The sequence below is a fragment of the Anabrus simplex genome, chromosome 3, assembly GCF_040414725.1.
Source record: "Anabrus simplex isolate iqAnaSimp1 chromosome 3, ASM4041472v1, whole genome shotgun sequence".
Lineage (NCBI taxonomy): Eukaryota > Metazoa > Arthropoda > Insecta > Orthoptera > Tettigoniidae > Anabrus > Anabrus simplex.
This window is the reverse complement of record NC_090267.1, coordinates 31,375,704-31,447,792: the sequence shown is the minus strand read 5'-3', so window position 1 is coordinate 31,447,792 and position 72,089 is coordinate 31,375,704.

The window sequence follows — 72,089 nt, the reverse complement described above, 5'->3', positions numbered from 1 at the left end:
CGCCAAGTCGCTGCAAGAGAGATGTGTTAGCGCGCAGGCGCACTACCATTCGCCCATGCTCCACCACATCTCCACCCGCACGACCGTGCTAAAATGTTACTGCACAAAGAGATCGACTAAGCTAAGAAGCCGGCAGTATTTTTGGTCGAGGATCGGGAGGTGCTCCTCTGCGAAAGAGAGTGAGGGAGAGAGCAATTTCTCTCTCACTCTTCCCCTATTTTTGGTACAAGACCGGGAGTTAGTCCCCAGGGAGGGAGGAGAGGAACCCCTCCACCCTCCCAAAAAACCAATACGTTGGTCCCTAACCTAACCCAATGCGGTTAGGTTAGCGTCCGTGGTTGTAGGTTAGGTTAAGACGTCATCGTGACGTCATAACCTTTTAAACGTAGGGTTAGGTCTGCCCATGTACTATCGCGCACCTTTTATTGATAGAACTGGTGATGAACCTAGTGATGAACTGGTCGACCTCGGTTATCTTCGGGATTCGTATTGGCAACATTTGAAACACAAACTATGAATCGCTTATGCAGCGCTGTGCGACATCCGGCGTATACTTTACGTACTAGTACTGTCGTTGTTTACACAGCAAAACAAAACTATAAATAGTAAAGGTATAGAAAATTCATATCGATCGATCATATTATCGATTCAATTGAGATATAATTTCCATTCAGTTGGCAGTATTACCGGAACCGGGAGATCTCCCTCCTTACACCTTAACACCGGAAAAATCTATCACTAAAAGGATCGCCGATAGTAGGTAAGGTTTGACATCACAATGACGTCATTGACTAGTGGTCAATGCCCTTTCCTGCACCAAAACATTTTTCTAACTCAGCACAGATTCAAATTTCCATCCCAAAGCTTGAGAAAATGCTTACGAAGCACCCATTGTTTTAGAACATACACAGCGCTTACTACTGGTGACTGTAGAAACGAGCCCTGCGTTTGTGAATTGTGCCGTGATCTTCCATTTCTTAGAGTAGATTTCTTGTCTGAATTTTCGTACATACTTACCAATTTTGTAGTTTATACCAAGAATGTTGTTCGCTTTCTCATTGATTCAAATCCTAGCCAAATTAATTTACGTAATTCTTATGTAACGAGTTCCTTGGTTCAATACGGTCAGGCGTTTTGATTTTTGGAAAATGTCCACACCGAGTGTTGTTTTAAGCGCTTACGTGAAACAATGTATTAACTCACATTAGCGCTCGTAGTGGAAGAAGGAGGCAAAATGCTAATCAAATCGGCCGGATAACGATGATTAAGGAAATGATTGTAATTTTTGTGAATCAATAAGGAATATATTCTCGTATTTAAATATATTTTATTTACCTCAAATTTGTAGCTTATATTCCAACGATGTTTTAAACATTGAGTTGCTTTTAATACATCTTTGCATGTCGTGTAATTTGGACATTTGAAACAATTGTAATAAATATTTTTCTTTGTGGTTTTACTTGCGATTCTAAACGGATATAGTTTATAATTTTTTTATATTTACCAGTCCAAATTACACTATTACCTCGTCCAAATTACACGCTATCGGCACATATTACACGATAACAAATTTTTTAAACAAATCGTAAAGATAATATTCAAATTATTTTCACAATATCACTTGATATGTTGTTCTAATTATCGTGCATAAAATTTGAGACGTTTAAAGTTAAGTGTTCCAGATTACACGGACAATCCCCTTGTGATTAATGTATTAAAGTTCCTTTCTTGACAGAAGGCTGAATCTATTTGAAAATGATGAAACAATAGGAGGAACTTTTCATAAAATTGCGCACAAATAGGTTACCGGGTTGTCTTTCCTTCACAAAATGTAAAAAACAAGGAGTGTGAAAGAAAGAAGCAAATACATGAGAAACGAGCTCGAATATATTCATTTAACGTTTTTGTAATGTACCCTTGCTATATTTTGGTATACTTTTTCTTTTAACTATGGCTGAAGATGTCCTCACGGGGATGAAACACATTCCGTTTTATTAATATGTTAGTATTCTGATGAAACCTACACCTTTAAAATACAATTCTTTTTCATCAAAAAGTGCCGTAAAGCTGTTACGGTGACAATACGGATTTAATTATGAAACTTATCTCTTGTAATAATTAGCAGTTAGTTAACAAATCTGAGTGTTAGAATTTAAACTCTATCGGTTGACTGCTTATTTTCAACCCGCCACCAAATTACAATAGCATGGGAAAATTATCACACGTACATAACCTTATTTCTAAATGTATTGATGATGTACCGTACACCATACAAGCATTTGTAACTTCCATTCAAAAGACACTGACAAGCATATCTGACATTCTCTAAAGAAAGCATGAAATGATGGCTTATGCTATACATCATATTCAAACGTTTCTCATTAGTAGCTGTTTAACGATTTCCTTTGAAAATTGCTTAATGTGTCACATAATTTTTCACAGGGTCATTAGTGAATTTATACGCACACAATTCTAGGGCATTATTGATTTTGACTGGAACATGATAATTTATACTCAGAGTGATAAGTACCTCACCAGTGACACAGATTATGAGTCATCCTACATTAGTAAAACTGGAACTACCAGACGTTGACGAGCTCTTCAACGACTGAAGCTTAGCCTACAAGGAATACAAGGCCTGTCCAATAGCTACTCTTAGCTGTCCGCCCCGTGGATGCTATATCTGCCGCTAGAGGCGCTGCATTTCAACCTCACATGAACACCCCGGTTGGCGGTATTTCTACACGTTGTATGCTTCCTGGTGACGTAGTATCGTTAAAATACGTCAATTATATTGCAATGGTATACTGTTGCGTACCTTTTGTAAACATGGCTCTAGAAATAAAGTTCATGCCTAGAACCAACTAGGGAATGATGGATTAAAGCGATAAACAGACAAGGTATGGTACAGTAAATACACAGACCATGTGAAGCTAAATTTAAGGTACTTATTATCATTGCTTCTGTTCTGATGAAAGTAATTTCCTTATTCTGTTGTGTAGGTGGTACCAGGGATAATTTACGGAACCCTAGTGACCGCTCCGCCGTGTGCAGTAATCACTTTATGGAATGTGACTACAAATCTGAACTAAAGCTACAGCGGTTAAAGCCTGATGCGGTGCCCAGCGTCATTAGTGATTACCCGCCAAGTAAGAAAATTAAACTCTCAGTGCCAAAAATATTTATTATAAAATCAATTACATCTCCCAATGCAGGTTCTTTTCCGAATAATCTTTGTGCTCCTGATGAAGCCCTCCCCAACTGGTGTATCAAGTGGTAGAAGTTTAGCCAAGAAAGACGTGTCTACACAAACAAAGTTACATGTGCGACATATAAACTCGCGGAATAAGACATTACGAACACTGCGTAGGTCACTTCGACGTGCAAGACAGAAGATATCTGCACTGAGGCGTTACCAACAGCAACTCAAAAAACAAGTCAGTAGGCTATAGAGAAAAGGGTCGATTATAATCTAGACGCAGTTGAGGCTTCGAGTGCTGAAGGAAATTTAATAGTAAATTTTCTACAGGAAGAGCTTAAAGTATTTGTACAAAAAAAGCCCAGGTGGAGTGATATAACTGTCAGGTATTGCATTATCCGGCACAGTAATTCCCCGGCAGGTTACAGATTTATACGAAGTACCGAACCGTTAAGCTTGCCTTCGAAGTCTACTATCAAACGTTGTGTTGGAAGCACTACTGGTGTAATTGTTTCAAGCTTAATATTAAAGGGACTGCACGATGAAGCAAAATGCACCGAGGGAATAAATACATTTGGCTCGATTATTGTATATGAGTTGGCTATTAAACCCCGCTCGCTTTACTGTAAAGCAGCTGATGACTTGTGTCACTGGGTGGACTGGAAAAAGATTTAGGCCTAGAAAAAGTGATTGCAACAAAATTTCCATGTTTTGTGTTCGTTGGACATGGTTCTCATTTTAAAATCCCTTTGGCGTACTTTTTCTTACTAAGGATCTAAAGGCGCTTCATCAACTTCCTATTTAAGTTATTGATAAAGTGGAAAAGGCTTCTTTTCGATTGTACGTATAGTGGCAGATAATCACTCAACAAATGTGAAACTTTTCCGTTTGCTTTCTATAGGTAGTACCACTCTGCCTGTTGTGCCACATCCGTCGGACAGCTCACGGAATGTATTTCTCTCTTATGACCAATCTCATATATTGAAAAATTTAAGAAATGCATTACTAGACATGAAGAAGCATTTGGTCAATGATGGGAAACCCATATCTGATAGGTTCATCCGGAAGCTGTACGGCTTACAGAAGGGTATGAAAGTAAAATTAGTAAGAAGACTGACACACAAACATGTCTACCCGACAACATTTGAGAAGATGCACGTGGGAAAAGCCGTGGATAATTTCTCTTCACATGTAATTTCGGCGCTCGATTTTTTGAGGCAATACGGGTCTCAGTTTGAAATGAAAGAATTTCGGGGTGCTGAAGGTACTATTAAGTTCTTGAAGATAGTTAATAAATGGTTCACCATCCTCAATGTGAAGAACAGTTTGCAGCATATTCGCTCTCGGAATGAAGACGCAATGCATTTCTTCTCAGTTGATGATGAAAGACTGAAATGGCTGGAGAACGACTTCATTTCCTATCTGGAACTCTGAGATAAAGGAACAGCAAGTCCGGTGGAATTCATCAGTAAAGAAACTTACCAAGCAGCTTGTCTGACAACAAAATCTGGCATCCTGTGTGTCAAGTACATGCTTGAGAATGGCTTTCATTTTGTGCTAACCAGAAAATTTATCTTCTGATGAATTAGAAAGCTTATTTAGTTGCATCAGACAACTTGGAGGTAGCAATGACCAAAAAACGCTGCAAGTGTTACACAGGCCTTACATAAAATTTTAACAACTGGACTCGTTAGTGCATCGCTCACGGGAAATGTAGCACATGAATCCGCCTGCAGTGACCGGATGGAAACATCTAACTCAACAGGGAAACGTACTAGCTCAACAGTATACGCGGATGAACCGGCAACAACGAATCCTGAGTTATCAAGGAATTTTCAAACACAACTGGAAAGCATCGAAAGGAAGTCGAAGGTGCACCATGCGTTTCTATGTCGAGTGCTGCAATGGCATAATATATTGGAGGGTGTTTGGTAAGAGTTGTCGAAGACCACATGCCGTGTTAAGAGTGTGTTGATAAAATTAGTGGTATCCATAGTCCATGTCCACTAACGTCATTAATAAAAATCAAAGACAGAGGCGATCTCAGGTATCCAAAGCCAAGTTTTGTTTCACTGCCGATGAAACTGGGGCTAGTAGCATGTTGTTAAAAATCCTATTTTACAGTGTGGGTAAAGTGATCATCCAGAGGAACTAAGCAGAATAATACAGCAAAAGTTTCTGCGCCACTCGGTCACTAACGCCGCTAATGGCATGAAAGATGGGTATCGCCGAGAATACTTCTTGAGAAGAAAAACAATTTATGAGAAGAAAATATCAAGGAAAATGGTTAAAGCCGTCCCTTTTCACTGAAAATCTACGGTGCGGTAGTAAAAATATCTAGTGCAGACCTTTTATCTTTTTAAATGCCAGACATACATTTCGGCAGTTATGTGTGTCTCCTGAAATAAAACTCCACAGCTGAATTGAACTCCTAGGGGTAAAAGATGAACATTTATTTTCTACTTCAGTCTTCTCAGTAGCGTATATAATATACGGGAAGTATAGTGTAGAGGTAAATTTGTGCTGGTTTTAACTCCCGTTAGCAATGCAAGTGAGTGCTGATGTGAGGTGGTATACTAGCGCTGCAGTGGTCAAGACGCGCACTGCCAGGCGGGAACTATTTCTGAAGAGAGCACTACGAGTGAGCAGGCTTTGTATTCCTCGTAGGCTAAGACTGAACGCTAAAATATATGTCCCTGTTTCATTAAATGTGGCTTTCATATTATTTGTATCTACGGGCAATCTACGGGCAAAGCCTGGGAATATACAAATCTTATCGGATTGATCTCTGAAGGTGGTAGAATACTCCGTAAGTTGAATGCGTTTGATTCTTATTTCCAGTACGTCTACTCCTACCTGGAGGAAAATACAGAAGTAGTTATTACCTGTCCGACTGATTATTCTTGCGTACTCTCCGCACTGGAACTGGTTTCACATTATATCGACTTATCGGTAAGTAGTGGACCCAATCAGATACTTCGATAACTCTTCCACCAATATATATTATTAAACGTCTGAGTTCGTTGTTCCAAAAGCTGAACTATGCTCTTCATTGTCAATTATAATCCGCTGCTACAGGTGGGACACGTGTGTTACGATAATTCCAACGTACACTGATCAGCCAGAACATTATGACCACCTACCTAATAGCCGTTGTATCCACCTTTGGCTCGGATAACAGTGGCGAGGCGTCTTGGCGTCTTGGCTTGGTAGGTGGCTGGAGGGATTTGGCACCACAAATGCACGCACAAGTCACATAAATACCGTAAATTCCAGGAAGGAGTGTGATGAGCTCTGACACTACGTTCAATCACATCACAGACGTGTTCGATCGGTTTAAGATCTGGCGAGTAGGGGGCCAGCACAGCAATTGCAACTTGCCACTGTGTTCCTCGAACCACTCCATCCCACTCCTGGCCTTGTGACCTGGCGTATTATCTTGCCGCTGTAAAACATGATCGTCATGAACGGGTATACGTGGTCTGCAACCAGTGTACGATATTTCTCGGCCATCATGGTGCCTTGCACGTGCTCCACTGGACCCATGGATGTCCACGAGAATGTTCCCCAGAGCATAACTGAGCCGCCGCCAGCTTGTCTCCATCCTGCAGTACAGTGTCAAGGAGTTGTTCTCTGGAAGGCGACATATTCGCATCCTCCCATCGGTATGACGAAGAAGGTAGTGGGATTCATCAGACCATGCAACGCTCTGCCACTGCGCCAAAATCCAGTGACGATGGTCCCGTGACCATTTCAGTCGTGATTGCCGATGTCGTGGTGTTAACATTGATACATGCAAGGGTCGTCGGCTGTGGAAATTCATCCCTAGGAGTGTTCCGCCACAGTTCACCGTCTCTCCTGCTTTACCCCTCTGCTCAGCCTACGACGTCCGACATCTTTAATGACGGATGGCCGCCAAACCCCTGGACGTTTGGACATGGTTTCGCCACTTGTTGAAGTCAATCACCACAACATTCCTCGAACACCCGACAAGTCGTGCACTTTCCGAAATGCTCGTGCCGAGCCTCAGAGCCATCACGATTTGCCCTCGGTCGAACTCAGATAGCTCGCGCGCCTTCGCCATTCTACACACAGACAGAAGGCTCACTTAATATCTGTGTCCTTATCCATTTTAGATTATCATTTAAATTATTTCAGTATTTCTGTGCATGAGAGCCGAGACGTGCATCAGAGGCACTACCGATGAGCTTTTCTCCTGCAGCGCCGTTCGACGCAGGGTGTGCGTCATGACAGGTAATGAAGTAGAATCAGGGTAAGTGTGTTTTGCTCAGTCGTAGGTATTCAATAACTTACCTACCTGATAAATAAGTTTTTCAACATTTCTGACAAAAATGCTGCGTGGTAAAAACCGTGTTATTGCTGTGTGAACAATCGATGTACGACGGAGGTAGACAATGCAGTAGCCTCTAATAGTGCAGTGCAACAAACACCGTTAGACATGGCATTGTTTGGAGTCAATTACTTCTGTCGTTTGCGGAATTTAACGAAATATTGCTCAAGACACAATCCTGGCTGTTCTGGACACTCTCCACAGTAGAGCATGTAGTCCTGCACCGCCGCTCCTTATGACACTGTCTGCACGGGTTTCGCGATCCACGCTCATTCACCCTAGCCACAGATTTACTGGCAAAATGTGAAAATATGTTCGTGTAGGCGGTGTGATAGATTTTGGGAGCCTACAAGACGGTGCTTCTTCCACCGAGCAGGCCCTGCAACCTCAATATTCTCTGTGGACATCGCAGAAATTTATGTCGAATTGTAACGATTACAGAGGTACTAACTAACGATAAACTCGTGTTACTTGGAACATTTGTTTAACACCATCTCTATAATCCACATGTAAGAGTTCCGTTTGGTTACGAAGGCACTGGCGGAAATACGAGCTTTAATATTTGGCGCGGAATATGACGCGTGTGTCTCGTCATCGGCCGCGAACGTGTTGATAACATTTTTCTTACTTATCGACATACTGTATTTTGAAATACCGTATCATCTTAATATTATATTTAAAAACTTCAAGCATTTAGTATTTGAGAAAGGAATGTTGTTAGCGGAAATTGCCTTCATGTTAATCCTAGTGTTTCCTTCTTTTAATTTTCTCAGTGTGTTGTACTATTAATAGGGGCTGCCTGGCTGAGGCGGTAAAGGCGTGCTAGGTTCGCCCAGAAGGACGTGTTTCGAATCCCCGTCAGGAAGTCAAAAAATTTAAGAAATGAGATTTCCACTTCCGGAGGTGCACATGGCCCTGAGGTTCACTCAGCCTACACCAGAAATGAGTACCAGATTAATTCCTGGGGGCAAAGGCGGCCGGGCGTAGAGTGCCGAGGTTACGGATAGTGGAAGCGTTTAACTCCACACCTCCAAGGGCCTTCATGGCCTGTACGGAGATGACTATGCTTTACTTCGTTATCCTATTAATATTTATTTGGATTTACTTCGGATGTTCACATTTAAAAATGCTATTGATGAGATGATCAAGCATTGAGAATTCAACAGTGAAACGCGTGTCGTGGCTGCGATCCGTCTAGTGAAAGGACTTGGTCTTAAGAGTGTATTGATTCGATGGTGATATTAAGCGAATTGTTTCTTATCAATTGAAGGTGTGGTGATTAACTCATTTGAAAACTACTATTGAAGATATAATTCGGTTTATTTCACTGTGAACTTATTTTTTCTTTTAAAGTACTAATGTTCTGTGATGTTAAATTAACTTGTTCTGCCTACTTATTTTGGCGCACCGTATTAACGCATGACGTCCATATTCTAATTTGGATTGTTTACAACTTATTCAGTGAAACAAGCCTTTTGGAATTACTTTTCTCACCTGTAAAACATAATGTAAAATTACTGTAGAGCCACCTTCAATTCTCCTTAATTAATCAATATTTAACTGAAAACTTATTCACATATTGCCCCCTTTTTACCGGGCTTGCTCAGCCGGAGAACGAGAGTCTCACGGGTGGACCGTTCGTTGTCTGGCTTTGCTTACTTTTGAAGGCAGGGAAAGAGACAAGGACTAGCGACAATGATACAAAAATATCAAACAACAGGTTTTTGACATTTATTATCAACTAGCACTCAAACAACAAACAAATTAAATTAAACAAATCTTGATGGTAAATTATTATTTTGGGTTCTTCTCTGCCAGTTCATTCAAATACAGCATTTAATACATCCAATAGCCTTGACGTCATTAATTCTGCAAATATATAGATGGATATTAGCCTACTTATGGCTCAACGAAACACACACACACACACAAATTTTTCATGGGAGAACCTCCTCTCAATAATGTCGTTATTATCTAATTTGGATTGTTTACAACTTATTCAGTGAAACAAGCCTTTTGGAATTACTTTTCTCACCTGTAAAACATAATGTAAAATTACTGTAGAGCCACCTTCAATTCTCCTTAATTAATCAATATTTAACTGAAAACTTATTCACATATTGCCCCCTTTTTACCGGGCTTGCTCAGCCGGAGAACGAGAGTCTCACGGGTGGACCGTTCGTTGTCTGGCTTTGCTTACTTTTGAAGGCAGGGAAAGAGACAAGGACTAGCGACAATGATACAAAAATATCAAACAACAGGTTTTTGACATTTATTATCAACTAGCACTCAAACAACAAACAAATTAAATTAAACAAATCTTGATGGTAAATTATTATTTTGGGTTCTTCTCTGCCAGTTCATTCAAATACAGCATTTAATACATCCAATAGCCTTGACGTCATTAATTCTGCAAATATATAGATGGATATTAGCCTACTTATGGCTCAACGAAACACACACACACACACAAATTTTTCATGGGAGAACCTCCTCTCAATAATGTCGTTATTATTTACAAGTTGAAAATAATTCAATTTCATAAAGTTATCTATCTCATACTTGTTTAAGCGTCTAAAATACCAGATAAATTTATGTTGACATTCATTACCTCAAATGAAGACTTTACTCCTTTAGAGTACTGAATTAAACGTGATCTCCATTAAATTGGAAAAATAAATAAACAACATTTTTATCGGAAACATTACTCAAAGAAGTCTCTATCTGACTTAATTTCATCAAATTGTGCTTGTACAATAACTATTACTATGAAACTTTCTTTAATATTCGATTGATCAAAACGTGACGTTAATCTTTAGCATCTGACGTCTTGAGAAAATTTCCATTGTAAACTTTACAATAATAGTGAATCTTGTCCAATGAAATAATTCTTTGTTATTCATTACTGTCTGATACTCTGAACTTATCTCAACATAATTTCAAAATAAAATTTTCCCGAAGTTCAACTCTCAAAATGTTAGATCAACTCAAATAACGATGCTTATAACCAGGACCCAATGTGACGAACACGTGGCCGGGTCACAACCACAGTAAAAAAAACACATATCACCATTCACTGAAATTAATACCACACACACACACAGCATTCACACTAAGGCACACGAGAATTATTTATATTATTTACAACGAATTCTAGACTTTGAATATTATATTTTGAATTTTATCCTAGACATATGGATTCTCTCGACGGCGGTATCGGGTAAAGAAAAATCCATTCACGTCTCTTGGAAATGTGATGAAGTCTGGATGATGACTTGGTCGAAAATGATGAAATTTACAACGTTGGTCATGATAACATTGGCGGGTGATATCTGGGAAAAATTGTCATCTACAGAAACGCACATAGTACAGGTAAAATATTAGCATAAGCTTTCATGGTTCATGAGTCACGACATTATTATTACTCAACTCCACGTCTATCAATTAACACGTGCTCCGTTTGAAGAAATTACGTCTAACCACACACGTATTCTTCCAATAAAATTCAATAAATGAATTCACAAGTCAATAAAATACAGTAAATGATCCGTCAAGATTCTGCCATATTCGAGGCTCTTATTCATCCTAATTGAGCACACAGTAACCTCTTACACACAAGATCAAGCAATATTTAAACTCATGACCCTTATTCATTCATTTAACCCGAGGTGAAAATTTATTATTATTATTATTATTATTATTATTATTATTATTATTATTATTATTATTATTATTATTAGATGCGCTATATATCGAATTCGCGTAAACTAGAGTTCGACAATATGCCAGATGACACAAACACGCCTTAAATTCCATAAGAAGAAAATTTTATATATAAATCCGGCGTAAAAAATCATGCCGCAAATCTGTCCCACACGACTTTCGAAAAAAAATTCAAATTAAATTATTAATTATCGATGAGGACAATGACTTTTAAATCATACTAGACTATTAAATGGGACAGTTAGAATAATCGTAGAAGACACACGTACGTTCTAACTATTCTAATAGAGACTAATAATCACTCACACACAAATGACAACACTACCATTTCCCATGTGAAAGAAGGATGAAAAGTAATCAATACTACTGCAAGACTAGAAGAAATACTACCACCAATGAATAAATAAGCATTATTTCTACAAAGATGAACAGATAAACATTAGAAAAATGGTACTTAAATGTATGATGAAACTGGATCTCTGCCGGTGATCTGGAACATGTGGTGGGTTATCTGCTTCCGTAGCTATCTCCCCATGTCAGAAGTCGCCTACATTTTAACACATCATTATAGACGTGATTTTCAATGCAGAATTGTGGTAGGCCTCCTCTTCAAGGTGTAGAAACATCTTGACGCACTCGAACAAAACACGTGGCGATCCTCGTCCTCCTTCTAACAGAGTAGAGGCTGAAACTGACAAGCAATTTTAGAAGATATTCTGCACACACACGCGTTGAGTTTTGAAGATGAATGACACGTAACTTAGCCTGCGAAAATCTGCCAGACTCGTTGACTAAGGTGTTATGGAAAATGGTTGATTTGCACCGCCAAGTAGAAATATTCCAAGTCTAATGATGAAGTGTCTGCGTCGTAAAGCAGCAGCAAGCGAAGTTCGTAAATAAGAGCGTAAAATAAGAGAATAAGAGAATAAGTGAGTGTTTCTTCTGAAAACTGGGGTATTTAAGCACTCCACAATGAGGGCGTGTCACCACCTTGGTTCTTAATTGGCCGTCCTCTTGCACCTGATAGGCTAGTACAATTCTCGAAAATAATTTCATTTGAGACTTGGACATGCGTAATTTAGATCGGGGCGACCTTGACTACACTCAGTGTGTCACGTGGAACAGCTGACAGCTCGATAAAAAAAATCAATACTCTGCTCCCTCGCTGGTAAGTCAGGTTCTGTAAGGCGAGAACGTCTCTATAACACAGCATTGGAAAAATATCGCCCGTGCTAATGAAATAATAGCCCTTTACTTCCAGACACAATAAAATACTTATTGAAGGCCAATTTTGAAGGGGACAATATTTCGCTTTCCATTTCATTTAATTGAGTCTAGGTGTTCTCTTTCCACTGGTATTAAGTCAATCACGGTTGAATCTAGCAGTCACTACTGATTTGCATTTACGGCAGTCTCCCAGGTGGCAGATCCCTTATCTGGTGTTTTCCTCTCCTTTCCTTAAACGATTGCAATTAATTGGGAAATTTATTGAACATCTCCCTTGTTAAGTTATTCCAATCCCTAAGTCTCCTTGATATAAACAACCCCCCCTTGCCTCACCAAACTCCATGGTGCAAAAGCCCCGAAGGTCCATGGCCTATAAAGCGACAGTTGTTCAGCCCGAAGGTCTACAGATTACAAAGCGTCGTGTGGTCAGCACGACGGACCCCCTCGGCCGTTATTCTTGGCTTTCTACACCGGGTCCACTATCTCACCGTCAGATAGCTCCTCAATTTTAATCTCGTAGGCTGAGTGGACCTCAAACCAGCCCTCAGATGCAGGTAAACCCCGTTAATCATCATTCCATTAGGGGCTGCCTGGCCGAGGCTAAAAGGCGTGCTCGGTTCGCCAGAAGGGATGTGGTTTCGAATCACCGTCAGGAAGTCGTAAAATTTAAGAAACGCGATTTTTACTTCACATGGCTCTGAGATTCACCCAGCCTACACCAAAAATGAGTACCAGGTTAATTCCTGGGGGCAAAGGCGGCCTTTACCTTCCACCCCTTCAAGGACCTTCATGGCCTCTACGGAGATGACTTTGCTTTGTTTTCATCATCATTTCATTGCCTGCTGTCCGTCTTTTGCAGTTGCTCACATCATTGTTACTTATTTATCACTCTATACAGAATAATATCGTCCTCAAAACGCCTTATCTCTGATTCCACTTCTTTACTCATATCATTTATATATATATATAAACATAAGTTAAAGGTCATTGAAGAATTCCCCTCTTAATAGTTACGGGAACAGATAACGCTTCCTAGGCCTACTCTAATTCTCTGAGATCTATTTTCTAGAAGTAGAGCCTCCCGACCAGCCAAGTGAGTTAATACGCTATAAAAAGTCATCCGTAGAGACAAAACAAATTGATCGGCCCTTATTCATCCCATTTTATTTATGGCCTGATAGTTGACCACTTCTACAACTTTTGTCACCTATTGTAGTTATCATCGATCACAAGTAAATACAATTGAATGGAATTTACCATATGGCGTGTCTCTCACTCCAGATAAAGTCAAACTAGTGTCAGGCTAATATTGTACGAGAACACCACCTGTACACTTGTTTCGGATGTGTCGCAATATTTCATATTTTCGGACTTACTACTCACATTATATATACATCATCAATTTACAGCATAGGAAGATTATCTCACTGCCATGAACTTATTTTCCAATGCATTTAAGATGCACCGTATATTATTAAAAATCAGCAATTGTAGGGGGATAATAAAAAGTGTCGATGGGTAATTATTACTTGCAGTTTTCCTGTTTAATTTCATGTATGATTCGTTGATTTTGGAACGCTATAAGTATTTATGAATTTTAAAAGTATAAGTTACTGCACAAGCCACTTCTACAGATTTCGTGAACAGTTGTTCAGTTAAGACAAGAAATATTTGCTTCAGAAGGCGGTAATTTATGTTGATTTATAGTAAACATCCTGCTCCATAAGCTGGATACATTGGTTGCTGTGATACGACTCCATATCTGTGTTTATGTGGTAAGAAGCATGGTACCATGCACATCTTGTAAGCGGTATTACCCTTGAAAGTGTGATATCTAAAATGAAAATACACATTTTGCCAATGTTTCCCATTTTCTCAGAAACGAATTAAGGTATAAGTCTGAAATTCATTAACAGCATTACTCTTTATACATGGATCACACATAGTTTGATCATAAATACTATTTAAAAATTAAAAAATTAAAAAATTATGAACTTAATTTTAAACTCATATCTTGATTTGTAATAAATATAGAACCAAAAACTTAGGTGGCTAAATATATTAGATACGAGTCTATGACCTATCGAAATTTTGTTTCATTACCTTGAAGAGTTCCAGAGAAGCCCGGATGTAAATATGTAAAATGTAACATTAGCAGGATAGGTCTTTGATACACCACGTAACAATGCGTTTGTAAACCTCATTTTCTTAACGACCACCAATTGACTGATTGGAAATGACTGTTCGTTCACCGAACGGCTGATAACTGACGGGCTTTATCGCTCTTACGTCCAAGTTGGCAGTGAATCGTATTCAAGTCTGTGAAATTAAGTAATTTGGTATTAAATATCAAGGAAAATTACACACCATTTGTAACTTATATTCAAACTACTCTGACGTGTTTATACTACACCATACACAGAAAGCATGAAATGATGACTCAAGCAGTATATCACTGTCAAGAGCTCCCACCATAACTGCTAGTCTTCTATTCAGCATAAGGATTTTATTTGAAAACTGCGTAAGGTGTTGCAAATTACTTTAGGGTCATTTGTGTACTTGTAGGACAATATTTATCTTTATTGCAACGTGGGAGACAATATACCCCGAGTGAAAAGCCCCTGACGAGTGTCACAGTGTATTCTGCGCTAGGGTTATCCTGTAGTAATGAAATTGGAACTACTGGAAGATCAACACGTCAACGACTGCACCTTAAAATGTACGCTCCTCTTACATTTAAAGTAGTATTCACACTATTTGCTTTCTGTGTAACAGCTCAAGCAGAATCTACGGGCACAGTGTGTGAATATCAAAATCTCATCAGATTTATCTCTAGATGTGGCGGAATTCTCTCTAAAATTATAGCGTTTGATTCTTCCTTCCAGTACGTCTACTCCTATCTGGAGGAAGGTCCAGAAGTAACCATAATCTATCAGTCTGATCTCCTACTGCTATCTAGTGTTTACGTAGACCAGTTGTTGAGTGAATTACATGAACATCTGACTGTACCCATCACTATTAGAGATTCGTTCTTTGTCGGTCCAGAAAAAAGAAGAGAAAACTATCTCATTTTATGTGACGATACCTCGTGGGCGTTTATATTCCTCAACAGTCAGGCTTGGAGACAGGATACTTACTGCGCTGTTCTTATCCTGAATGAACGAACTGGGAAACATGATAATCTCGAAATGTCTATTTATTATAAGCAATATTTTTGGAAAATATGGAATGCAAGAAGATACTTCAATGTGATTCTGGTAATGAAAAATAATATGCTAGAAGTTACGTCAGGTACGACAATACTAACCTTTAATCCATTTGTTAATGAAAAGTCTACATGGAAAGGACAAGTAGTGCCTGTGGAGAATTTAGACAATCAATCACTATATTTCTAGCTAGCACGAAGGTTTCAGAACTTAAACGGTTACCCATTGCGTATCGCCAGTTATACCAATATTATCGCTTCTTTTGAAAGTGTTAACCACGAATATATTGTTGAGCATAATAATAATAAAGGAAGAGATCGTCTGTTGGAGTACGTAATATTAGAACAGTTGAACGCAACAGTGGTGAATTCAACGGAGAAAATGAAGGTTATTCCTAAATATATAGCAAAATATGGCAATGATTCTTGTAAGCTGTCCGCACTACAGAAGGTTACAAATTTTATCGATATATCAACAGACACCTGTCCCCTCACCAACCATACAATTATATCCTTGGATTACCCTCCCACTACTCCAGATTATTATAATTCTGTGTTCGTTGTCCCAAAAGCAGAATTATTATCTTCATACTCAATTATATTCCGTTGCTTTTCATGGGGCACGTGGGTTTGGATTATTCTGACTTACGTTTCGTGTTCTCTAGTTTGGTACAGTTTAAGTCAAGTAACAAATGATAACGGTGGGGATAGTTTGTTCAGAAGTTTTGTCGATTTGCTTAAGGTCCATTTAGGAGCTTCCTGGTCTAGAATGAACTCTTACAATTTAATTTTCCACCGCCTCTTCCTGTCGATGCAACTGCTATGTGTAAGTGTTGTCATGATCAGTGCATTTCAGGGAGTACTGTTCCATCTTATGGTGGATCCCTCACGATTACCAGATATTAACACTTTAGAAGAATTGTATTTGTCTGGTTTACCCATAGAAACACCTCAATTTGAAGATCATAGAATCCTCAAGGAGACAGGGATTCCTCTGGAAATGCGTATATATGATAAAATTAATATAAAGAATTATTCCTATGTAAAGTTACTTAAGGAAGTTGCTGGAGGGGCGAAGAAGGCCGTATTTGTTTCGAAAGATAGGTTCAAATTGTATTCAGAATCATGTTTTAACTACCTTCCAAATATTCATGTGGTAAGAGAGGAAAGTAAAACTAGGTTCCGTACATACTCTTTTCCTAAAGGCTCTCCTTTCGCTCTTAAATTTAATCAAATAGTCTTTAATCTCCAAGAAGCTGGTCTATTACTGCTTTGGCAGGAAAAGGAGTTCGATGCACATGTAAAATTATTCCGCTTTGCCCAAAATATCTCTGAGATAGAAACAAGCTCTTTGAAAGTGTTTACAACTCAAGACTTAAATTTTACCTTCGTCATCTTGCTAGTTGGTCTACTGGGCAGCATTGCGGTGTTTGGCGGAGAAGTACTTTTCAAACTGAGGTAAGGATTGAGTCCTATTTTCTTGTCATTTCCAGGAGTAAACTATAAATGAACATGTGAGGACTCTTGTTCTTGTTCTTACCATCTTCAGTCGTAGGGTACGAAACATATTCTCGGAAAATATCAGGGCTACTTTCTTTCTAAGAATTTTCTCAAATGAATAGTATGGAAATTCATATTTTCTGAGCTATCACACCTTGGTTTATTTTCCAGTCATTCGCTCTGAACACAATCGCACGTAAACAAAGATAGGTACATTGACAATCACACCATATTTTGAAATGATGGTAGAATGCATTCTTGGTTTAACGTCGTCATATGGGTTCGAAACGATGCCACCTTTCACCTGTGTTTTTCATTGTATAAAGGTAACGAATGGGGGGGAGGTATTTCTTGTCGTAGAAATATAGTAAGCAGTTTTATCTATGGCGACTATTTGGTCTTTCTCTCAGACAATGATGCGAGTTCTCTGGAGACACCTTACCCGCATCTTCTGGCCTTTCACTCCATCAGTGGTGTTGAAAATCTCATCTTCTCTCTAGCTACTTAACCTCCAGACAACCTTGTGTATCTCTTGTGTTCAGAGTTCACGGTGTTGGCTGGAGGTGAGTGTTGTTATCAGCAGTCCCAGAGAACTTTCATCCTTAGTTGTGTTACTAGGAGTGGCTCTGATGTGCAGACTTTATTAATGATTTTAAATATTGATAATAATCCTGGGTCATCAAAATGAGACTGACGGACCGGTGTTTGATGGACAAAGTGATAGATAAGTTAACATTTTTATCAGAAGATTAGTTTATTTTGTCGTGCTTTTAAGATAAACGTAAGGATGACATCTGCAGCGACCTTGACAGAGAACTCCATTGACACCCTGTGGTTACTCCCGGTGAAATGTTACTGAGAAAATCCAGAAACATCCGCTAGCTCTGTCCAGTCAGAAAGGAATGGAAAGTAATTTATCTGGATCATTTGTGTAAATTCTGTATCGAATGCACTTAATAACATCAGTCTTAAGTGCGCCACAGATTTATAAGCTGAAATAAATTTTGCATGATCAACGGGGGAGTGGCGGTGATAAAGATCTTGGGTAAGCCCTGCCGTTATTGGTGTTCTCTTTCTTTGTTATATTTATACCCCACTCTATAACGATTGCGTAGCTAGATCGCTGCCTGTTAATAATTCGTGTAAACTTTAAAATATAGGCATTCAATTTACCAAGGAAGGTGTTCGAGAAACTTATAACTTCTTTGAAATGATTTAAGAAAAGGCGAGGTAATCAACTGGCAGGGAATCTGCCAGCTTCCCTAATTGCAGATGTGTGGTGACTGATGTGCTTACAGTGATCCTCGTGAGGGACTTTCACCCCGTCAATTAAATTTCAGACAACGTTTTCACCTTGGACGATCAATTCTTCCTCTCTCACTATCTTCAGTTGGTTGAGAATGACTGTACTTTAATAATGATTCTTCTTCCCTTAACTCAAGTAATTAGTCATTTGTAAAAAGATTCACAAACAGTCCACTCTCCATTACATCATCATTGTAGAGAAAAAAATTACAAATCGATTCTTTGTACAACTCTCGGATTTTAAATTTCTTGTGTCAGAAAGCATCACAATAAATGCTCAATATAAAGTATATATAAATTGTGTATTACACCTTGTTTAGTTCACGATATAGGTTAGCAACGATCAATTGTATAATTATGATGTAGGCCTACATAGCCTATTACACTCTCCAAAACTTCATGCTATCAAATATGTTCTTAGTTGTTTCCTTAACGATAGCTTGTTAAAATTTGATTGGAGTGTAGATGAAATCTATTCTTCTCGTATAAATTATCATGATCCTCAGAGATCGTAGCTGCTTACTACCATCATGCTACCCTGCCTAATACTCCGAATATGATTGTACAAACATAATAATAATAATAATAATAATAATAATAATAATAATAATAATAATAATAATAATAATAATAATAATAATAATAATAATAATAATAATAACACTCCGTGGTGTAGCGGTTATCGCCGAAAATTTGAAAAATGGTACGAGGTTTGGAACTGGGTCCATTCAGCCTCGGTTTGTCAACTGAGTGGAGGGGATTCCATTCCAAACTCAGCCACTCTCTAAATGGTTTTCCATGTTTTACCACATTTCCTCCAGTCAAATGCTGCAATTATACCTTACTTAAGGGCACGGCCGTTTCCTTACTCATCCTTGTCTGTTCCACCAATCAACCCCACAATGCACCTTTTTGGCATAGCAGATGAGGCCCTCTGAGCGAGGTACTAGTCATCCTCCCCAGTTGTATCCTACGACCCGAAGTGTCACGCTCCAAGAGACTGCCCTTAAGATCCCTCGCAGGGTAAGAGTCAACCCTAGACTGTGAACTGATTAAGAAACAAATAAAGTATTATTACTATAATGTGCTTGGTTTACGTTGTACTAACTATACTTACGGTGTTTTGGAAACGCCGAAGTACCGGAATGTTGTCTCGTAGCAATTCATTAACGTGCCAGTAACGCTACCGACACGAGGCTGACGTAGGTTAGCACCTTCAAATAACACCGGTTTAGTTCAAATGCATTATCTTCGATATGTAGCACATATTACCACTAATGTATAATTCAACACTAACTATTTTAGAGTTCCTGCTTACAGGGTTATTTTATTATTCATGGTATGATCTTGTGATTGTGGTTGTACTTGTGAACGTTCCTTGTACTTTGACTTTAGTATAACATGTTTTGTGTTGAAAGTAGTTGTTGATGTTTGTTGGCATTAGTGTATCAATTTTTAGATAATAAATAATTCATAATAAATTAAAATTCTTTGTGAAATGAACACGAACGTCTTATTTTTACTGAAACCATTCATAAATTAAATTCACTTTTCTAAAAAATTTACAGAAGTTCAAGATGTTCGAAACTGCGTGCTCTCAGGGAAAATTCAGCATACCCTATGTCGTTTGATTCAGCCACCCGTTTCAGTGTAGTTTTATCCAACCCAACTAACGTGCGACATGGTTATAAGGTGGCTGTTCCCCTTCAGGCGTACTGTATGGTACTAATGACCAGTGAGCACATTTTGCACTCTACTCTCAACCCTACCAACGGATTATATCATCCGCTAGCAAAACATGACTACCAGCACGCTCCCAGCTGTGTAGCGTACATGGTCTCGTTAGGCGTTAGCCTAGAAATCGACGGTATGCCAGCGGCAGTTCGAATCCTGCATCGTTCAAATACATTTGCATCGGTATGATGTTTGAATACGTAAACACAGACCCACGTTTGCCACTTTCCAACAGAAGAATGATGCTCTTATTCATCTTGTGACCTGCACATACTGCGCTGGTTAGGGCCTGAATGTATGAATGTACTGTAATCTCTGCTGTCACTCTGCACGTTTTCCACAGAGGAATACGTTCACACGCTCCTCACTCGTGCGGAAGCAAGACAAAACGCGTGCGAGGCACTACGTCTGTACCAGGAACGGTAACACCCGGCGACACACATGAAGATCATTCACTACTTCAAGCTTGCGGTTGATGTTTAATTTTTGGAGATATGCTTCCCACATTGCAAGAAGTATAGGCAAGCCTTTATATTTATTGCTTGTGTGCAACATACTTTTAGGTGTGTCGCTTGGTAGCTGAAGTATTTCTTTCACCGCACTCTGGATTATATTGTCTGTTTTTATTAAAACTTTCTTGGCAAATTTCTCTCTAGGTGCTGATTGAAAAAGATATATTAAAGTCGGGCCTAAGCACTGATTTATAACAACTAATTTTTGTTGTGGCTGCAGCAAATGGGAGGCAACGAACTTGTCTAACTTACTTCTTAGATGTTCTAACGTTTGGTTTTCATTGAATATCAGCGTCTTATTGAAGGACTCAGCCTGATATATAACTCCATTATCACCACCGATACTTGTGATATTGCCACAGTTTGTTGGAACTGAATAACAGATTAATTTTCCATTTTGGATGATAATAGCTCTAGATTTCTTAGTATTGATTTCTTGGCCTATCTCTTGAAGCATGTTGATGGTGCTTGTGACCAAGAAAGAAGCTGCTTCTTTGTTATATCCGTCAATTGCTATATCATCAGCAAAACATAATACAGTTTCTGGATATGTATCAGGGGTTAGTTTGAAACCATAAGTTTCCGAAACTTCTTCTTCAGTGATGTCATTAAGTATCCGGTTAATACCCAAGTTAAATAAAAAAGGTGATATTGGATCTCCTTGTATCACTTCGCACTTGATATTTATTTCCTCCGCACGGCCTTCGTATGTTTGTAACTGTGTTTTATTATCTGTAAGTAGTTTCATTAGTAGAAGTTCGAGGGGCTGAAGTAACTGAGAATGCTCAATGGTTGCAGTTAGGCGGTCATGCCCAATGCTGTCAAAGGCTTTACTGACTTTTAAAAACACTGTGGATGCGGAGGAATTGCGTCCTGCAGCTGTACGGAGAATACCATCGATGATATTTATGGTAATACAGTTACAAAGTGTCATAGTAAAACCCCTTTGAAAATGGTTTAAAAATGTATTCCCTTATGACGCAATCTGATGTTTCGCTCCGGACGACAGAACAGATGGTAAATGGTCTCCAATTTGAAATATCCATCTCATCCCTTCCTTCGAATATAAGAACTGTTCTAGCAGTCTTAAGCACATCGGGAAGAACCCATTTATTTATCATCAGTCCAGCTATATGTGAGTAGTATAATTGGATGGTTCGGCCGCCTCCTCCTCCTCCCGCCGCCTCCTCCGCCGCCTCCTCCGCCGCCTCCTCCGCCGCCTCCTCCGCCGCCGCCTCCTCCGCCGCCGCCTCCGCCGCCCGCGGGAAATTTGAATTTTGGCGGGAAATTTGAATTTTGGCGCGAGATTTGAATTTGTAAACAAAGCCACGTGCTTTTTGACAGCTGTCATCGACAACAACGCATCGCTAACCTCACTGCTGCCATCTTGACGGTCCTAAACCTCACTAGTGCCAACATAACGTAACTAGCATGAGGTAAACAAAGCCACGTGTTTTTTGACAGCCACGTGCTTTTTGACAGACAACAACGCATCGCTAACCTCAGTACTGACATCTTGACGGGCCTAAACCTCAGTAGTGCCAACTTAACCTAACTAGTGCGAGATAAACAAATCCACGTGCTTTTTGACAGCCGCGTGCTTTTTGACAGATTTGTAAACAAAGCCACGTGCTTTTTGACAGCTGTCATCGACAACAACGCATCGCTAACCTCAGTACTGCCATCTTAACGGGCCTAAACCTCAGTAGTACCAACTTAACCTAACTAGCGTGTGGTAAACAAAGCCACGTGCTTTTGACAGCCACGTGCTTTTTTGACAGCTGTCATCCGCCATCTTTAAACTACAGAGCACCGTGCTGCCCTCTTTCGTCACCTATCATCGGTAGTGCTGCCATCTTGACAGACCTAAACCTTAGTGCTACCAACTTAACCTCACTAGCTCGAGATAAACAAATCCACGTGCTTTTTGACAGCTGTCATCCGCCATCTTTGAGCACAGTGCTGCCCTCTTTAGCTACTTACCTTTGAAATGTGGTGGCGGATAATTTGAAAAATGCTTTTCGACAAGCAGCCATCTTTAATCCAGAGAGAACAGTGCTACCCTCTATGTGGTGGCGGCAAATTGAAAAATTCCACGTGCTCTTGTTTGGAAACAAACTCACGTGCTTTTTCGACAGCTACCATCTGCCATCTTTAATCTATAGAGCACAGTGCTGCCCTCTTTAGCTACTTACCTTTGAAATGTGGTGGCGACAAATTCCACGTGCTCTTGTTTAGTAAACAAACTCACGTGCTTTTTTGTCAGCTGTCATCCGCCATCTTTAATCTATAGAGCACAGTGCTGCCCTCTTTATCGTAGTAGATGTAAATTCGTCACAGCTGTCATCCGCAGTGCTGCCATCTTAACGGGCTTAAACCTTAGTGCTACCAACTTAACCTTACTAGCGCGAGATAAACAAATCCACGTGCTTTTTGACAGCTGTCATCCACCATCTTTAATCTATAGAGCACAGTGGTGCCCTCTTTAGCTACTTACCTTTGAAATGTGGTGGCGGATAATTTGAAAAATGCTTTTTGATAGCAGCCATCTTTGAGCACCGTGCTACCCTCTTTTGTGGTGGCAGGCAATTCCACGTGACAGCAGCCATCTTTAATCATGAGAGCACCGTGCTGCCCTCTATGTGGTGGCGGCAAATTCTACATGCTCTTGTTTGGAAACAAACTCACGTGCTTTTTTCTGACAGCTGTCATCCGCCATCTTGCATCACAAACCTCAGTGCTGCGCTCTTTAGCTAGATACCTTTGAAATGTGGTGGCGGCAATTTGAAAAAAATCTATGTGCTTTTTATGACAGCTATCATCCACCATCTTTAATCAATAGAGCACGGTGCTGCTATCATGCAGGCAATTTCATCACCTGTCATCCGCCATCTTTTAATGAACAGAGCACCGTGCTGCTCTCTGTAGTAGCGGGCAATTTGAAAAGTTCTGTTAGCTGTCATCCGCCATCTTTAATCAAGAGAGCACCGTGCTGCCATCTATGTGGTGGCGGCAAATTCTACGTGCTACGCGCAGCTGTCATCCACCATCTTACATCGCAAACCTCAGTGCTACACTCTATGTGGTGGCGGATAATTTAAAAAGAAAAATTCTACATCAGTCCTCTCTCGACGCTAATTGCACAAGATGGTGACTATACATGACTCCTTAAAGGTGCTTATGCAAGATGATCGCTATACATAGACGCCCTTGGGATGCTTGCGCAAGATGGCGGTTATACAAGGCTCCTTATGAGGGATGCTTGCGCGAGATGGTGGTTGCTCTTATGAGGCGGCTTAAGGATCCATGACTAGAGACGCCCTAAGGATGCTTGCGCAAGATGGCGGATGCAAGATGGCGGCTATACATAGCTCCTTATGAGACAGCCAGTACTCGATACAACATGTGATCAGAACATTGATTGATGTGTTCAGAACACTGTACTCGATACAACATGTGATTAAAACATTGTGTGGTGTGTTCAGAACACTACATAAGTAGAATCGAACGCTGTATTAGGGGATACCTTTGTTTAGATTGAAACATAACAAGACTAGAATTGAACACTGCACATTGATTGATTGATGTGTTCAGAACACAAAATAAGTAGAATCGAACACTGTACTCGATGTCGTTAACTTCAACATGTGATTAAAACACTGTCTGGTGTGTTCAGAACACTACATAAGTAGAATCGAACGCTGTACAACATGTTAGGGGATACCTTTGTTTAGATTGAAACATAACAAGACTAGAATTGAACACTGCACTCGATGTCGTTACATGCGATCAGAACAATGATTGATGTGTTCAGATCACGAAACAAGTAGAACCGAACACTGTACAACATGTTAGGGGATACCTTTGTTCTAAGAAGATCAGCTTGAAACATAACAAGACTAGAATTGAACACTGCACTCGATACAACATGTAATCAGAACATTGATTGATGCGTTCAGATCACGAAACAAGTAGAACCGAACACTGTACAACATGTTAAGGGATACCTTTGTTTAGATTGAAACTAACAAGACTAACACTTCAAATGATTTGCTTAGTACGAAAATAAAAAAATATATACCGCGTAGCTAACTCGTTCATCACACTGCTAAGACGCTTAGTAATTGTGAATACACTCATACGAAAATCAAGAAAGCACACTGCGTAGCCAACTCGCTCGGCTCACTCGCTTAGTATTTGCAACACACACGGATAAGAATGTTCCGAGATACTTACATGTTTTTTAAGGGAGGGTGAAAGATCATAAATTATATGTACACACATGTTGTCTCCTCCAAGTTGTAAGATGAAATAGACGCAGTACTGCGAGTTTCCGCTCTAGCTGGCGAACGGAAGTAGCATGATATCTCAGCAAAAAATAATACGCGTGAGCTTGCAAGTCAGACACAATGATGGATACCGCGATTCAAATCCTGGTAACTTATGCCGTCGGGAAGGGTATCCGGCGAGCATCTAGCTGTAAATCCTCGATTCTCGACAGATTCTTAATCCGAGTTCTTTGACGTCAGGAAGGGCAACTAGTTGAAAACAATTATCGAACACGCATCGCGAAGGCAAGAGTGTGCAGCGATATGCTTGTTTAGACTTGCAGATTACGAAAAGAAACATAACAAGACTTGAGTCTTAAAACAAATTCTTGCGATTTAAAATCTTAGTCAGGAAGGGCATCCAGCAGTAAAACAATAGTTCGTGATTTAAAATCTAGCAGTAAAACCCCCGATTCTCGACAGATTCTTAATCCGAGTTCTTTGACGTCAGGAAGGGCAACTAGTTGAAAACAATTATCGAACACGCATCGCGAAGGCAAGAGTGTGCAGCGATATGCTTGTTTAGACTTGCAGATTACGAAAAGAAACATAACAAGACTTGAGTCTTAATACAAAAAATCTTGCGATTTAAAATCTTAGTCAGGAAGGGCATCCAGCAGTAAAACAATAGTTCGTGATTTAAAATCTAGCAGTAAAACCCCCGATTCTCGACAGATTCTTAATCCGAGTTCTTTGACGTCAGGAAGGGCAACTAGTTGAAAACAATTATCGAACACGCATCGCGAAGGCAAGAGTGTGCAGCGATATGCTTGTTTAGACTTGCAGATTACTAAAAGAAACATAACAAGACTTGAGTCTTAAAACAAATTCTTGCGATTTAAAATCTTAGTCAGGAAGGGCATCCAGCAGTAAAACAATAGTTCGTGATACTGCAATTTAAAATCTAGCAGTAAAACCCCCGATTCTCGACAGATTCTTAATCCGAGTTCTTTGACGTCAGGAAGGGCAACCGGTTGAAAACAATTATCGAACACGCATCGCGAAGGCAAGAGTGTGCAGCGATATGCTTGTTTAGACTTGCAGATTACGAAAAGAAACATAACAAGACTTGAGTCTTAATACAAAAAATCTTGCGATTTAAAATCTTAGTCAGGAAGGGTATCCAGCAGTAAAACAATAGTTCGTGATTTAAAATCTTAGAAGTGCATCTAGCTGTAAAACCCCCGATTCTCGACAGATTCTTAATCCGAGTTCTTTGACGTCAGGAAGGGCAACTAGTTGAAAACAATTATCGAACACGCATCGCGAAGGCAAGAGTGTGCAGCGATAAGCTTGTTTAGACTTGCAGATTACGAAAAGAAACATAACAAGACTTGAGTCTTAAAACAAATTCTTGCGATTTAAAATCTTAGTCAGGAAGGGCATCCAGCAGTAAAACAATAGTTCGTGATTTAAAATCTAGCAGTAAAACCCCCGATTCTCGACAGATTCTTAATCCGAGTTCTTTGACGTCAGGAAGGGCAACTAGTTGAAAACAATTATCGAACACGCATCGCGAAGGCAAGAGTGTGCAGCGATATGCTTGTTTAGACTAGCAGATTACGAAAAGAAACATAACAAGACTTGAGTCTTAAAACAAATTCTTGCGATTTAAAATCTTAGTCAGGAAGGGCATCCAGCAGTAAAACAATAGTTCGTGATTTAAAATCTAGCAGTAAAACCCCCGATTCTCGACAGATTCTTAATCCGAGTTCTTTGACGTCAGGAAGGGCAACTAGTTGAAAACAATTATCGAACACGCATCGCGAAGGCAAGGGTGTGCAGCGATATGCTTGTTTAGACTTGCAGATTACGAAAAGAAACATAACAAGACTTGAGTCTTAAAACAAATTCTTGCGATTTAAAATCTTAGTCTGGAAGGGCATCCAGCAGTAAAACAATAGTTCGTGATTTAAAATCTAGCAGTAAAACCCCCGATTCTCGACAGATTCTTAATCCGAGTTCTTTGACGTCAGGAAGGGCAACCGGTCGAAAACAATAGGGTATGATGTAAGAGGTTAGATACTACCAGTTTTGCGTCAGGAAGGGCAACTAGTCTTAAAACAAAACAGATTCTTAATCCGAGTTCTTTGACGTCAGGAAGGGCGAACGGTCGAAAACTATAGTGTATGATGTAAGAGGTTAGATACTGCCAGTTTGCGTCAGGAAGGGCAACTCAACAAATTCTTGCGATTTAAAATCCTAGTCAGGAAGGGCAGCCGGTCGTAAAACTATGGTGTGAGGCGGGGTGTGCAAAAAAGCCAGCATTAAGTAAGGGCTGTTGATAGCAGGCGTTAAACCATGTGCATGCTCCTTCACCAGGAGAAGCCTACATGCCGGTACCGTGCAGGTTCTTTCGATAGGAGTAGGCACTGTGTGTGTGTTTTAACCTCTCCGTACAATCATGATATTTTACGTTAGGAACTTACATAGGCTAAATGCTACACATTCCGTGTAAGAGGTTAGATACTGCCAGTTTTGCGTCAGGAAGGGCAAGTCAACAAATTCTTGCGATTTAAAATCCTAGTCAGGAAGGGCAGCCGGTCGTAAAACTATGGTGTGAGGCGGGGTGTGCAAAAAAGCCAGCATTAAGTAAGGGCTGTTGATAGGAGGCGTTAAACCATGTGCATGCTCCTTCACCAGGAGAAGCCTACATGCCGGTACCGTGCAGGTTCTTTCGATAGGAGTAGGCACTGTGTGTGTGTTTTAACCTCTCCGTACAATCATGATATTTTACGTTAGGAACTTACATAGGCTAAATGCTACACATTCCGTGGCAGAGCCGGGAATCGAACTCGGACCTCCGAGGGTAGCAGCTAACTACTACACTACAGAGGAGGACTATTTCAGAATATTTTACAACCTTAATTAGTACTGTGTTTTAAGAGCTTGAATGGTACTCAGCTAAGAAGACGTTCGCGAGTTACAAGCCGCTTATCAGTGTCCTCGTTCAAGGCCGAGCCGGAAGATACGTGTACAATTTCAGCTAACACACGCATTCCGCTGCTCGCTCTGCGCTGATACGACTTCATGGACAGTAGAACAAACCCATAGCCTACAGTATGCATGCCTCTCACCCAGTAGTCTCGGGTTCGATTCTCTTGGGAATAAAAATGTGTTTAAATCGCAAGAATTTGTTGAGTTGTCCTTTGCACACTCTTGCCTTCGCGATGCGTGTTCGATAATTGTTTTCAACCGGTTGCCCTTCCTGACGTCAAAGAACTCGGATTAAGAATCTGTCGAGAATGGGGGGTTTTACAGCTAGATGCACTTCTTAGATTTTAAATCACGAACTATTGTTTTACTGCTGGATGCCCTTCCTGACTAAGATTTTAAATCGCAAGATTTTTTGTATTAAGACTCAAGTCTTGTTATGTTTCTTTTCGTAATCTGCAAGTCTAAACAAGCATATCGCTGCACACTCTTGCCTTCGCGATGCGTGTTCGATAATTGTTTTCAACTAGTTGCCCTTCCTGACGTCAAAGAACTCGGATTAAGAATCTGTCGAGAATCGGGGGTTTTACTGCTAGATTTTAAATCACGAACTATTGTTTTACTGCTGGATGCCCTTCCTGACTAAGATTTTAAATCGCAAGAATTTGTTTTAAGACTCAAGTCTTGTTATGTTTCTTTTCGTAGTCTGCTAGTCTAAACAAGCATATCGCTGCACACTCTTGCCTTCGCGATGCGTGTTCGATAATTGTTTTCAACTAGTTGCCCTTCCTGACGTCAAAGAACTCGGATTAAGAATCTGTCGAGAATCGGGGGTTTTACTGATAGATTTTAAATCACGAACTATTGTTTTACTGCTGGATGCCCTTCCTGACTAAGATTTTAAATCGCAAGAATTTGTTTTAAGACTCAAGTCTTGTTATGTTTCTTTTCGTAATCTGCAAGTCTAAACAAGCATATCGCTGCACACTCTTGCCTTCGCGATGCGTGTTCGATAATTGTTTTCAACTAGTTGCCCTTCCTGACGTCAAAGAACTCGGATTAAGAATCTGTCGAGAATCGGGGGTTTTACTGCTAGATTTTAAATCACGAACTATTGTTTTACTGCTGGATGCCCTTCCTGACTAAGATTTTAAATCGCAAGAATTTGTTTTAAGACTCAAGTCTTGTTATGTTTCTTTTCGCAATCTGCAAGTCTAAACAAGCATATCGCTGCACACTCTTGCCTTCGCGATGCGTGTTCGATAATTGTTTTCAACTAGTTGCCCTTCCTGACGTCAAAGAACTCGGATTAAGAATCTGTCGAGAATCGAGGATTTACAGCTAGATGCTCGCCGGATACCCTTCCCGACGGCATAAGTTACCAGGATTTGAATCGCGGTATCCATCATTGTGTCTGACTTGCAAGCTCACGCGTATTATTTTTTGCTGAGATATCATGCTACTTCCGTTCGCCAGCTAGAGCGGAAACTCGCAGTACTGCGTCTATTTCATCTTACAACTTGGAGGAGACAACATGTGTGTACATATAATTTATGATCTTTCACCCTCCCTTAAAAAACATGTAAGTATCTCGGAACATTCTTATCCGTGTGTGTTGCAAATACTAAGCGAGTGAGCCGAGCGAGTTGGCTACGCAGTGTGCTTTCTTGATTTTCGTATGAGTGTATTCACAATTACTAAGCGTCTTAGCAGTGTGATGAACGAGTTAGCTACGCGGTATATATTTTTTTATTTTCGTACTAAGCAAATCATTTGAAGTGTTAGTCTTGTTAGTTTCAATCTAAACAAAGGTATCCCTTAACATGTTGTACAGTGTTCGGTTCTACTTGTTTCGCGATCTGAACGCATCAATCAATGTTCTGATTACATGTTGTATCGAGTGCAGTGTTCAATTCTAGTCTTGTTATGTTTCAAGCTGATCTTCTTAGAACAAAGGTATCCCCTAACATGTTGTACAGTGTTCGGTTCTACTTGTTTCGTGATCTGAACACATCAATCATTGTTCTGATCGCATGTAACGACATCGAGTGCAGTGTTCAATTCTAGTCTTGTTATGTTTCAATCTAAACAAAGGTATCCCCTAACATGTTGTACAGCGTTCGATTCTACTTATGTAGTGTTCTGAACACACCAGACAATGTTTTAATCACATGTTGAAGTTAACGACATCGAGTACAGTGTTCGATTCTACTTATTTTGTGTTCTGAACACATCAATCAATCAATGTGCAGTGTTCAATTCTAGTCTTGTTATGTTTCAATCTAAGCAAAGGTATCCCCTAATACAGCGTTCGATTCTACTTATGTAGTGTTCTGAACACACCACACAATGTTTTAATCACATGTTGTATCGAGTACAGTGTTCTGAACACATCAATCAATGTTCTGATCACATGTTGTATCGAGTACTGGCTGTCTCATAAGGAGCTATGTATAGCCGCCATCTTGCATCCGCCATCTTGCGCAAGCATCCTTAGGGCGTCTCTAGTCATGGATCCTTAAGCCGCCTCATAAGAGCAACCACCATCTCGCGCAAGCATCCCTCATAAGGAGCCTTGTATAACCGCCATCTTGCACAAGCATCCCAAGGGCGTCTATGTATAGCGATCATCTTGCATAAGCACCTTTAAGGAGTCATGTATAGTCACCATCTTGTGCAATTAGCGTCGAGAGAGGACTGATGTAGAATTTTTCTTTTTAAATTATCCGCCACCACATAGAGTGTAGCACTGAGGTTTGCGATGTAAGATGGTGGATGACAGCTGCGCGTAGCACGTAGAATTTGCCGCCACCACATAGATGGCAGCACGGTGCTCTCTTGATTAAAGATGGCGGATGACAGCTAACAGAACTTTTCAAATTGCCCGCTACTACAGAGAGCAGCACGGTGCTCTGTTCATTAAAAGATGGCGGATGACAGGTGATGAAATTGCCTGCATGATAGCAGCACCGTGCTCTATTGATTAAAGATGGTGGATGATAGCTGTCATAAAAAGCACATAGATTTTTTTCAAATTGCCGCCACCACATTTCAAAGGTATCTAGCTAAAGAGCGCAGCACTGAGGTTTGTGATGCAAGATGGCGGATGACAGCTGTCAGAAAAAAGCACGTGAGTTTGTTTCCAAACAAGAGCATGTAGAATTTGCCGCCACCACATAGAGGGCAGCACGGTGCTCTCATGATTAAAGATGGCTGCTGTCACGTGGAATTGCCTGCCACCACAAAAGAGGGTAGCACGGTGCTCAAAGATGGCTGCTATCAAAAAGCATTTTTCAAATTATCCGCCACCACATTTCAAAGGTAAGTAGCTAAAGAGGGCACCACTGTGCTCTATAGATTAAAGATGGTGGATGACAGCTGTCAAAAAGCACGTGGATTTGTTTATCTCGCGCTAGTAAGGTTAAGTTGGTAGCACTAAGGTTTAAGCCCGTTAAGATGGCAGCACTGCGGATGACAGCTGTGACGAATTTACATCTACTACGATAAAGAGGGCAGCACTGTGCTCTATAGATTAAAGATGGCGGATGGCAGCTGACAAAAAAACACGTGAGTTTGTTTACTAAACAAGAGCACGTGGAATTTGTCGCCACCACATTTCAAAGGTAAGTAGCTAAAGAGGGCAGCACTGTGCTCTATAGATTAAAGATGGCAGATGGTAGCTGTCGAAAAAGCACGTGAGTTTGTTTCCAAACAAGAGCACGTGGAATTTTTCAATTTGCCGCCACCACATAGAGGGTAGCACTGTTCTCTCTGGATTAAAGATGGCTGCTTGTCGAAAAGCATTTTTCAAATTATCCGCCACCACATTTCAAAGGTAAGTAGCTAAAGAGGGCAGCACTGTGCTCAAAGATGGCGGATGACAGCTATCAAAAAAGCACGTGGCTGTCAAAAAGCACGTGGATTTGTTTATCTCGAGCTAGTGAGGTTAAGTTGGTAGCACTAAGGTTTAGGTCTGTCAAGATGGCAGCACTGCCGATGATAGGTGATGAAAGAGGTCAGCACGGTGCTCTGTAGTTTAAAGATGGCGGATGACAGCTGTCAAAAAAGCACGTGGCTGTCAAAAGCACGTGGCTTTGTTTACCACACGCTAGTTAGGTTAAGTTGGTACTACTGAGGTTTAGGCCCGTCAAGATGGCAGTACTGAGGTTAGCGATGCGTTGTTGTCGATGACAGCTGTCAAAAAGCACGTGGCTTTGTTTACAAATCTGTCAAAAAGCACGTGGCTGTCAAAAAGCACGTGGATTTGTTTATCTCGCACTAGTTAGGTTAAGTTGGCACTACTGAGGTTTAGGCCCGTCAAGATGTCAGTACTGAGGTTAGCGATGCGTTGTTGTCTGTCAAAAAGCACGTGGCTGTCAAAAAACACGTGGCTTTGTTTACCTCATGCTAGTTAGGTTAAGTTGGCACTAGTGAGGTTTAGGCCCGTCAAGATGGCAGCAGTGAGGTTAGCGATGCGTTGTTGTCGATGACAGCTGTCAAAAAGCACGTGGCTTTGTTTACAAATTCAAATCTCGCGCCAAAATTCTAATTTCCCGCCAAAATTCAAATTTCCCGCGGGCGGCGGAGGCGGAGGCGGCGGCGGAGGAGGCGGCGGAGGAGGCGGCGGGAGGAGGAGGAGGCGGCCGAACCATCCAATTATACTACTTATGTGCTATCTCATTCGCTGCAATTGGATGTTGTATTGTTTTAAGTACAACTTTATCCGTCCCGGGGCTAGTGTCTATCGATATTTCTCGTATCTGAAGAGGCTATATCTGCAGGAAGGTCTATAATATTATTTATATCGTCATTGCTAGTCAGGTCATACATTTCTATCAAATCAGAATTAGCGGTCCCAAATTAATTTTTAAAGTGTTCTTCGACAAGATCCTGCCTTATTTTAATATTGCATGTTTTAATTCCGCGTAAAATGTTCCTGGAGGCCTTCCTTCGCTCATAAAAGTACTGAAATTGTGTGAGTTCATAATCAATGGTTTCCCTCTGTCTTTGACATTCGTTTTTGGAAGCTGTTTGCGGATTACTGCTAGTTTTATATTGGCAATAATTATTTCTTTAAACCCTTGTTTTCGAGCTTCAGTGTATTTACTTATTCGATTCTTTGGACCAAGCAAAATATGTTTAACTGTAGCTAAGAATTCCACCTATTTCAAGACGTTTTCGTTGAAGTTCGAGTCTGTCAACCATTGTTGAAATACTGCATGTGTAGCCATTTGTTCATTTCCCCCACATATGTATTATTTACGTCTTCGCGTACATCGGGTTCTTGTGACACTAAGAAATCAGAAGACTTTTTCCCTCATGTGAGTGGTGGTGGTGGTGATTATTGTTTTAAGAGTAAGTACAACTAGGCAACCATCCTCTATATAACACTAATCAGAGGGAAAATAGGGAAGTTATCCGAGACTTCGAAAAATGAAGGCATCGGCCAAAGAAAGGCAAGGGCCAGAAGGACATGAAAATGAAGGACTCCCCAGCCATCGCAAATCGAATAGCGTCGGGGTTGGAAAAGAACAAGAGTTGACCAAGTGAGGTCGGATAGGAGAGTTGAAATTGAGGAGCCTGGCACAAGTAAGTGGAAGCAATGTCAGGACTCAGCTAAGGGCCACGTGGTCGCCATCCCACGCTCCAAAGTTCTGAGCCTCAGGGGCCACTTTTAGTCGCCTTTTACGACAGGCTGGGGGTACCGTGGGTGTTATTCTACCGCCCCCACTCACAGGGGGACCCCCCATGTGACATGACTATCCTTTCCTCTCAACAGGCTTACCATGAGTATACTACTAACAGCATTTCGGATGCCTTAATATGATCTTAAAGTTAGTAATAACCCCCAGAAAGTTATATCTCATGGTCAAGTTTCAGTACCAGCCGTGCCACTCATGACCTTATATTTCTTGCTTACTCATTTCGTATTCCATAATATAAACCAAGATATGTAAGATGCAGGAATATAATCAATATTGACATGAATCAGTTAAAATACGGTATCCAGATTCTTCCATGGAATGACATTTTAAATCTAAAAGACTTTGATACAAAAATAAATACATTTAATTCATTAGTACTGTGCCATTCCACTATTGCAGCAATTAAGCTCAATCGAATTAAGACGGACGCGATTACTAGTAATGAAGTTAAACACAATGAATAAATTACATAAAATATCAAGGAACTGAGAGTAACGCAAATTCGGAATGAACAAAATCGCGGTGGCAGTGACCAAGACAAAATAGATATTAGAATTGTTAATGACGATACTGTTCAAAAATACAAATATTGACTGGGCAAAAATTAATAAATAAGGAGCCCAAAAACAGTTCACGAAGAAGAATAAGAAGAAAAATACAAATGAAAGACTAACTTAAGTACATGGACGTATTCTGATAAAGGAGAAGTAGCAAAATCGCGGCAAATTCTTAGAAACAGCGAAGGAAATAAGAAAGTAAAGCTGTTTATACGACAGCACAAGGAGATATAATCATATTTAACAAATACGCGTAAAGTTATAAAATACGGCACATAAACTGATTCGCAGCGGCAAACAAGAAGAGCAAAGACAAGGCCGTGATTTTAAGAAATAATATTCACTACACCACACTAGAGACGAAAAACCACGATTAAAGCCATTCTTTACTATAACAATTTGCAGTAGGTGCAGACATATTGGATATCTAATAGAAAAATTGCTGTTATATGAAAATATATTAAGCCGAACGCAATTATTATATAATTCATGTTAGAAGGCTTTGAAACTGTTATTATGTCACAGCTGATCTCACCATTGTATTCTGTATTTTCACTCGAGTTTCTGAAGGAAACCGTGACTTACTACGAATATTGGGAGTCAACTATTTGGATGATTCCGAACAGGACTGACATCGTATTACCATAGGAACGTTAATGCTGGTATAACACTTTGTTATCAAGCGAGGAAAGCAGTGGCAAACATCTTCATATAGTCATGAGTCCAACCACACAATTCTAGAAGAAGAAGAATCCATTGTTTTCCTTGGCAACCGTGAGAGGTGTTGTTTGAACTTCAGCAAATAGTTTGAAGTTTATTTACTGGTATATTTTGAAGAACATTTTGCCTCCAGTCGCTACCTAATATTTACACATTACTATACGCTTAGTCGTGTGCTCCGTGTTTTCAGTATTTGGTTGTGAGGATTCTTTTTTCTTGTTTTAGTGCTAGTGCCGTGTGTAATTATGGCTGCCTCCAGTGGAGGTGATAGCCTTTTGTTAGGAGATAAGTTAGTTGTCGTGCAGGAGGAAGAAGTTCGGATGCAAGACGAATCTTCTGGAAACCTGGCAACTCAATCAATTTTGACAGACTCACAATTATCACAAAATTCTAATTCTAATGGTGTCAATGTACTGCCGCTTATGGAACGTGAACAGTATTCCCATTCACACCTTGGACCTTATATTGTGTACGTTGAATCTCTGGAAAACAAAAATTTAGGGCAACTCCATCCTGTGGCCCTTGGGAGACATTTTTATGAACGTAATATTCCCGTCCAGTCTATCTCCCGTAAAGGTCGTAATCGCCTACAAATAATTTTTAATAATGCGGGCCAAGCCAACGATTTTCTGTGCCACCCTCTGCTCACATCTCTACATCTTAAGGCATACATCCCGTCATCTAATATTTTTCGTGTGGGGATTATTCGAGATGTGGATAAGAACCTTTCTGAAGACGACATTCGACTTTATCTTACTTCAACCGTACCGGTTAAAGCAGTACAACGTCTCAATCATCGCATTGTTTCCAATGATGGTGTTGGTTATGTCCCCACTGGGTCAATTAAAATTACTTTTCGAGCCCAAAAGTTGCCTACACAAGTGTCTCTTTTCCAAGTCTACTTGCATGTTGAGCCTTTCATTTTTTCCCCTGTTCTTTGCAGAAAATGCCTCCGATATGGTCATACACAGGCCCAATGTCGTGCACAGGTGGCACGCTGCGGGAAGTGCTCAATGGAGCACACCACCGATCATTGTACATCTCAAATTGCAAAATGTGTGTATTGCAAAGGCCCACATCCAACGGGAGCAATAACTTGTCCGGAACACAAATACCAACAAGAGATAAAGAAGGTCATGAGCACGGAACATATCTCATTTCAAGATGCTAAGAACAAGACTTCCCTCCCTCATTATCATCCGTCTCAACACCCCCAGGATTTCCCCCCCCCCCCCTGGTACCAGAACAAGTCTCTTCTTCCCCTGTTCAAGATTTTTCTAGAAAACGTAAATTTACACAAGTAATCCAGAAATCTGCCCCTCCGCCTTTGACTCCGGGTTATGATAGAACTGGTTATCTTGCCTTGGTACGCCCTGACCCTGGTTCTACGGGCCGGGTTCCATTTTCTTCTCCTCCGCCTGCTACAACACCATCTTCTCTTCCCACAGCATCACCTCCCTCTACTTCGGGTCCTAGTTACCCGCCCCGATCCCACGACTCTCAACTGTTAATACAAAGAAACCAAGTACATCAAGAAATCCAACAAATCTTATTATTGCTTCTTCAGAATGTGGGAGGAGAGTCTCCCATTTCACCGGTAATTTATCAACTACGAGATCGCATCGCTCATATCCTTACCCTATATGATACGCGTTTTGCAGTGGAACGCTAGAAGTCTTTTTAATAAAAAACATGAACTTCAACTGTTAATTCAGGAAACATGTGCTAACATCATTATAATACAAGAAACGTGGTTTTATGCAAACACCCTTTTTCATCTTCCTGATTTTCGTGTCGAACGCCTTGATTCTAATGGAAGTGAAGGCCTTGCCATTTTTATTCATAAGTCTATTCCATATGTCCCCTTTCCTCTGACGCATTGCATTCCAAATACTCTTGCTTTAGGTATTATCGTGCGAAATATATATTTCATCAATGTGTATTGTCCTCCTGATGTTTATATCTCTACCTCTCACTGGTCCCACTTCCTTACCCAATTTGATTCCATAGACAATGTTTTTCTCTTTGGTGATTTTAATTGTTCCCATACTGCCTGGGGTAGTTCTAAAGATACATCTAAAGGGACAAATTTTCTTACGGCAACTCAATCCCATCACTTTACCCTTTTAAATGACGGGTCCCCAACTCGACTCACCCCTCCTGGCTCACCCCCTAGTTCTGTTGATCTTTCGCTCTGCCATGACCACATGACTCCTAATACCGTGTGGAATATACTCAGTGACACTCATCTGAGTGATCATTTCCCTATTATTATTTCTTTTGGTGTTTGTAAACCACCCTTTTCCTCATCCCCACCCTCTCAGCTCAGTAATATTCGGTCTTTCCGAAATTTTGATAAACAATCGTATTGTAGTTTCCTTCACACCCATTTCCTTCAATACACGCCCAATACCTTAGACTATCCTACCCTTCGACGCATTCTCTCCTCATATGTTGAGACTTTCCATCCATTCAAATTTATCCCCTCCCTCTGCCCCCGTCCTTATCAGAAAATACATTGGTGGGACGACGAATGTCACAAGTTAATACTGCGGCGAACAGCTTTATTTAAATTGTATCGTAAGAATATGACGCTAGCTAATTATTTAACATTGAAACGTCATAATGCATGTATCAAACGCATATTTAATGCAAAGAGACGCGAGTCTTGGAAGGCCTCCATCTCCTCCCTTAATCATCGCGTATCTGCAACATCCCTTTGGAACGCCATTCGCGCACTTACCCGTGTTACTTCTGTACACCCTCCACATTCGATTATTCTGCCTAATGTCCTTCTTTCTTTTCTATATACTATAACACCTGACTTCACAATTCCGCCTCCCTTTTCTTCCTTCCGTCCCATATCCCCCCAATTTTCTGTTTTACTTCAACCCATCCAACTGTCCGAATTACAGTCCGTTTTACAAGTAGTTCGTAGTTCATCTCCTGGTCCTGATAGTATCACTTACACTATGCTCCGACTTTTACCCCATACCGGTCTTCTTGTCTTACTTTCTCTTTTTAATAATATCCTTCTCACCTTACAGGTACCGGCACAGTGGAACAACTTTCATTTAGTCCCAATTCTTAAACCTGGGAAAGATCCCTCTTCTCCTTTAAGTTATCGTGGCATTGTTTTAAGTTCCTGTGTTAGGAAACTCTTTCAAAAAATTCTACTACGGCGTCTTCTCTGGGTTATGGAGAAACATCAGATCCTTCCTAAATATCAGTATGCCTTTTTTAAAGGACGTAGCACACAAGATCCACTCAATATTTTGTTGACTGATCTCCTACTAGCTAGACATCGTAAACATAGCACTATTACTGTTTTTCTTGATATTCAAGGAGCTTATGATTCCGTTCCTTTACACCTATTATGGTCTTGCCTTGATTCGCTTGGCTTTCCCTCTGTTTTTATTTCTCTATTAGAACACCTATATACTTCTCGCACTCTCATTCTCAAATCCCCCTACCCCCCGTTTCCAGGAAGACACGTTTCGCATGGAGTCCCACAGGGTGATATACTAAGCGGTATCCTCTTTGCGCTTTATATGCGAGATTTAGAACGTATAATTACAAAGAACGCACGAGTTTTAGCTTACGCAGACGACTATGTTTTATACGTATCACATGATAGTGTTGATGTGTGTAGGAGAAAAATAGAATGTGTCCTTCATGAGGTTGCTCTCTGGTTACATGAACATGGTTTCTCACTCTCTCCTTCCAAATGTGCTGCAATCCTATTTACCCATACTCGCGCACCTAACCGTTCTCCTCTCCTTCTTGATCGTCTTACTATCCCCTTTGTTAATCAGCATCCCTACCTTGGAGTCATATTGGACCACAAATTATCATGGACTCCTTATGTGGTCTCTCTTCAACGTAAAACTGATCGTTTTATTTCTATATTACGTACGATCACCCGTCGAAGTTGGGGCGCTGACCCCGTTACAGCTATTCTCCTTTACAGAGCAACTATTCGATCCTTACTAGATTATTGTGCTCTTTTTATCGACACCGCTTCTGCTGCTACCCTTGCACGTTTAAATACAATACAATACCGCGCACTACGTGCCTGTTTCGGAGCACTTAAAACTACACCAACCAATGCCTTATTAATAGAAGCCGGTGAACAGCCTTTAAAGATTCGGCGACAGACTATAGCCGCTAAGTATGTCCTCAAACATTTTACTGTCACCCGGTCTCAGCTTATCCCCAAGCTACGACTTTTACATTCTTATTATTCTTCCAAATCTCCCCGTGGAAACCGTGTCCCTGCTTTATATACCGCATTTCGTTCTCTTATACCAAGAGAAGATGAGCTCCTCCGTTTACCCACATTGCCTTTATACTCTATCCCTTATGACAGTCAGTCCTTTTGTCCTCAAGTAATTATATCTTCTTCTGAATCATTTTCTTGTCTAACACATTCTACTCCTCTTTCCCCTCTTGCAACTAAACGTATTCGACTTTCCCTCTACATAAGGGAAGTAAGCATTTTTACTGACGGATCAAAATCAGCACACGGCGTTGGAGCAGCCTTTTATATCCCCCAACCGTATACTCTCTCTGAGTTTTCCCTCCCTTCTGCCTTTTCTGTTTTTACCGCCGAATTGTTTGCTATTCGACAAGCCCTCATTACCATCAGGTCACATGCTTATGATAAGGTTACGATTTTCACGGATGCACAAAATGTTCTGCATGCCTTATGCTCGCCTCTCTCTTCCCCTAATTGGTACTTATATAGCGTTAAGTATCTCTTATATATCCTTACTCGTTCTGGTGCTTATATAACTCTAGTTTGGGTTCCCAGTCACTCTGGTATCATGGGGAATGAGACTGCTGATCAGCCAGCTAAACGAGCATCACAACAATCCCCCTCTCTTTTTCTTGCGATCCCCTCTTCTGATCTCATTCATGAAGTGCGGGATATAGCATATCAACATTGGCAGTCCGATTGGAATGAAACGTCACGAGAAAAGGGATGTTTTTATAATCAATTACAACCTGTTATTCCTCTTAAACCGTGGTTTTATTATGGTACGTACTCTCGACGCCATATCACATCTATTATACGTCTACGTTTTAATCATGCCCTTACTCCCCAATATAAAAATCGTTTTCATCTTCCTCCCCCAACTTCCTGTGCTTGTGGTTTGTCTGATACTGACAGTAATCATCTTCTGTTACAATGTCCTGCTTTTGATGTTCCCCGCCAGCGCTTCCTATCCTCTTTGCTTAACATGGGCATCCCCTTCCCCACAAGTATTTCGTGTTTATTATCCTCTCTAACTCCTACTCTTGTGAACAGCATAAATCAGTTTCTTGATGAAGCACATATTATATTATAATCCTCTGACAGTCTCTTTATGCTCTCTCTTCCATTGCAAAATGTTTATCATAATTTTGGTAGGATATAAATCTCTTTACCCTCTGTCTATATGTTATCATCGTTTCTTGTGTGACTCCTATGGAATGTTTTTTTTTTCTATCAATTACTTTTTAAAGTACAATACGAGTGATACATGTGTCAGTGTTAAGTAATTAATGTTTTCGTGACTGGACGATAACACATGAGTCCAACCACACCTCTCAAGAAGAAGAAGAAGAAGAAGAAGAACAGGACTGACATGGCTGAGATGACACCAGCGCTGCTGGCCAAGCAGGATGACCAGAATCAAGAGCTATAGAGGATGATCAAATGATAAATATCATTCCGGAAAGCGACGGAAGGCGATAAGTTTTTCTAGAATCATGTGTATAGATAAATAATAACCAGGTTAGGATGTCCATAGTTAAAGCCTACATGGATAGATAAGTGTTCAGAGTCTTCAGATTGACATAAATTACAATATATATTCTCTAGAGTGATAATAATAATAATAATAATAATAATAATAATAATAATAATCGTATGGCCTCAGCTACCGTGTGCAGACATTTCGATTTAACGCCACCTGGCTGTCTGCTCGTCAATTTCGACGTTCCCTTTTACTCTAGGTCCGCTAGATGGCAGACAGAGTAAACCGGATCTCTCTTGGGCGTCTATGGCTGAGATTTAATTAATTTTGTCGGGTAAATACCAAATGTATCACCAGAGATCTTTTACATGCCGACATCGTACAACATGGAGTGTCGAATGGACTTTTCTCCGCCCTTCAAAAATCCGATTACTTCTGCCGGGTTTGAACCCGCTATCTTGGGATCCGGAGGCCGACACTCTACCACTGATCCACAGAGGCACCTTCTAGAGTGATTATTTATGACAATGATATAAGGGAATAGGTAGTCTTCACCAAATACAAGATAAATCCAAGTTTGGAAGGGTAATAAATGTTAATAGTGCCTTAATGAAAACAAAGAATTCCAATTAGCTATACTGTACCAAATGTGAAATGATAATAAGAGGGATAATTTTATGATCTTCGATACGCAGTGCTAAGTGATATTACGATGTGTAGAGGTTATATGTTACCGTAATAAATTAGGATATGCATTAAATATAGAGATAATGGCATATTGAAAACATGTTAACGTTATTTGATAGCATATTGATCCGATACTGCGAGTAAATGGAAGTATGGTTATTTGAGCGTCAGATAATATATATATAAAGTATGAAGGAATATTGTGATATAAGATAAAAGGTGTTGTGATGAAAACATAACAATGTTATATGTTGTGAATGAAGAATTTGTTAAATTAATATGTTGTAGGCTACTACGACGAGATATGATATATAAATGATTTATTTAAAGAGTAAAGAAAGGAATATTGGGTATAGTGCGCATTGGTATCACCCAAATATCACTATAAAATTTGTCACAAATGGAACATAATAATTGCTTTTATACATATCAAGTGAAAAATCTTTGGCAAATTAAGAAATATTTGATTTTTGGAGAATATTATGTATACGTACTTTACCACTTTACAAGTACATTTGGTGTTGCGCTCACAGTGACACACGTATGTCTTTTGTCTTACACTTTCAACAATTTCGTGTGTGATATCTGTGTTCACTGAAGTTCTTTGCTTTCGTTTCATTGCTTCACTTGTCAATGACATCATTTCATGAATTGTATCGCGATATGCAATATTTAATAGGCGACAAAATGGTATGGCCAATGTACATAAGAAAAATTCAGTGGACTGGTGATTTATTGGTCCAGGGATCGAGCTACTTTCGTTCGAACAGAAATAAAAAAATATTTATTGGTCCAGGGATCATGCTATTTTTCTGTTGACCTCCATTTTGCTGTTTGAACTGGCCACTCTAGTCATATGGACAAAGATAATGAGAATCTACAAACATAGCACTCGCATTCCTCGGTGCTAGCCCTGGACATCAAGAAAGTAACAAAAGATGGCATCAGCAGCGGAATACGACATAAACCAGTCCTGTCTACAAGCCTTTAAGTATGTTTTCATATTTCTCAAATAACGATGGTATTTCTTAATTTGCCACAGATTTTTCGCTTGATATGTGTAAAAGCAATTGTTATGTTCCATTTGTGACAAATTTTATAGTGATATTTGGGTGATACCTATGCGCATCATACCCGGAATATTGACGCCCAGCAGTATCATATATTTTAATTATACAGTAGCGGTATATTGTCTGATAATCCGTATCCTAGATTAGTGGTGACGTGGTCATACATACATACATATACTTCTGGAATGTCATTGTAGGTTGAGATTGTCAAAAAGGAATTCTTACAAGAATAATTGGCCATGCACTTGGATATTTTATCATAATATTACTACTTAGTTCGCCTCAGTAGTGTAGTTGTTATTGTGATTAGCTGCCACCCCCGATTCCCGGCTCTGCCACGAAATTTAAAAAGTGGTACGAGGGTTGGAACGGAGTCCACTCAGCCTAGGAAGGTCAACTGAGTAGAGGTGTGTTCGATTCCCACCTCAGCCATCCTGGAAGTGGTTTTCCGTGTTTTCCCACTTCTCCTCCAGGCAAATGACGGGATGGTACCTAGCTTAAGGCCTCGGCCGCTTCCTTCCCTCTTCTTAGTATATCCTGTTCAGCATAGCACGTGAGGCCGCCTGGGCGAGGCACTGGTCATCCTCCTCAGTTGTATCCCCGACCCACAGTCTGAAGCTCCAGGACACTGCCCTTGAAGGCGGTAGAGGTGGGATCCCTCGCTGAGTCCGAGGGAAAAGCCAACCCTGGAGGGTAAACAGATTAAGAAGAAATATTACTACTTTAAAATTCAATTATTCCACAAATAATGGTGGCATGACGGAGATAAACACGAATAATTACTATAATATTGCGCGATAAATATAATTCAGAGTAGATACTATGTCGTGTCCTCAAAAATGATTTTCCCTAGGCATGTTAATTAGAATAACTCTCACATTAGGTCATTTATTAATATATTTGGTCACATTTGAGAATCTTATCATCCTGTTAGACACATCAAATGATTAACGTTAAAATGAATTGATATAAAGCGTCAGAATGATTAACATCGTAATTTTAACTTGAATAGAAGCGCATTTATGCTGTCGAGTGAGAAGCTTATTTTTCCAGAAGCTTATGTTGAAATGCTAAGAAATAAAATATCAATCTTGTGTTTAAAACTTATTCAAAGCAAAGTTAACGAAAACTAATGTAAAATAAGGAAACGTGTTGTGATTTAGGTGATTCTTGAACAATAACGATGTGATAATATACTGAATGATCCTTAAGATCGATATAACCAACAATTTCCCATGTCAAGATGCAGTTTACGTAATTTAATGGATATTTCATTGGATATAATTAATAAACAATTTCAATTGTGATATATTGTGTAAAAATCGATAATGATATGAGAGGCAAGAAGGCAAATAGCATAACTGATGCCGTATATATGAGCAAAGATGATTATTACATATGAGAAGAATTAATATTAATCCTATTTGAAACTTAATTCTTACATTTTACCTTTCTTATCCACTTAATTCTATTTTCTTGAATAAATTAAATTACTTAAGGTTAATATGATGTGTTATTGTTGTTTTCCATAGTAACAAAGATCAGCTTAGATTTAAGCTGTAGAATTGTTCATTTTCTTGCATTTTCATGATACGTCAGATGAAGACGTCCGCAATGCCGATGATAGATATATTTACACAGCGTAACAGCGTTGTTTGAATTCCTCGATAAAAAATAAAATCATTACGGAAACAAAAAGGCGTAGTAACGCATACATAAAAGTATTGATCCCTGAGATCTAGTCGGGATATCTTTACGTTAGCTATCCTAGACGCGGGATGGGCGTCCATACTAAAAACATGCATCAAGAAAGACGGGTAAGAATATCGTGTAAATCTAATCCAGAGCTAACTTCTGATGTTTAAAACATAATGCCAGAGTAAGATGCTTTTTCTCGACGATACAAATCTACTTGTGATCAAACCGACTATGAGAATGGTAAGCTCAGCGGACAATAGGTTAGTCACCGTAGTGCGTACAGGTGGTGCAGTGAAGAGTCCCGTGCTCAACCGCACACGCACCGCCTATGCAGCAGTAGCGATCAGTGAGACAAGTGGACTATGTACGCCAACATGGCAATATGACAGAGTAACAAAAAGTGGCAATGGTCACACCCGGTGAGATATGGACTAGGAAAACGACTAAACAAATGATTCATTATCTTAAATTTAAAATGTTCGTGAATCAGGAAGTAACTAAATACGTGTAGCGCCTAGAAGCATCTGCGAGCTAGGAGGAAAACAACCCGGTATCTTACATTTCACTTGACGATCTGAATACGAATTTCATGGAAGAGAGGGACAAGTCTAAACCGCTTCACAGATGCAAATAATGGCACGTCACTTGTCCAAAATCTTCTCTGCTTTGCCTTTCACACCCTCAACACTAATAAAGTTAAGACATTCTTACATACATACATACATTATCATTATAGACTGTTATGCTTTTCAGCGTTCAGTCTGCAAGCCTCTGAGAATTTACTAAACGTCGCCACAATCCTCGATTCGCAACTAGTGTTGTGGCCTCATTTAGTTCTATACCTCTTATCTCTAAATCGTTAGAAACCGAGTCTAACCATCGTCGTCTTGGTCTCCCTCTGCCTCTCTTACCCTCCATAACAGAGTCCATTATTCTCCTTGGTAACCTATCCTCCTCCATTCGCCTCACATGACCCCACCACCGAAGCCGGTTTATGCGTACAGCTTCATCCACCGAGTTCATTCCTAAATTAGCCTTTATCTCCTCATTCCGAGTACCCTCCTGCCATTATTCCCATCTGTTTGTACCAACAACCATTCTTGCTACTTTCATGTCTGTTACTTCTAACTTATGAATAAGATATCCTGAGTCCGCCCAGCTTTCGCTCCCGTAAAGCAAAGTTGGTCTGAATACAGACCGATGTAAAGATAGTTTCGTCTGGGAGCTGACTTCCTTCTTACAGAATACTGTTGATCGCAACTGCGAGCTTACTGCATTAGCTTTACGACACCTTGATTCAATCTCACTTACTATATTACCATCCTGGGAGAACACACAACCTAAATACTTGAAATTATCGACCTGTTCTAGCTTTGTATCACCAATCTGACATTCAATTCTGTTGAATTTCTTACCTACTGACATCAATTTAGTCTTCGAGAGGCTAATTTTCATACCATACTCATTGCACCTATTTTCAAGTTCCAAGATATTAGACTGCAGGCTTTCGGCACAGTCTGCCATTAAGACTAAGTCGTCAGCATAAGCCAAACTGCTTACTACATTTCCACCTAACTGAATCCCTCCCTGCCATTTTATACCTTTCAGCAGATGATCCATGTAAACTACGAACAGCAAAGGTGAAAGATTACAGCCTTGTCTAACTCCTGTAAGTACCCTGAACCAAGAACTCATTCTACCATCAATTCTCACTGAAGCCCAATTGTCAACATAAATGCCTTTGATTGATTTTAATAATCTACTTTCTTGTACTCTATTAAATCCTACGTGACGGGTGTCGATGATATTATTATCACATACATACACAATATTATTGGTGGTGTTCTCCCATTTCTCACTCATCTTTTCAATTAATTTACGAAGAAACTCTTATCAGATTACTGTCCCTGCACTTTCCAAAGCACTAGAACGGTTTGTACATGTTCAAATACAGGAATATCTGCATTCTGATTCCCTTCTAGATACGCTGTAGTCCGGATTCAAGATAGCACACCAATATAGCAGTCATGTAAAAAATTTATGCACACGAGGGGGTGTCATTGAGAGCTGAACCAAACCCCTCTATGGACTGATGACACAAACAACAATGGAGATGACAAAATTGTTATCAACTTCCATTCGATTAAATATACATCCATGCTCTGAGATGAGGTGCTCATCAAGGATTGTCCTAGCTTTGAGATTCCAGTTATTCCCGCACCTTCATTTTCTTTGTGACAACATAAGTCGTAGAGGTCTGCTGTGCTAGATTTCATTAGCATACCATGCGCACGATGCTAAGCGGAATTTCACGTTTTGTCCTAAATTCATCGTGGAACCTGTCTTCAAGTGCAACGCAACAGGGGTTCGATCATCTTAAATGGAACGTGACTGGAAATATAGTTTTTTTGCTAGTTGCTTTACGTCGCACCGACACAGATAGGTCTTATGGCGACTATGGGACAAGGAAAGGGCTAGGAGTGGGAAGGAAGAGGCCGTGGCCTTAATTAAGGTACAGCCCCAACATTTTCCTGGTGTGAAAATGGGAAATCACGGAAAACCATCTTCAGGGCTGCTGACAGTGGGGTTCGAACCTACCATCTCCCGAATACTGGATACTGGCCTCACTTAAGCGACTGCAGCTATCGAGCTCGGTGAAATATCATAGTAGCGAGAAGAAAGAGACGTGATCTTTGATCCACAGATATCTTGAGCGTTGTACTGATCGAAAAGTGGGTTCCTTTGGGAACAGAAATATGTTGGTAAAATTCGGTTTCATTTGAAATTCTTGACCTAATTATTCTTTCATTCTTTTTGGGCATTCCTGACTTCTTCGATTTGACTATTAATTCGTAGAACTAACTTCTTCTTCCATTAAATATTGTTTAATCCTCGATTTTGTTGGTTCTTACCATCATTTACAAGACGAGAAGTGATATAATGATGAGAATAAAATATCGTTATCGGTCACCCTCATCACAGTGCAATCATAAATTATTGTGACAGGCTGTCGGGTTTCTAGACAAACCATAAAAGATGAGCTAGCAGATACATTGTACAGAATCATATAATGAACGTCCCAGGCTATACCCGCAATGATCGTTATCTTTAGCCCCCACCCCTCCGCATTCTACCTACCGAGGATTATCTTCTCAAGATAAATACACGTCGCATTACTAATTTGCAGGAAAGAAATTGATGAATGACAATTGCAATTCCTTGTCAGAATCGGTACCAGATAGCTGCAGTCGTTATGTGAAGCCATTAAGAGTCCAGAGTATTCTGTAAGTTATTATACTAATAACTTTAGTTGTAGGTGTGTCGGAGACTGGAAGAGGATTGCGGTGCATTAAACCAACTGATTCTTTGTGAAAGCGGCATCATAGAGCAAAACGCCGGCCTGAGGTGCTCAGACGGTTGAGGCACTACCGTGAGAGATTCGGTCCTGGCTCAGTCCGGTGGTCAAATATGTCAGCCTCGTATCGGTAGATTTACTGGTACGTAAAGACTTCCTGTGGGACTAAATTTAAGCAACACGGCTTCTCCGAATACCGTGAAAGTAATTAGTTGGACGTAAACACGTGTACCATTATTATTATTATTATTATTATTATTATTATTATTATTATTATTATTATTATTATTATTATTATTATTATTATTATAGAGCAAATGTAAAGGAACCGACACAGTGTTGAAACTTAGGCACGCGTACACTTTGGCAGCGTCGAGACATTTTTCATCACACGGAACAAGTAGTCGTCTCCTCCGGAGTATCTATGTGCAATAGTGACTGTTATTTGTGAGTTCCTAAAGATAAAGAAATCACTTTTATATTCTTATTTTGCGTTTGTGAAGTAATTGGCAATTGTTTGCTGAACCACTCGGGATATGGCTTCTCCTGATTATCTCTGGGCCTGTAGGCCATTGCTTTTACTCTCCAAGTTCCTAGGACTAGCACCCTACCAGCTTGATCCACAAGGAAGACTCGTGAAATCTGCTTGGGGACTTTTAATACCAGGTCTGTGCATCTTGATACTTATAACAGGTACTCTAATACGCTTGCACTTGGACTGCATATTTCATTACCAAAATATATCGACAAGTCAGATATTCATGAGTGTGTCTATTATTACTCTGGAAAGCCTAACGGCAGTGTCAGGAATAATCCTTAATGCAAGAGCGAACGCGGATAGATTCGCAGGTTTGGTGCAACAAGTGGTCGTACTGGACCACCTCTTGGCGGGTGATAGCACTAAATTCTACAAAGATATGAGGAAATTTACGTTAGTTCAGATTCTAGCGTTACTGAAAAATCTCAGTGTGTTAGTGATACTCATAATAGGGCACGTTAATTCCACCGTAAATAATATTAGCTGGATGATTGGTTGCATCTTCGTTGTTGTCGTCGATACAATGATTCTCCAATTTCTGAACATCGCTGTGTTAATCTGGAAGAAGTTAAAATGTCTCAACAAAATACTTAATAGTATAGTAATACAGAGAAATGTACATTCTTTAAATTTTTCCATAGGGAGCTTTTCACATTTCCACACAATAATTCATGTTCGTGAGGATAGTGATGACCTCGCTTTTCATATAAGATCATTGCGATCTGTTTATCTGACACTAAGCGACATGTTCTGCACAGCGAACACAATGTTCAGGTTTATTATCTCATTAGAGTTAGTTAAGGTTTTTATGTTATTTCTGAACGTTTCATCCCATTTTGCTTATATCCAAACTGCGCAAAACTTCACTTACTTACTCTGGACATACACAGTTCTGTCTGCGAATGTGATCGCTGTTACTGCAACCTGCCACACCATCACGGTTCAGGTTGACAATCTCAAAAAGGTTATTTCTAAACTTCTAGAAATTGAGCCACTTAGTTCGCGTGTTTGTAAAGAGCTGAAGCTATTTTCATTACAATTGTCCAACGCTGATTTAAATTTCTCACTTTATAATATTTTTGTAATTGACCTTAAATTTCTTTTCACTTTTGCTGCAGGTCTGTTTGGATACATGGTTATTATGTCAAGGGCTCATGCTACCTAGTGACTGTTAATTAAGCAGGGATTTTGATGCTAATTAGATGTTTTTGCTGTTAACGGAACTATCAGGCGTTTGAGCAGTTCGTAACGAGCGCTTGCATGAAAGTGACTGGCACGTGGAGGAAGGAATTAAGACCATTTCTTCAAAATGCTATTTCCAAAAACATATTCAACAATGTATGATTTGAAACTGTTGACAATTCTGACTGGGAAAGGCCTCTTACGTGAAAGAAGCAAGGAAGACACACGAGGAAAGGAAAGATCTTTGGAGTAATCACATAAACGGTATTGTAAATAAAGGGTACAGATCTCTCCATGGTTATGAGGGTATTTACGGGTTGTAGCAAGGATGTAAAGAAGAGGGCATATAAGTCTCAGGTAAGACCCCAACTAGAGTATGGTTCCAGTATATGGGACCCTCACCGGGATTACTTGATTCAAGAACTGCATAAAAACCGAAGAAAAGCAGCTTGATTTGTTCTGGGTGATTTCCGACAATAGAGTAGCGTTAAGAAGATGTTGCAACGTTTGTGCTGGAACGACTTGGGAGAAAAGAAACGAGCTGCTCGACTAAGTGGTATGTTCCGAGCTGTCAGTGGAGAGCTTGCGCGGAATGATATTAGTAGGCTGATACGTTTGAGTGGTGTTTTTAAAAGTAGGAAAGACCACAATACGCAGATAAGTTGCTATTCAAGAGGACAAACTGGCGCAAATATTCATTTATAGGAAGGGGCGTTAGTGACTGGAATAATTTACTGTACCGAGAGAGATGTTCAATACATTTCTAAATTCTTTGCAGTTATGTAAGAAAAGTCTTGATAAACAACATACGGAACCTGCCACCTGGGCGACTGCCCAAAATGCAGACCAGTGGTGATTGATTGATTGATTGATTGATTGATTGATGAATTGATTGATTGATTGATTGCTAGATAGATAGATAGATAGATAGATAGATAGATAGATAGATAGATAGATAGATAGATAGATAGATAGATAGATAGATAGATAGATTGATTGATTGATTGATTGATTGATTGATTGATTGATTGATTGATTGATTGATTGATTGATTGATTGATTGATTGATTGATTGATTGATTGATTGATTGATTGAACTCAGGGGATACTTTCACGGATGTAGAGTTTTCCTTTTCCCAGAAAATTTAGTATAAGCTTAAGTCACTTAGATCCTTCCTCCACTGAGCGATAGTATTCCATGCACAGCTTCCAGCAATGATCAGATGGCGAGTATATAACACGAAGTGTATTTTATATAAATTGTGCATTCCCATTTGACGCTAATAAAATTAGAGTAGTTTCGATCAGGATCACATTTACCGTTGTTGTTATGATCATCGTTCACATGGAAAATGAAATGTCTTTTAATATTATTAGACCTACGATTTGCCCATTGTAAACCTGTATTTTATAAGCGGATATATTTGTTGTGAAATAGGTTTATACGCTTGTAGTTCACTGTAAAATATTGGTATTTTTCGACACAAAGAAGAACGTAATTGTAGCTCGGATTCCTTCTTAGGAATGAAATAATGGCATGAATATCACGCATCTAGAATTAAAAATGACTACTGATATTACCCCACCGATGCGAGTGTATCCGCGGAAAGAACGTGGACTACTGCTGTGACGGAAATACCGTATTGTCTGGCTAGAAGATATGATGCCTCAACACTTATATTGTGACGTTCTTTGATATGCTGTGTTTGTTGGGCGAAATTTAGAACTTCAAGACTGGATTTAGCCAAACCCCTGTGTGTCTGTTTAATTGAAAGAGTATGCATATAATATATAAGTGTAGTGTTTTTGGAATAAATAACCAAGAGGAAGAATAAAAATAAAAAGGAGAGTTTTGTTTCTGTCCTAACAGAATTATTAATTTATACTCGTAACCGCGATCACATACAACCTTTGCATGGCCCGCGTTCACGGCCACATTGCCGCTAATCGAAACATGCCTTAAGGTCTGCGTATTGTAAGTGGTCTTGGTTAGTGCTACAGTTATTCTCCTTGGCTGACTGTAGTGCGATGACGTCATGTTCGTTACTAGTGGCACTGTGCTGTGCAGGACTCCACTCGTCTGGGTGGGGTAATGCATAAATACGCACCAAAATATTATGTGAAGTGATATTTCTTGATTATCATTGTTCGCTTTATATGTTAAGAAATACGGGAACGGAATGAGGATGAAGGCAGAAATTGCCGAAGAGTGACTATGAAGGTTCACACTTTATCCAAAAAAATTCCTCAGCTTCCAAGAACAGGACAGAGGATGCTACTCCTGGGCTGTATAACTTGCTGCTCTAGAGTAGGTGCATTGATCTTTTCGTTCATCTACGTTTTCATTGGTATATTTCTTGTGATAATTTAGACCACTTCTTACTGGTATTTATTCATTCATCATACTATTTATGTCGTCGTACACTGTTTTTATATATCTCTTCTTTGTATTCTCTGACTGTAGGATAGTTCATTAAGTACTGAAAGAGTTGTCATACATGGTGTTCAAATAGAAAAGGTAAGCTCAGTCTTATTTAAGTAGCTTTACGTCGTATCGACACAGATAGGTCTTATTGCGACGATGGGACAGGAAAAGGCTAGGAATGGGAAGGAAGCTACCGTGGCCTTAATTAAGGTACAGCCCCAGCATTTGCCTGGTGTGAAAATGGGAAACCACGGAAGGGCTGCAGACAGTGGGGTTCGAACCCACGATCTCCCGAATACTGCATACTGGCCGCACTTAAGCGAATGCAGCCATCCAGCTCGGTAAAGCTATGTCTTCAGAGTACGCAGGAGATGATGGTCAAGTGGAGGATTTCGACTGTGATATTATGAGAGCCAGGCCTTTATATATTGTAATGAATTGTATTCGTCTTCGAAATCTCGTGAACTTGGGATTCGAAACTACCAGGGCTGTCGAACCTGGGCTCATGTCGAATGTGCTAGGATCGGCTGGTGAGTGTGAACAAACGTGTATCAACATTACAAATAACATGGTCGTGCTGAGTGTTCACAATCCTTTTCATTAAGGAAAAGTGTTAAGTATATTTTATCGAATATATTGTTTTTTCGATTTCGACATATTACTGTAAAAGTGACCATTGCGGATGAATCAGTGATATGATTTTCCATTTTCCTCCATTTTCAAAGGCACAGCGAGAGATTGAAATGCCTTCTGCACAGTCATTTAAATGCCCCTTTCTGTTCGTTCCACACAGAACATCATCCTGCACACGCATTTATGCATTTGTATATAATTTTTCATCGGATACCTATGAAACATGGATTTAAAATACCCTCTGTACTACTTACAGACCTGCATTGTGCTACTATCTAGTGTTGCATTTAGGCGCTAATTCTACGTGATATATACAGATACTCAAATGTTGTCAAATAAATAAATAAATAAATAAATAAATAAATAAATAAATAAATAAATAAATAAATAAATAAATAAATATCGTAGACGTTCGACATGAGGAAATTTTGCATTTAGATTGTACTTTTCTAATTCATGAGTCATTCCAATTGCCTGTATAATACCAGCAGAACAACTAAATTAATTTCTGAAGTGTTTGTGATGAATACAGATTACCGTGCCTCATGGTTACTTCAGTTTACAAAAGACTATTCAAGAGAGAGTTTTACGACCTTTCCTATTTTGTGATTTATTGTGGCTGTGAAGTTTCTTGAAATTTGTAATGATTTCGGTGAGTGTATTACTTAGTGATTAAAAATGTATTCAGTCTATTCGCAAAATGCAAAAGCAAAAACGAAAATAAGAAAAATTGGCAAAATTTAAAAAAACTTTATTTTACAAAAGTGCAATTTTCCCTGTTTCACATGTATAAAGTGTACTAAATGCTACAGATCTCATAGATCTCATCCTTTTATCTTGTAAATTCACATACATCCTCCTTAGTACTTTATCCATATAGTAAATACAGTATGCAGGCTATTACTTTTAGGACTGCAGTTCTGGTTTGTCTGTAAAAGTATTTGAAATTTAATATTTCAAGAATTTTACAAGAAATAAACTTTATTGGGGAAAGAAATATATCTTCATAATAAATAACACAATCTCAAAAGTGTTGCACCATTTCATTCATATAAGAATTAGGTACTAGTTGAATCAGATAAATAATGTGCTATGTGGATCGGCTTGGCACGCTTGACATTTAGAATATTTGATTAATTTGCATATTAAAATTGAGAAACAATTAATATCTATGCAACTAGTAAAGATGCATTGTTAAAATTTGGTACAGATATTCATACTATCACATACTTGGAGCATGCAAAATATTAAGATGCTATATTAATATTTACAGGAATGAAGAATTTCAGTCCCATTGCCCCTTAAGTGATATTGTTTTCAATTGTATTCAAATGTATTTTCTTGTATAAAGCTATTGCGCACTCATATAGCATTCCTCTTTTAGATTAAACCAATGTACAACAATTACAAGCCGCCTCTGTGGTGTAGTGGTTAGCGTGATTAGCTGCCACCCCCGGAGGTCCGGGTTCGATTCCCGGCTCTGCCACGAAATTTGAAAAGTGGTACGAGGGCTGGAACGGGGTCCACTCAGCCTCGGGAGGTCAACTGAGTAGAGGTGGGTTCGATTCCCACCTCAGCCATCCTCGAAGTGGTTTTCCGTGCTTTCCCACTTCACCTCCAGGCGAATGCCGGGATGGTACCTAACTTAAGGCCACGGCCGCTTCCTTCCCTCATCCTTGCCTATCCCTTCCAATCTTCCCATCCCCTTACAAGGCCCCTGTTCACCATAGCAGGTGAGGCCGCCTGGGCGAAGTACTGGTCATACTCCCCAGTTGTATCCCCCGACCAAGAGTCTGAAGCTCCAGGACACTGCCCTTGAGGCGGTAGAGGTGGGATCCCTCGCTGAGTCCGAGGGAAAAACCGAACCTGGAGGGTAAACAGATGATGATGATGATGATGACAACAATTACAAGCGATTCATTTTGCATAATTACTGCATTGTTCTTTGGCTAAATTAATAAGGTACTGATCAAGTAGATTTAATCGTGAATTATAGTATAAAATAGTGTTATGTGTGGAGTAACTTAAACGCAAACAAAAAAAAAACATGCTACACTCATGTGTTGTGATGTTTTGAACATCAGAGCATGTACAAAATTATCAAACTGTGTAATTAATTGGAAAGATGTATATATTTAATTGGTGGTAGGTAATTTTAATTTATTATGTTTATACATTATAAGAATTTCTTTGTATCGCGGCTATAACGAATTTCTGAACGAGCTGACTCTTGTGTAAAGTATTACATCATCCGTGTTAATAGTTTGCAGTAAATTTCCAGTAGCCGAGCTCAGGTGACCGGACACGCCATGCTAATTTTAGCCATTTAGAGGAAAAGGATATCTGTGAGCTTGCATATTTGGAAGAGACAGTTATAACTTATTAACTCCTACTTTTTGAAGTTCGATACATGACCCTTTGATTGCCCGCGGAATTTCAACCAATGTGATTGAACGTTATGTATCAAGATGATGCATATGCAACGACAGATAGGAGAAGGGATAGAAAATCCGATCTTACTGGACCATGTGATATGGTAGTTGGTGGGAGATTTTGGAGCTTATATACACCCACGACGAGAGCTGGAGAGCGTGAAATCTATCTGCCTATCTCTCTGTAGATTCTATCACTACATCGGAGGAGGGCTGTAAGTCTTTATTGTACATCGGAGCACGTACTGACATCGGAGAAGGTCCTAACTGCTGAAGGTATTAACTTACTGTAGATCATTTCTCATCTGAGTAGAGATCTACTCAAAATTATTCTGATTGAGACCTGGTTACCTCAATGACGAGAGATCGGTTTTGACTTGTCTAGAACAGGAGATATCTTTGTCATGTATTTAATTACGCTAAAATTCTGTAATACGGAATAATTCAAGTGTATTCTCTCCAAGAATGTAACCCAAGGTGGTTTTTGATAATGAAATCAGGGCTCATTACAACATTATATAAGGAGTATCATAGGAAGTGTTAAAGTCAGGAAAGTCGTAGTCCAATTAGTGGGATATGCACGAATCAGAAATAGGACTGGTACCTACAATGAGAGATGACGACGCCGGTACGAGAGGTCCATCAAACATTAGCTGCTACATTGAATAACAGAATCTACAAGTGGTGAGCTAATGGCATAAATTACTGCAAGTCTCCGCGTAGCAGTTCATTTTCTTAAATTTTATTTCATTCAATTTTCCTTTTGATTGTAAATACGCCGTCACGACATTCATCACAATAATTATTTATTTTAATTGGTACTTTCTGAAATTCTTATTAATGATCCTTAATTTCCAAGTTAGTGTGTACTTAATGGTTAGTGTTCTGACACCTATGATGATTATTGATACTATTATTAATTATCAAGTATCATCTTCAAGCCATAAATTTGAAGGTTGGCGCGCAGGGGATATTGTTTATGGGGAAGTAAATGAGTGAGTACTTATTTATATTAAAATTAAGGTGACCCGGCACGTCACATGTTGTTTTGTGCATCTGTGGGCAAGAGTGGGTAAGACACAGTGTGGTCTTACACAGCATATAAGTACATTGACAATTATATAACTTTAAACAAATTATCCTAGCATCGTTTAATGAGAGCGAAAGTGCTGACAAAATCATTTCAGTGTATCTTGTGAATACAAGGAAATCTTATTTCAATACCGACTTCCATAAAAAATAAAATAAAAATGCTGAGGACCTCACTAGTCTTCCGCTATAGTGGAAGGTGCTTCAAGAGTTAGTGCAGTAGTGCGCTCGGATCACGTTTTGGTAATCCTTACACGTTGCAATTTTTTGCCTGACAAAAAGGAACATATAATAATTCATAAACGTTAGACATTTACATTAAGAAAACTGATCCTCAGAGTAGAATTGAAGCAAAGCGGAACACAGAAAAGTTCTTAAGTTTGTATACTAACTTACGTTACGTGTAGTCTACAAGAGTAAAGCTGTTTCTTTCACAGCCGTTGGTATTTGAACATTGTATTCGCGTGTACACTGATTAACTTATTTCCGATCGGAAAACAAGCGATTGTCTTAAAGTGAAACATCCTATAGCAATAATAATATACCTAATGCACGTTAGTCAGCTCAAATAACTCATGAAACGTTAAATACTCCTAAAATGTATTTTCACACTCAGTAGTATTACTGAGGAACTCATAATCGAATTTTCAGTATTTTACATGGGTGTGAATATCTGATGGCAGTACAGATTTTTTGATTTGGACAGAAGGTCCCTCCTTTTAGACCTATCATTTTCTTAAAAATACTGTTATATTCTTTAAAAAAACAAGTACCTTTCGAGAAAATAAAATATCCTCAAAAGTACTCCATGGTGTGGAATGATTTCAACCAATCTCCAGCGGCCGTCTCTCCTGTACATATCTTGTTTGTTATGTACTGGACCTTTTGTGTATTCGAGACGAACAAATAGCTGAGCTCAGCCATAACCTAATATTCCCCCCTTCTGTTGTGATATTCCTACTTGAATATCAAAACTCACTAATGTTCTAATATGGTGTTGTAGTGGTGATAAGTCCTATAACTTCTAGTGACCGTTGCTAGTATGGCGCAGTCTTTGTAAGGCCATGCTCCCTGGAGGGAGGACGGTGTAGCTGGATGTGTGAAGTGTCATGTATGGAGTAAAACTTGCACGGATACTGGGGACGGCACAAAGTTCCAGTCCCCGAGCCAAGGAAATTATCTTCATTGACTCGGCCGTGAATCGAACTCTGAGCCCTGTAAAGTGAAAGCCACTACTCTGACCATTCAAACAAGGAGATTGGCAGATAAATTCGAATCCTCGTCACGAGGTGGTCTGCAGTTTTCAGGCGCACCCTAGTGGAGGTCAGCTACGTCTGAGTTCTTTAACCACGTACCAGGCTTCATGCCAGTCTTAGATTTCTGGCAGTCCAAGAAATCGGAGTAAGGTTCCCCAGGATATTCTATAAAAGCGCTAACCGTTAAACTACGGATTAGAAGCGCCCGCAACTGTATCGGAAAACTAATTAAGCTCTCATCATTATTTGCAATTTTTATAATGGAAGTCGACGAGCCTCCGTGGCTCAGGCGGCAGCACGCCTACCTCTCACCGTTGGGTTCCGCGGCTCAAAAATCCCGGTCACTCCATGTGAGATTCGTGCTGGTCAAAGCGGAGGGAGACTGGTTTTTCTTCTGGTTTTCCCTGTCGTCTTTCATTGCAGCAACAGTCTCCAGTATAATTTCGTTTCATCTGTTAGCCAATAATCATTGCCCCGGAGGAGTGCGACAGGCTTCGGCAGCCGGCACAATTCCAATCCTCGCCGCTAGATGGGGCTTCTTTCATTCCATTCCTGACCTGATCGAATGACTGGAACCAGGGTGTATATTTTCCTTTATTATGGAAGTCGACATTGAAATATGATTTTCTCGTGTTATCAATACTTTCACTTTGATTAAATGGTGCACGGATAAATTTAAAGTTACATAATTGTCAATGTAAAGCCCGTTATGATAGTTAAGGTGTGATAGTCTACATTTTCTGACACCGTGGTAAGCCGGTTCGAATCCCGTTCATCGAAAAATAGTCACCATCAGTATGTTGGCCAGAATAAACAGAACTAATTCGTCTGTATAAAAATATCTAATATACTACATAATATACACAAAAAATTAAAATAAAATACTGCTTCCTAAATACAGTAATGATATAAAATCCATATAGATATTAACATAAATAACATCAATATTAATTTATTATTAATTTATTTAGCGTATGGTAACAGATTGTAGTATACAGCAGTATACAAATTATATACTGAAATAACTAGGGCGTTGTTACTATTAGACATAATAAATATGGTAGTTCAACCTATTCAATACAAGTAAATAAGAGATGTAGAGATTACATTCTTATTTAATTAAAAAAATGGAAATGGTACCGGTTTCGACCCCAGTCTGGGTCATCATCAGCGGATTATAACTCGAAAAACAATGCATAAGTAAGAAAGAAGTTAAAGGTCAAGTCCACACAATATCAGTTGAAGAGGCGATATAAAAATGACGGGGGTAGGCACTGTTCAATTTAGACGGAGTGGAATGTGAGTTACTTAAAAGAAGTAATGCGTAATCTTCCGAGCGTCAGCACGGCACACGCAATGTTTGGCACTGTCTCACAATGTTCACGAAAAGAAGAGAATAGTTAAATGAGCCAGACTGCATACACCGTCAGGCACAAAGTCACAACACAATCCAAATATGAAGATCTGAAGTCATTAAGAAGCCGAAGACGAGCAGCTCGACCGAAGTAACTTGCAAGCTTCAGAAGATCGGCGCGGTGTTTACAACGTCAAGTGCTGTAGTTTCATACACTGACGGGGATTGAAGGATAGATTAATGATCAAGTATTTGCTTAGTTCACGAAAATGTACCTATATATACTTATAATACGATTCAATGTAATTGAATACGTAATTATGATCTTGAAGATTTTTAGAACAGTCTGGCTCATTTAACTGTTCTCTTCTTTTCGTGAACATTGTGAGACAGTGCCAAACATTGCGTGTGCCGTGCTGACGCTCGGAAGATTACGCATTACTTCTTTTAAGTAACTCACATTCCACTCCGTCTAAATTGAACAGTGCCTACCCCCGTCATTTTTATTTCGCCTCTTCAACTGATATTGTGTGGACTTGACCTTTAACTTCTTTCTTTCTTATGCATTGTTTCTCGAGTTATAATCGGCTGATGATGACCCAGACTGGGGTCGAAACCGGTACCATTTCCATTTTTTAATTAAATAAGAATGTAATCTCTACATCTCTTAATTACGTGTATTGAATAGGTTGAACTACCATATTTATTATTTCAATTTAACTGTGATAATTTTCAATACGGAACAATGAAATGTTTATCTTTAAATTAGACATAAAACAGAGTATACAATGACCGTTGCTCACGTGCGTAGGAATTACCTCCTCAATACCCTACACGTATCCCCTGGGTGGTGCTAAGCGAGCAACAATAATTCACTGGCGGCCAAACTATCAACAGTTGTTGATCTTCTGGCCATAATGCACACGTATAATCATTATTAAAAATAGTAATGATAATAACAGTGATAATAATAACGTTATTATTATGAATAACCTTGAAAATTTAATATATCACTTAGTGTTAAAAGGTCGGGATAACTAATTGAGGAATCACAGCTGAATACTACAGCTACGATGTAATTTTAGAGAAATAATAATATTCCATCCAAATCCTGAAGAACCATAACTGCCTAACTTCTCAGAGCAACAGCACACAGTATGTCATATGTGGTAACCAACTCATATATAATTTCCATTTATTTTGGAAAGACCTCCTGTATTTACAGGCTGCCGCTAAGAACATATCAATTTTATGTACATATGTATTAATAAAAGAACATTCAAAATTAGCTGTAGAGGTGGTGCCTCATGATGTTGATGGAGGCTCGGAGGACGAGGGTCGCGATTTCCGGGATGAGCTTCATTGGGAGTTGGAAGCGCTTCCATGTGGCGACGAAGTGACGAGGTATGGTACCGTGTGCTCCGACCATTATCCCTATTATTTGAATTTCCTGAAGGTGGTATTTAGATTTGTAGTAAGGGATAGTGGGTTTGTATTTGTTAATCTTTTCTAGATTAACCTCCTTTGGCTGACCGCTATGGTGCTCGAACCTGACCGTCGGATCTAATATGAATCCTTGAGAGCTGTTTTCTTTAAAGGCTATGATGTCAATTCTTTGCGAACTACCATTTACGGCCAGTCCGTGTACCTCCTCATGTACACTGAATCCCTTCTTTCTCAGTTCTGCGGCAATGAAGGATCTGATCTGGTGGTGCCGCGTGTTTCTAAGGAGCTCCCCGCGTGTGCAGAATCCCAGGACATGACCAAGAGTTTCTTTCTCTCCGTGGCAATGCCGACAGAGGTTGTTGTCCAGGGATCTGCCTGGCACCGAGCGCACCGCAGAAACATTAGCAGTCATCTTTATAGCCTCTCTCCACTCATTACAAGACAGTCCGGTAAGATCTCGCACCCAAGAGTTTGCTGGTGTATACTCTTTGTAAAGTTGTAGTCCGAGTCCCTTTTGCGGTAGTGAACACCAGGAGGTGAATTCACGTTCTCGTAGCTCTTGACGGATCTTCTTAGTATCGTACAGGCCGTTCTTGGCGGTTATTTTCTGGGTATCAGCGTTTGTTAGTTTTAGGCGTTCTATACATTCCAGACTCTCCGCGTGACAATCCCTCGAAGCGACACCAAGTGGATGTTTAGTCTTCAGCAAGATATTGCAGGCATTAATGCATTGTAGGTAAACTTCCCACGAGGTTTTAAACAGAGCGAGTCCTTTGTATTTCTTTCCGGTGTACATCATGCCATCTGGAGTAACCGTCGGCAACTGCAATATCTCCTTTGTTGCACTTTTAATAATTTTATCGCTATCGGATAAAAATTTCTGTGCAATTTTCTTGAAACTGCATGTCAGGAAAGGGTATATCAGGGTGGGACAGATTGAGGAATTTAGTACTATGAGCTTTTCGTCTTCCTTAAGCAGTGGCGACGATGTTAGAAGTTGGAGCTTATTGTGAAGGTCTTTCGTTACAGCAGTCTCGTCGAACACTAGAGTATCCGTGAAGGTAGTTCCAAGGTAACGAATTTGTTCGCCGTCTCCGATTAAGTCAATGCTACAGTCTTCTTCCATGGATAGCGACCCTTGCTTCAACTCACCTCGGATTACACATATCCCTGTACACTTCTGTGGATTGATATCAAGACCAATTTCTTCGAACCTCCTGCTGGCTAGTCGAGTAAGATCTAAGGCGGCTTCTTTGTTCTTCCCGATGATGACGGTGTCATCGGCAAAGCCCATTACGGTTATGGATAGTAGCTCGGGTGACAGAGATGCCCCGTAATGCCGCGAGAGACTACCTTCGCTGAGCTCGTCTAAGATATGATCTACGGCTAAGTTATAGAGGGCTGGTGATAATGGAGATCCCTGCATCACACCTCTCTTTATCGGGATAGTTTTTGTTCTACCCTTCTGCGTTTCGATTTGAGTGACGTTCCCGGTCTGAAGGTTGAAAATTATGTCTCTGAGTTTTGAAGGTATTCCTTCGGACTGTAGAGTTTTTAGAAGGTGGCTGTGACCGATATTGTCAAATGCCTTTCGAATGTCCAAGAAAATTACCGTGATGTCTTCTTTCCTCTGTTTAGCAGATTTTAACAATGCGCCGAGAATGGAAGTATTTATAATGGTGCCTGGAGTTGAACAGAATCCTCGCTGGTGTTCATTATAGTGGATGTACTCCCGTAGGCGACTGTCAAGTACTCTTTCTATTACCCTCCTAATGACTGAACAGATAGTGATGGGTCGCCAGTTCGATACGGCCTTCGGATCGCCTTATATAGCAAAATTGTTCGTGCCTTCCGCAGACATTCGGGAATTTCGCCAGTTTGTACCATTCTGGTTGCTATTTTTGCGATGATAGCCTGTACGTCGTCGTCTTTAAGGGCTCTCATCAAAACACGATCCTGGCCCGGTGCAGTATCCACTGCGATATGATGGACGGCAGCAGTCGACACGGTGGGCACGAACGTTTCATTAATTTCCACACGCTCCGCTTCAGTGATGTTTGAAGGGTAAGTTTCCCTTTCGTGTAAATTTTCATTGGAAAATGTATCGGAAAAGGAGCTATGGATGCTTCCAAGGTCGATTTTACACACCTCGGACTTGTTTTCCAACACCCGCCTCACTGCCTTCCGTCTCTGATTGTAGAACTGGTATTGGGTCAGTTCGTAGTTATATTTGTTTCGCCTTTTTTCGCGGGCACGTTTGTCTGCACGCTGTGGATTTGACGAGTGACTGTGGTGTTTTTCGTTAAGAGCTAGACGGCGTTTCTTTCTAGCCTCATAAAATTTGATTGCTGGGTGTTTGGGGCCAGGCAGGAGGTTAATCGATGTGAGGAGGAATGTTGCGAAATCTTGAACCAATTTATTATAGCCATGATCGTCGTTGAATTGTTCAAACTTTGATTTCCAAACGCGAATTTCTTGTTTGTACTTTAGAGATGAATTATCTGATACACTCCCGTCGTCGTTAGGATTAGGATCTTCGCTAGGGACTGGACCGGATGTATCTGTTTGAGATACTTTGGCTGTGTGATTCTGAAGCAATCTTTCGCGATGTCGGTCGGGATGAGAGTGACTAATATGGATGGATACGCCCCTCTCACCACGAAAATACTGGCTACAGTATTGACATTTGACTTCCCGAGGCTCTTGTGAATTGTTTTTGTTTTCGTACGAATTTGCGTTCCCGATTTCCTGGGTATCAAGGCGCTCGTTAGGTGTTAATATAGAATGATCTTCGGTTGCGTAAGATACGATGTGCGTGCTTGATATCACGCTGTGATCGGGATGTGTGCTCCTTAAATGTACAGAAATGTCAGTCTTCATTTCCCCTTCATATGTATTATTTACGTCTCCGCGTTTATCCGGTTCTTGTAAATGGGGCGATGATAAAGATGAGTCGACATCTTCCAACCCTACATTTGGGTCAGGTGTAGGAGTCAAAGACGTCGTATTTACAAGTGAATCACGATATTCTTCTGGATGGGCTTTGATAATATGAATTTTAAGTCTTTTGTACTGTTTACCACAATACTGACAAGGAATTTTCTGATCTTTATAACTGTCACAAGTAATATCAGTCATATTGATGGTTATATATAACGGAAAACTCAGGATGAAATTAAAGGTCTGGGAACTAATGATGTGTCAACGAGCGTTGTGGGTAATGAGAGGTTATGTGTTGCTTTATGGTTAGTTGTCATTTCTATATCAAATATTCGTTCCTAAGCTCATTGGAGTTGATGCGAAATGAAGGAAGACCTAAAAAATGTATATATAAATCCTGTGCTGATCTTATGTTGAATGTTACTTCCGTTCTAGCAGCTATTGAAGAAAAAGAATATAAATACGTGTATAATTTCCGCGCCAGATATATTTCCGATTCTTCCGTATCGATCTATACCTAGCTGAGCTTTATCATTCCATGAAAACATGGGATACACAAAAATAGGATAACAAAAAACTGTCGAATCGATGAATCTTCAATATAAAATATATATAAAATGATGTAATTTTCTGTTTCACGGTAAGAAAAATGTAGATAACACTCACGAACTTTCTTCAGATGACTGGCACGCCTTAAATGACAAAATATTAAAAAATAACCAACTTTAACCTTATATCTTCATTTGGAGAAAGTCGAAATAAATAAATAAATAAATAAATAAATAAATAAATAAATAAATAAATAAATAAATAAATAAATAAATAAATAATATGACGATGGCCAGCTCTCGTTTTATGGTTCTATGAAGATATATTGAACACTCTCGTTTAAAATGTCTGTGTCTTGACACCCTCTAGTGGAAGGAGGTTCCGTTGACAGCATGTCTAACAGGATCTGATGACACAAGTAACATGTTCATAACGTCTTCAGTGTTTGATGTTCAGGAAAATATTCGAGCATGATGTTCTCTGTTCTGTCTGAAGTCCTTGCTTCTGCACTCTTGCACTTCTTCAGATCATTTCCCAGTGTGAAATTTATTTTTTCTCTTCTTGTTGACCAACCAATGATTATGGAAGGGATATGCAGGTCCAGGGGCGCCCAGTAGGAGGTTTGGATGAGAGTTACAGTCAGTGGCTCGAGGCTTCTCTTGTGAATTTTGTAGAGTCATACTATTTCCAGTCTTCAAAGATTCAGTGACATATTCCTGAAGGTCTTTAGGCGTATCTATCTCCACACCAGGGAAACAGACGAATTGGATACTTCAACTGTAGAAAGGTGCAAAGTGACAAATTTATGAACAGAAGTTATTACATAAAATTATCCGTAGTGCATTGTTTTAATTATGTTTTCCTCAAATATTTCAAAGTTAGAAATGAGGTTTCCTTATCATCATACATTATAGGCAGTTTCATGACAAAGTTGGAATTTTTTTTGCTAGTTTTTTTACGTCGCACCGACACAGATAGGTCTTATGGCGACGATGGGACAGGAAAGGGCTAGGAGTGGGAAGGAAGCGGCCGTGGCCTTAATTAAGGTACAGCCCCAGCATTTGCCTGGTGTGAAAATGGGAAACCACGGAAAACCGTTTTCAGGGCTGCCGACAGTGGGGTTCGAGCCTACTATCTCCCGAATACTGGATACTGGCCGCACTTAAGCGACTGCAGCTATCGCGCTCGGTTTGGAATATTTTATTGCTGAAGGAAATTCAAACTTCGAAATTTATGAAATGTGCTAAGTCCCATAAAATTAATCTCGGTGCTGTGTTCTCAGTCACTCTCCACGGATCCTACATATAATATTTTTGTGATCATTCCTTTCCAGGTAAGGGATCATACCATTAACTCTTTCTCTTCTGCTCTGTAATTGAGTTCATTGCGGAACTAGATTCTAAGATAGCAGATTGAATGTTTCCCTTTATTTCCTGACTTTCACCGTACGGACCCTTTCTATGTCGGTGTAATACTCTTTTACTGGTGCATTTTATTCATCTGATGAATCGTATATAATGCTGACATCTTTCGAAATGTTCAGATTTTTTTGTAGACATTATAGTCTAACGTCCGCCACAGCTCGAATATAAAACAATGAACTGCAGTATTGAAGGAAATTAATTTTGAAGGTTTAACAAACTTTGCTTCCTCGACCATTTTGCACAGGTCATTAGGTGAAACTGCCTTCGTCACTGAATTCTTTCTCTCTGTTAAGGCAAACTGAGATTCACCGGGAATATTCGTACGCACATCCTATAATTTGAAGAGCAATTATAAATAAAATTGACGGAATAAATGTCTATACATAGACTTACCGCACCAGGAAAGAGAAACAAAACCAATTGAATGGTACATTGCACCATTCTTAAGAAATCACCAGGCAGCTTAGCACTATTGCCAACCAGTGGCGACATTTTAAACCGTTTGGAATTCTCAGCGAACATAGCCCTTCTCGGTATCCTGCACTTTTCAAATCACTTATCACATTTTTTTGAATTTGGCACTTTGCACCTTTCTACAGTTAAGCATCCTATTCGCTTATGGCTCATGGTGCTTGCTGCCTCGGCTTTCTTAAGCACAGTCTCGAACCTTTTGGATTACTTTAGTTCCTTTGGACTCTTCTATCTACGTGTTTCTTTTTTCAATAGGCTTGAACCTTCTTTATATTAATACTCTGATACGTTTAATTTAGATGGATTATTGCATCAAATGCGTTTTCTTGTGTTAGGTTAATTACCATTTTTATCAAACCGATATTTTTCTTAATTTAAGAAAACATTACTCAGTTCGAAACTGGTTGTGTACTTTCTGTGTAATTTTCTTAAAAGGATTATTTCTGTAAAATATCTATAATTCGGTTAGCTAAGCTGAATGGTGAAGTAATGGATATTACAATGAGGAACAGCCTACATACTAATCGCCCATTGTTTAAATTGTTCTATTTATTGTGGCTAGTTAAAATGTAATATCGCCCTGCAGGACAGGTGAATACATTGAATGAAAGTATGATAGTTTTGGGCCTGAATTTAAAACATTTCTTCGTTTTCCTTTTTACAGAGATTATTTTCTCGCCTTTACTCTGTTTCTTCAAACTTGCGACTGTTCTTTTTACCAACAACGTACGAAGTGCGCCATCTTGAACCTCTCATTTTATGATTCCAAATAATTAATGTTATTTTCAGGGAAGATCTATTATATTCAGGCATGATTAATCATTCGAAAACTGATTACGGTTTCTTGATTATCATTCACTTTCTTTGTTCTAGGGATAATATCCGCGTTTTGAATTTGATTACTAATTATTTTACTCATCCAGGAGCGATATTAATTTCAACTTACCAGGTGTATGCATACGTCTTTTCAGGTTTCCCTAAGAGATGGCTCCATCGAACAGTACGCAGCGTATGAATTTGACACACACGTCAGTTTGTTCATATGACCATTAGCCTACCAACACACACAAGTTGAGTCCGCCAAATAATAACATCTGTATTTTATCGTTCAGTGATCATGTCGACGTTTGTTCTTGGAAACAAACTGCGGTACGCCATTCTTTTCTTATTTAATCTTTTACTGGATATGGTGAACAAGCTCCATTGATTAGAACATGTGAGACATGGTTTCAACTATTTAAACGTGGTGATTTAAATGTGAAATGCAGTGTGAGCGCTGGATGATGACCCAACTCAAACACAACAGCAATTGGCACGAGCATTAGATATGTCACAATAAACAATCAGCAGATGTTTACGAGCAATGGGGAAGACCAATAAACGATCTGAATGTACGGTAAAGGAAAATCGTAAAGTCACTTTTGAAATGCTGCTTCAACGCCAGGAAAGAAAATAATTACTGTACCGAATTGTGACGGCTGACGAAAAATGTAATTATTTTGAAAATCCAAAGCGGAGAAAATCGTGGCTGTCACCTGGCGAAGGCCAAATCCATTCGGCAAGACGACCATGCTTTGTGTTCGGTGGGACCAGAGCGGTATTGTGTATTATGAACTCTTGAGCCCAGCGAAACCGTTAGTGCACAACGCCATCGCCGACAAATGATTAATTTAAATCAAGCATTAATTGATAGACGACCGGAATGGGTCAGAAGACATGGCAAAGTGATTTTGTTACACGACAATACGCCGTCCCACACAGCAAAATCTGTGAAAGACAATCGCTTGGATGGGGCATCCTTCCGCACCCGCCGTACTGCGCCGCACTGTTCCCATCAATGGGGCACGCGCTCAGAGAGCAGCACTTCAACAGTTTCGAGGAAGTTGGAAAATGGCTCGGCGAATGGTTTGCCTCAAAAGACAAGCAGTTTTTCTGGCATGGTATTCACAACTTACCTGGAAGATGGGCGAAGTTTGTAGAAGCCAATTGCCAATATTTTGAATAAACAAAAAATGAATTTCCCTTGAAAATTACGTGTTTTCTTCACCAAAAAAAAACGGAATAAGCTTATGCACACACCTGGCAAATGTGAACAATCACTAATAGTTTACATTTCAAGAACATGATTCAATCTTTAATTAAATAATTTCTTGCATAGCTTTCAATAATCTCTTATAAAAGGTTCTTAATTACGTTAAAGGTACTTTGCTAATTGAAGATTTTAAATTATTGAATAGCCCTCTGATAACTGTAATTGATTGATTGATAACTGTAATTAATTGATTCATTAAATGTTTGTTTTTCAATTTAAAATTGTGGCGTTTCCTAACAGTAATTATATTGTCCTTGAGCCAGTTCACGTCCATTCATCTTGCTGTTTATTTCCAGCCTAGGTAAAGGTCGGCATCCTTTCATTCTAGTTACTGGTTCATTGGTGAGTAGAGAGGGAAGCCTTTGCTCATTGAACACTGAAATGTTAGAACGTAGCACATATGTCTAGTATTAATACCATAATAGACTTCCATTCTCCTTTGACACACACTTGAACAACAACACTCAGAATCTAGATAGAAACAAAAGCCCTGGCAAAGCTGAATTTTCACACTTACGTTCGTTCTAAACGTTGGCTGTGTGTCACAGATCACTATCAAGATCAAACAGCATTTCAGAAATTTCTAGGGAGTTGGAAAATGGCTCGATGAATGGTTTGCTGCAAAAGACGAGCAGTTTTTCTGGCATGGTAATCATAACTTACCTGAAAGATGGGCGAAGTGTGTGTGTGCATCAAGTCAAAGAAACTGACAAATTTAGTTTATATTGGCAGGGATCTGCGCTACGTCCTGTCAAGACTCCTCACACTAGAGCAGAGTGCGGGAGTATCGCTCGCTGTTGCCAATAGTCCACTTTTGTACCGTACGTTACTTCTCTCCAGCATGTTTCGCTTGTACTCAACACAGTCTTAAACCTGGGAATCTATTTCAAGTAACATGAGGTCGTTTCTTCATTCATGATATATTATTCTTGTTTGATATTGACACAATTTGTCCCTTAACAAGTTGTTGAGCTTGAGGGAGATCCGTAATACTTCTACAAAATCTGTGTTCAGTGTGAAACTCTTCTTTAACGGTGAAACGCTGTGAACACCGTACGTGAAATACTAGCCAAGATCCCGCAGTAAGGAAGATTACTGTATATTGTACAGCTGATATATAGCCATTATTGCCGTCAATCATGGCAAGGAGGCACAAAGCCGATATCTCTACCTTTTCTTTAGTGTATCTCCGTTATCATCGTAACCACAAAAGAATGCCTGTTCTTCTGTTTCCTTTAAAGCCGTATTGATCTTCCTTAAGCTGGGCTACGATGATAAATTTGTAATTGTTAATTAATAAAATAATACGTGAAACAGGAGTGTGATTCGTGTATGATTGCCATAATTCTGCCTTTTTCCTTTTCGAAGATGTAGCAATATGGAGTTTATTCCAAAGGCAGGGCTGGTAAATAATCCCTAACTTGAGGGAGATCCGTAATCCTTCTACAAAATCTGTGTTGAGTGTGAAACTCTTCCTTAAGAGTGAAACGCTGTGAACACCATGCGTGCCAAGATCTCGCAGTAAGGAAGATAACTATGTATTGTACGGCTGACATATAGCCATTATTACCGCCAATCATGGCCAGGAGTTTACAGAAATAGTAGCACAATTAATTCAAGATGTCAGGCACTTGGCCGAAAGATGTTGAAAAATGAAAAGAAAAAAAACATAACCCAATTAAGCCATGGTCTTAAAATCTATCAAGTCAAATATATTAAGATCTGGACGTACTTGTCAGGTCGAGTGGAACACTTACGGGCAAAATGACACTTTGCTGAAAGCTTGCAAGCAAACGTCTCAAAGCAAGAAAAGCGGTGAACGAGTATGGCATGAAAATTAACATTTCCAGGACTGCAGTCGGGAGTAAAGCTAAGAGCAATGAGTTCCAGGCCAGAAACACGAAACTGCAACAGATAGATAATATGATGTGTACTTTTCCAGTGTGACAATATACATAGTGATATGGAATGAAGGGGATATAAGGTTAGTGGTAAGGCTCCTGAGGTTCGAAACCAGTTTGGTTCAGAGTTTCACCAGAAAAACTACGTGGCATCAGGTAAGTCTTAAACCATAATCATCCTGGGTGACTCGAGAGACCCCAGAGATAACTGGGATACGCTAAGGAATGTTATTTTGAACGAAGATGCAGTAAAGCTAATGAAGATGCATTCAACAGTATTCTGTAAATCTGAAGTCAGTTCTCACTCGAAACTGCATTTACATCGGTATGGAAGGAGTGGGGCATCGTGGGCTGGCGTCCACGGTGCACTTAACTGGGTGTGGCATTGTTTCCAGTTACTTGTGAAAGGCCCCTTAATTTCATCCGTTGGTCAACTGTTGATATTTTCCGACTCCGAAGGTATTGTATTGGGTTCGCAATGACCAGAGAGTATTTCATTTTCACGCCCATCGTGGACATTTCCTTTCTTTTGTCAGTACTGTAATCTCATTCTTCCAATGGTTTTATACATTTTTCCTTCTTAGCAATGCTAGAAGGGAATGTTTGCCAAATTTCACTCCCTCTTAAAACAATAATCACCACCACCACCACCAGTTGAACTTACTGTTAAAACAATAATCGCAACCACGGTCAGTTGTACTTCCTCTTACAAATATAATCACAACCACCACTAGTTGAACTTCCTCTTGGAAAAATAATCGCCAACACCACTTACACTTACTCTTAGAACAATAATCACCACCACGAGTTCTACTTCCTCTTAGAGCAATAATCAGCACCACGAGTTCTACTTCCTCTTAGAACAATAATCACCAACACCAGTTATACTTACTCTTAGAAAAATAATCGCCACCACGAGTTCTACTTCCTCTTAGAACGATAATCACCAACACCAGTTACACTTACTCTTAGAACAATAATCACCACCACGAGTTCTACTTCCTCTTAGAACAATAATCATCAACACCAGTTATATTTACTCTTAGAACAATTATCACCATCACGAGTTCTACTTCCTCTTAGAACAATTATCACCATCACGAGTTCTACTTCCTCTTAGAACAATAATCACCAACATCAGTTACACTTACTCTTAGAACAATAATCACCACCACGAGTTCTTCTTCCTCTTAGAGCAATAATCAGCACCACGAGTTCTACTTCCTCTTAGAACAATAATCACCAACACCAGTTACACTTACTCTTAGAACAATAATCACCACCACAAGTTCTTCTTCCTCTTAGAGCAATAATCAGCACCACGAGTTCTACTTCCTCTTAGAACAATAATCACCAACACCAGTTATACTTACTCTTAGAAAAATAATCGCCACCACGAGTTCTACTTCCTCTTAGAACGATAATCACCAACACCAGTTACACTTACTCTTAGAACAATAATCACCACCACGAGTTCTACTTCCTCTTAGAACAATAATCACCAACACAGTTATATTTACTCTTAGAACAATAATCACCACCACGAGTTCTACTTCCTCTTAGAACAATAATCACCAACATCAGTTACACTTACTCTTAGAACAATAATCACCACCACGAGTTCTTCTTCCTCTTAGAGCAATAATCAGCACCACGAGTTCTACTTCCTCTTAGAACAATAATCACCATCACGAGTTCTACTTCCTCTTAGAACAATAATCACCAACATCAGTTACACTTACTCTTAGAACAATAATCACCATCACGAGTTCTACTTCCTCTTAGAACAATAATCACCAACACCAGTTACACTTACTCTTAGAACAATAATCACCACCACGAGTTCTACTTCCTCTTAGAACAATAATCACCAAAACAGTTATATTTACTCTTAGAACAATAATCACCACCACGAGTTCTACTTCCTCTTAGAACGATAATCACCAACATCAGTTACACTTACTCTTAGAACAATAATCACCATCACGAGTTCTACTTCCTCTTAGAACAATAATCACCAACACAGTTATATTTACTCTTAGAACAATAATCAGCACCACGAGTTCTACTTCCTCTTAGAACAATAATCACCAACACCAGTTACACTTACTCTTAGAACAATAATCACCACCACGAGTTCTACTTCCTCTTAGAACAATAATCACCAACACAGTTATACTTACTCTTAGAACAATAATCACCACCACGAGTTCTACTTCCTCTTAGAACAATAATCACCAACACAGTTATATTTACTCTTAGAACAATAATCACCACCACGAGTTCTACTTCCTCTTAGAACAATAATCACCAACACCAGTTATACTTACTCTTAGAAAAATAATCGCCACCACGAGTTCTACTTCCTCTTAGAACGATAATCACCAACACCAGTTACACTTACTCTTAGAACAATAATCACCACCACGAGTTCTACTTCCTCTTAGAACAATAATCATCAACACCAGTTATATTTACTCTTAGAACAATTATCACCATCACGAGTTCTACTTCCTCTTAGAACAATTATCACCATCACGAGTTCTACTTCCTCTTAGAACTATAATCACCAACATCAGTTACACTTACTCTTAGAACAATAATCACCACCACGAGTTCTTCTTCCTCTTAGAGCAATAATCAGCACCACGAGTTCTACTTCCTCTTAGAACAATAATCACCAACACCAGTTACACTTACTCTTAGAACAATAATCACCACCACGAGTTCTACTTCCTCTTAGAACAATAATCACCAACACCAGTTATATTTACTCTTAGAACAATTATCACCATCACGAGTTCTA